This window comes from Lactuca virosa, chromosome 7, assembly GCF_052849685.1.
Source record: "Lactuca virosa cultivar CGN04683 chromosome 7, Lactuca_virosa_CGN04683_v6, whole genome shotgun sequence".
NCBI lineage: Eukaryota > Viridiplantae > Streptophyta > Magnoliopsida > Asterales > Asteraceae > Lactuca > Lactuca virosa.
Window position 1 is genome coordinate 198796175 of NC_136432.1, and position 72089 is coordinate 198868263.

At 39.8% G+C, this 72089-nt stretch overlaps 2 protein-coding genes across 2 annotated transcripts; one reads left to right on the forward strand and one right to left on the reverse strand.

Annotated features, from left to right (window-relative positions):
• Positions 1-12190: 12190 nt before the first annotated feature.
• On the reverse strand, positions 12191-13329 carry LOC145127450 (uncharacterized). The gene is made up of 3 exons (XM_079062645.1): positions 13194-13329; positions 12973-13139; positions 12191-12919 (listed from the first exon to the last, which is right to left on the reverse strand). The coding sequence occupies exons 1-3, from the start codon at positions 13327-13329 to the stop codon at positions 12191-12193; spliced, it is 1032 nt and encodes a 343-aa protein (XP_078918771.1).
• A 3865-nt stretch (positions 13330-17194) lies between these two features.
• Positions 17195-18736, forward strand: LOC145127451 (pectinesterase QRT1-like). Its single transcript, XM_079062646.1, has 5 exons — positions 17195-17478; positions 17583-17778; positions 17857-18060; positions 18147-18388; positions 18589-18736. Exons 1-5 carry the CDS (start codon positions 17195-17197, stop codon positions 18734-18736), a joined length of 1074 nt encoding a protein of 357 aa, XP_078918772.1.
• Positions 18737-72089: the final 53353 nt, after the last annotated feature.

Genomic DNA, 72089 nt, shown 5'->3' on the forward strand with positions numbered 1-72089 from the left:
GCAATAGTGTCCTCTTCGGGTATTAATCGAGCATCGATTTCTTGGAAGATACTCACCAACTCATTGTAGTAAGTTGTTAAGGATCGCCCATTCTGGCGAGTAGTGAAGGACCTTCTGTTCAATTCAAACAACTGCGTTTCATCGGACCCATCATAGAAGGTATTTTTTATTTCTTCCCAGATTTCAGCCTCTGTTTGGAGACGGATAAATCGACGCATTACGGTTGGATTCATTGAGTCAACGAGCCAGATCTTGACCCTATCGTTATCTGTGATCCAAGTTTCGATTGCCTTGTCATTCGTTGTGGGTTTCATCGATGTACCGGTAAGGAACCATGATTTGCTACGAGCTCTAATACGTATCTCTATCAATTGAGACCACAAGGGATAGTTTGTGTCATCTAGGTTGACTCTGATGCGGAATGGGGCGTCCTGAATGTTTTATACGATCACAGATGAGTTGGACGGTCCTGAAGAGTCGCCTTCGTTTCCCATGGTGCTTCAGCAATTTGATGATTTAATTCGATGATTCGATGATTCAGGATATGTTCCACTCTGATACCATCTGAAACTGTGAAATCAAGAACATATATGGAGTAATTTTCCAATATTTTTTTATTGATTGTATGGTACATGTATATATACAATATAGAAGCTAACAAATTGCCTATAATATAGGATACAACCATTAATCTAGGACTATATAAAATTTAAATAACATATCTAATCTACTAAGCTCTTGCCAACAATGTGCTTACATTGGTTGGAATATGAAGGGTGCACGAGGAACTACATGGGAGTTACTTTCAAAAAAAGCACAAATGTATACTTTTGAGCATCACTAATGTTCCAAAGTTTTAGTTACTACAAAAATGAAGCTAATGCAAAAAGCATCGGGCCAACCAGACGTCGTATGTGAAAGATGTGCCAAAATAAGGTTATAACATTAAAATACATGGTTTACCCCATGTATGGACATAAAAGCCACTTAGTTCGAGAATAGAGTTGGTTCTTATTCGTAGTTTGTTCTCCTGGTGTTGGGTCTAAAAATATGGTTTATACTTTACTTTTCTAGGCTTTAATACTTTTTGGTCTAGAACCGAAAACAGCCTTGGGTTTACGGTTCATGTAGTGTTTGCGGTTGGGTGTGTTTGCGGTTGCAAACTCGTTTGCGGCTGTAAACGTGTTTGCAGCCACTGTTCCTTATATATATATAGTGTTAGTAGAGTCATAAGGAAAGGGGGGCTAAGTGTGTGTAAATCAAGGTGTTCTAGAGAGAGAAATTGGGAGAGAAGAAGAGTATGTGTGTGTGTGAGAATCTCATATCTATGGAGCATCATTCATATTATTGAATACATCATAGATTCATCTTCTACCTCTTCTCCTTCTTCCATATTTGATCTTGCATCATCCACTTGATTGGGATTCCGCACCGTCAAGTGGATCTGATTGATACATCAAGCAAAATTTGGGAGCTTGGATTATATAAATCATTTTGGATTGTATCAATCATTTTTGGATTGTATCAATCATTTTGGCAAGATCATTTTGGTATCAGAGCTTGGATTGTATCAATCATTTTGGCAAGATCTGGAGCATTTTTTAACTTTTTCTTGAAGGATTTTATGTTTTTGGATAGTTTTTGAAAAAATATTGGGGGTTTGTTCTTTGTGTTTTTCATAAAAACGACTTTTTGATCGAATTTTGGAGCTAAAAAAGTGAAAAATCATGTTTTTGGCAAAAACTGCGCGTTTTCGGCTGTAAACTGCTCATCAGTTTTCGGCTGTAAACGTGTTCGCGGCTGTAAACACCTTGTGTTTACGGCGATAAACTCTTTTCGACTATAAACCTCCGTTTTCGGCTGTAAACCCTTGGGCTGTAAGCTCGTTTACGGCTAGGGTTTCACGCTTGTTTACGGCTAGGCTTTCGCGTTTTCGATCAGACCTCGGTCTTCACGGCGGCGGTCGAAATCTTGGATTAGGGTTCCTTGGTGTTTTCGTCTTCCGAAGAGTTTTTGGCCCAACTCGTTTGCGGTCCTCGAATTATCGGCCCTGCAGGTGTCTAGCCCACATGTGCAGTCAACAGCTCGCATGTGTGGTCTAGTTCAGTTAGTAACAAAATATTCAAAAATATTGGTGGGAGCAAGATTCGAACCCGGGTCTCTCCCAAAAATCTTGGGGTGCATTATACATTCACGCTTCATATTGACCAGGCAAAAGGGTTTTGACTAAGTTGCATTTTGCCCCATTTTCGCCAAAACATTCTAGAACTGATATGTGTGTTCCAGAGGTGTGGAAAGTGTGTGTGAAGACTGTTTCACAATGACTTCAAATGTAATATACTATAACCGTGGTGTCCAAACTCTAAATTAAGGTAAAAGCAATTATCTTTATTCTTTGTATTCTAATTAGATTAGGCGTGGAAGTTATACTATATTTCCATTTCCTTTGTTTTAAGAATTGTTTTTATTACGATGATTTGACAAAAATGTAAAGTATGTAGCAATTTAGTTACATTATGGGGCAAAATCAAAAATGGATAAAATAAAATTGGAAAAATGTGTATGTTACCTGAGTATTACTTTTAAATATCATATAAAGGTTGTATGAAGTAGACAAAGGCTTGGAATAACCAAGGATATGAATCTTGGTTGGTATGTGCTTATATTGGTTGGAATATGAGCCACTACTTGGGAGTTAGTACGAAAACAAACTACCATGTATACTTTTGTGTATTATAGATGTTCCAAAGTTTTAGTTAAGACAAAAATTAAGCTAATGCAAAAAGAATCTAGCTAACCAAACATCGTATGTGAAAGATATGCCAAAAATGGTTATAACACTAGAATATGTGGTTCCCCCATGTGCGGGTGATAAGAGCCAATTAGAGGAGGCTAATCTCCTAAGAATTTAACAGAGAAAACAAGGACTTGAAGCAATTTTTTATTTTCATTCATGCCTTCAACGAAAGTTATAATGACTTAAATATGTAACATACAACTACTACCACTAACTAAGAAAAAGGAAATATGCATGCAAAATAAAATAATGGGTTCCTAATAAAATTCAATTACTCTTTGACTAATTAAAAACAAACATGGCCTAGTGCATAAAGGTGTTCCTATCAATACTCCCGCCTTGAAAACGGCCTTGTCCTCAAGGCCAAGATCATGTTGGGCGATGGAAGTCCATGGTGGGTCGGACTCGGACTAAAGAAGGAGAAACTTTATGAGATCTAACCATTTCAGCATTCAAGAACAAGAAGCAAAAGGGACAAAAATGCAGATCTAACAACTTTGAATGATAAAAATCGGGTCTTGGACACTTACAAAGGTCCAGAAGAGTGCCAAACTGAAGAATGAGGCTTGCTTGTTGGATCTTTGCTTCCTTCTTCCACCTTCTTCCTTCTTTAGCTTCAAAAACACCAAACTAGCTTCAAAATGGTAGGGAAAGATGATTAGGGTTTCTTTTAGGGCTTGAGGGGTTGATGGGAGCTGAGGGTAAACAAACCCTAGCTCCACATTCCTTTGAATAGGGAGCAAAAACCATGTAGATTAAGGTTTCATTCCATCCATCAACACGCCGTGTTCCAAGAGGTAACACGCCGTGTTGCCCAAAATGAAACCCGCGCCTCCTCACATCTGGAAACAACGTGTTGGTGCCTCCAACATGCAGTGTCCAATCCTCAAAAGGTGATTTATACCCAAGGGTGTTACAAGTTGACCAATTTGACATGAAATAGAATTATAGGGATGAATTTAGAAGTACCTGAACATCATGATGTTACAGCTAGAGAGTATTAGATATCCATGACATGCTTTGATTGATTGTCATGACCATTGACAAGAAATCACTAGATCATATCATTCATAGTTCGAATACATTTAATTAATTATGTGTTCACTAATTGCATGATCATTTTGTTAGTTGTTCATTTATTATTAGTACTAAGAAATCCGACCAACATAACTAGTCATATTACAATTCGGTAATCAACTCATTAATCCGTTGCATTTCTAATAAGTCAAACATAGAAACTTGGGGGAATCATATTCTAGTGAAAATAATTCTTATTAATTGTTTTCATTTAGTTATTTAATTTCGTTTAATTACTTGAATGATAAAACAAGTTAGTTATTTTTAACAACGAAAACGCCATTTTTACTTTTCTATTCTTAACTTAATTAACATTTGAACTATTTGATCAAAACCATTCACGTTTCCCTGTGTTCTACACCCTTTCTTACCTTAAAATATATTACTTCATGACTAGGTATACTGCCTATTTGTGTTTAAGACTAGTTGAGATTTGATAGGAATTTATAAATAAAAAACTAGTGCATAAAAAACATATCAGCCACCTTACATAAATGCATAACGGAAAGGTCAAACATCAAGACATAGTGCTCAAACACACTATGAGTTCACCTATTAGTTCTTTAGTAGCCTTGAGACTCCTTCTGATTCTCATACGGATTGTGTGATTTTAGTAGTATGGGCCCATACTACCTTCTACACCTATCCATAGTCAACCCAGAATTCATCTCATGGTCCTAAGTCACTACACTAACCTGCTCCTTGGTGTACTAACACCCACAAGCTCCTAAGAGACACAACCAACTTCCTAGGAGCTCCTCCTAGGATTCTCTTCAATCACGTTTCCGCACTGCTAGAATCTCTATCGACACCGTTGGTTGCCTTGCACATGCAAGTTGTACACAATACAAGAACAAATAAAATGTTGAATAAATGACTCTACCTTAATCCCACAACCAAATAAGGAACAGGAAATAAGGCTAAGTCAATCATTCTAAGGCTATATAATCCTAATCGTATACAACTATCCAACATAAACTAACAATTAACATAACCAAGTAGCACATAACAAGCAGTTCCCTAGGCTATAAGGCATCACAAAAGGCAGGAAAATATTATCATATAGTTCCAGAATGGATCCTTAGCCTATCCAATAGCATGCATTTCTAACAATTCACATATCAGCAAGCTCAATTCAACATATAAAACCAGTATAGATATTTTAGGAATCACTTTCCTGTTCAGGATCTGGCTAATTGTACACATCACATCTTCTTGTAAAACCTAAATAGAGTCAGAGATCCATGTTCACAATGTCAGGCCAACAATCAAGCTAGAACATGACAAGAGACCGGTCCCATGTATCTAACCCAACCGTTTTCTTAAAAATTCATTTTTGAAAACATTTTTTGAAAATTCTCGAATCCTAGTTTGAGTTTGGATTTACACAAGTGTTCTTCCAAATCCCTTAAAGCGGGGCTCTAACACCAACTAGTAATGTCCCATCTTCACATAAATAATTTTCATTTTTAGTTAAGGTAAAACATCATGTTCATAAAACCCAAGTTAAGAAAAACTATTTGTTCTAAAATACAATTCTTTGAAAATCGGAGTAATTTAATAAATGCAGAATCTCCACTGCTACTGATGAGTGTATACAGTCACACCTACGCTGTTCCATGATCACCAATGGTAATTTAGAAACATTCAATACACAACTGCAAGCCAAAGCTTAGTCAATTCCCCCAAAATACCACACACTACAATATACATATAATACATGTCTGGCCCGCCTCACAAGGCCTACAACATGCATGGACCTCTCCCTCACAACGTACAATTGTTCAACACCTGGCCTACAGTACACTGTTGGCCCACCTAGTTATCTTGGCCTACCACACACAGAAAGACGGCCTGAACCCACCACCCAATATGTATAAATATATAGAAAACAAGCAATCAAGTAAACATATAAGAACATGCAACTATCAACACTAGTCTACCTGTCTAACATCTCACTATCACATACCAGGCCTCATACAGTACACTTCCCCACTACAAGCAGATCTTGAAGGAATGCAGAGCCATATGTAACCAGAGGAGAGATAAACATTCAAATAGGTGATCCCACTCTAAAGCTACAACTAAACAAGGAACAAGAAAGAAAGCCTAGATCAAGAGTTCTCAAGCTATCCTACATGACTGCATACAGCCCCTAGGGCACTCTACTTGACGATGAATAACCTACTGGTACTCTAACCAGTATACCACTACTCCTATATCCTGACACACAAGCATATACAATGTAACACATAGTACAATCAGGAAACTCACATGAAATGCTGACCCGGAAACACAACAACGACCTCACTCCCTGCACTGATCACCTCCGTGAACCAACTGGCTCCAAATACAGATAAATACCTAATAAATAACCCAAGTCCTTTAATTTTGACCCAAAGTCAAATTGGTCAAAACTCAACAGTCAACGATCAATAAAAGTCGACGGTCAACCAAGTCAATACTCACCACGACATGGGGACCTCTTGGCCACATCATGAGAATACAAAGACAAAATATTCATAAAGTAGAGAACCACCACGTCGTGACAAGCCCATTGCTACGTCGTGGGAACTGACAGATTGCCATATTCTCCATTAAGTGCTTAATCCTTACAGATCTAAAACCATACCTTCAGATCTACTTCGTTTTAATGACTTAGTGGATAAAGTTTCCAATTTTATCCATTAGGAGTCCATCACAATGAAAAATCTATGATTCTTAGTCCAATAAGTCCTTAATGAGGCCATAACTTGAGCATGGACTCAAGGTGACTCCAAACATGGCTCTTTTCTCAATAATCAGAAGCTTAGATGCGATAAGAAGATCATAACAAGCTCTGGAGTTCCTCAAACTCCAAGAGCACCCATGGAAAGGACCAAAACTACTCAAAATGACCCCAAAATGAATCTAGACGATGAAATCCCAAGGTATGATCTTTATACCTCAACTAGCTCAGAAATCAGAAGGGGAATGATAGATCTAAACTAGCTCCTTGCTTCATTGCATCAATTTAAACTTCCTTCGTCCTTAATCTTCACCAAAATCCAAAGAATAAGCTCCAAATCAAGAAGATAGGCTCTCAAACATGCATGGAGGCTAGGGTTTTGTGTTTAGGGTTTGGAGGATGAAAAGGATGCCCTAATCCTTGATATTAGGTGCTTAAATATGGAAGAAACCCTAAAAAACATGGGCTTGGGCTGCAGCTGCTGCCATGTTGTGGCCTTCCTTTTTCCACGTCGTGGTTGTCATATAAAATGCGCATTTCATGCATTTGGCATGCCAGGTCGTGGTGTTGAATTCACCACGTCCTGGCATAAAGTTTTTCCCACAAACCTTACATTTGATCCTTCTAAGCCCTCAACCGATCTATTCAGGACAACGAGTGTTAGAATTAAGGCGCAACCATTAAAAAATATATGTGCAACTACTAGTATATTGTAGCGACCTGAAAATCCTACCGTAAACGATGTTAGTTTTTCCGTTACTCGAGGAACTATTTATGCAAAATATTTTAGCTTTATGAGGTTAATGGAATAAGTTAACTAAAAGTAGTATTACTTAATATCTAAAAGAATTAATCACAAATTAAAAGGATGTGTAACTTAATGAAATTGATATGTGGAACTATTAGGGTAAAAATAATTCACTTTAATGGATTTTTATGAGTTTAGGGTTTAAGGTGTCATTTATAGAAATCTAATTTGTCAAGATACTAGGGTTAATGTAAAAGAGGTACATTATGGAGAGTTGAGGGGCTAGATGGAAAAATTTGGAGTAACCCCCAAGGAGAAGTATCAATCCTTCTCCTTATGTCCATCCATTTACGTTTATACTTAAGGAAGAAAAAATGATCGGCCCTCCTATGTGTGAGAGAGTGTGATGCAAGCTGCAAGGAGGAAGAAAAAAACGAATGCGTGTTGGGAGAGGAGGCATCAACAATCAAGAAGGAGGAGATGGGAAGTGAAAAGCTCGCTCAATCGATTCTAGAGGGAAGAAGGAGGCTGCGATTTTGGCCAAGTATTGGTAAATAAAATCATCCTCTAATCTCTTTGTGTGTTTACATGTAAAATTCCTTGTCGATTGAAGATTATGGTTGTCAATTCTCTCTCTAAATGATGATCATAATCTCATCTTCTTATTCTTAGGAACCTTTGAAGGTTCATATGGTGAAATTTCAATTGTGTTGGGTGTTTATGATGGCTTAATTGCTGTCAAAATTTCTTATGAACACCTTCAATAAGTTTATTGTTCAAATTCATATTTTGATCAAAGTTTTGGAATTACAATCTTTGTTGTTGATTTCTAAAACTTATGTTAATTTCCACCATGAATCAAGTGAATATTTTCTATGATAAAATCATGGTTTGAGTCACCTAATAAGCCTCAAAACAAGCTCTCAAAGTCCTTCCATGAGACTTGGTGGTGGAAGAAATCCAAATTCCTATTTATGCAACCTACTTTGCTTTCCACCAAATGATATGTACCTTGAAAGCCAGTCGGATGGTTAGGGCTCAACGAGGATAGCCCAGTAGTGTTGGCTCTACGAGGATAGCCCAGTAGTGTTGGCTCAACGAGGATAGCCGGTTAGGGCTGACTCTACGAGGAAAGTCATTTAATGTTGGCTCTACGATGAAAGCCAGTCGGATGGTTATTCTAGGCGACCAATCTGACACATGGTTCACCTAAAGATAGGTGAACTAGAGTGATGTTGGCTCTACGAGGAAAGTCGGTGCAAAACATCACGTGAGAATTGGGAGATGTAAATTGGTGGAATTGGCACCGCTCGTACCAATCCTTAACGACAACACATGTATACATATGTGCAAAGTCGGAGTAGCGAATGCAACACACCGGGAACAATAATTACGGGTGAGAGTCGTGCCTCACTTAGTGCATTGGGTCGTGTCGGTCATGTTAGTAGCGAAAGGGGTCTTGCCTTCTGGGGGGGGGGGGGGGGTTTGTGGTGAATAAATAGACCCCAAATAAGAGGTATTACTTTAATAATTACAACGATGGTGAGCGGTGAGTAATTATTAATATAAAACGGAGAAACAAAATATTATATATTAATATTTAAGCGGCGAATCGATAAGATAGAATTAGTTACAACGGCGTTAAGGAGAGTAACTAATAAAAGAAGCTCTAAAAGAAGAACTAAAATAAATTGAGCTACACCTGTGTTTGTTATGTGGTGTGATGTTGTATGTCTTGCTAGTGAGTCTTTGACTGTGTGTGAATGTTTTGTGTGAATCCATCTATGATATGTGTGTTCTCTTAACACTATGCTATATTGACTCACTTAGCTTATGCTAACACTTGTTCTTTGCTTGTTGGTTTTTGTGCATTGGAATAGGTAGCTTGACATGATGCTTGGTGAGGATGGGAACCATTGGGTATTTTAATTTAGTATATTTAGTTATGATACCATTTGCACATGCTGGGTTTTCATTAATATGTTTTTGTGAACTTTAAATTGTGATGGGTTTGTTTTGACATGAATGTAACATTGGTAATGTTTTTGAAATGATCATAATAAGTCTTCCGCAACGTATTCTGTTAAATAAATGTCTTAAAAATAAAAAAAATTCGGTGAAAAATCACGATGTTACATATATGTTGAGTGAAAAAAAATATGATGTCACTACTACTGTAAATTTATGCGTCCACCCATTCCTCTAACGTAGGAAACCAACAGAGAGATCCCTACCCAAATCAAGAAGTCGTTACCTACCAACACCACATTCACCGACATCGTCCTTCGTGTTCTCTGACTCAATCGTTGATGAAGGAAATTGCTAAGGTTTCGTTGTTGCTACCTCGCTCTCTCTTTCTCCGTCAACAACCGAGGTGGTTTAGGGTTTGAAAACTCTAACTTCGTCCGTAATGACTTCTTGATCTGAAAGACGATAAGGAAGAAAATGATGACATGAATATTTGAAAGGCGGCATGGCGGCTTCTAGCTCCGTGAGGAAACCCTAGCACCGTAGTTAGGAAAAACCTTAACGTCGTTGTCACATCCTTCACTGTTGAAAAGCTCTATCATTAAAAAACAACTCTAGCTCCGGCAGTGGAGAAAACCCACCGCCAATGATGAAAATCTAGAAAATAAATAACGTTGCCAATGTGAAGGTCTTCGTCTCACCACCTCAATGAAAGAATGTTCATACCCATCTTCAAATTAAACCTGGTAGGAAGCCTATACAGCATCAATCAACAATGAAGGAATTTCTATACCATAATTTTTTTTACTATATTCATTAGAGATGAACTGATCCACAAGTCCAGATTTTCAGAATATGATAGATTACAACAAAAAAAACTTTAACGAATCAAAAACAGTAAACAAATGTGAAGTAGCAAATCATACAAAAATTGTGTTGGAACCTTCAAAATAACCTTCAATACTTCGTTGTAAAAATTGTGAAGAACATGACCAACTTCATAAGCAATCAGAGGCATAACTGTCTAGGATTGGTGTTCTTTGAAGCATGTTGATGAATTTTCAAGATCAAAGAATAAATATGAATAAATATGGTAGATCTTTTAGCAATCACAAAAGCTTAACTAGGATTGGTTTCCAAAGTGAGTACATCGAACTCGATGTGCAACCATTTTTGGAAGAAAACTACGAATAATGGCAGCGTTCGTGGCGCAAAAAAATGGTTGCTAACAGTGGTGTCGATGATGATGTTGCGAAACGGTACGTTTGTAACTTATGTAATTTAGAGCTCAATATTTATGGGGTAATTTTTGAAATTTTGAGCTCAAGGGGTAATTATAGTTATGCCTAAAAAGAAATCAACATATGGATGAAAACACCTTAGACTTTATGAAAGACTGTTTTATTAAGCCAATAATAAAATGTGGTGTTCCATTTCATATTTCATTTAACCATATTCTAATATTCGTTTAATTGTATTTCTTTTGTCTAATATATATATATATATATATATATATATATATATATATATATATATATATATATATATATTTCTTTTCTAATATGGAAGGTGTTAATAACCTTATTCTGTTTTCATATTTTTAGGAGTGTGTTTAGCAAATAAGCATACTGAAATAAGAAAGAACTTCAGGTTTTATTATAAACATAAATTAAATATCCTTCCGGTGGAGTACCAGATAAAAAAAACATTACTATATACCAAAATAAAAAGTAAATAATAAGACACCTCTTAGACACTTCATTGACCACTTTATAAAAAGTCAGCCTATAATTAACTACTTATAATCAGCTTTTTCGAAAAACAATGCAAGTTCAACCAATAAAAATATTTTAAAATTAAATTAGGGTGTCTATATTGTAAAATGGGGTGTCTTTTTAGCTAACCTCTATATAATTAAAACCCGTCCATTCTATATTCCAACACGAAAAACAAAAACGATTTTATTGTGTTTAACTGATATAGAAGTTGAAATACTACTAAAATAAGGGCACAACGCATCTGAGAAGGCACGAGAGTCGCTAACAAGAAACGAGTACATGCTTTCTTCTTTTTTGGGAAACGCAAACTTCATGCCTAATTTGAGGAGTCTAACATAATTGAAGAAGACGAGCAGACGAGGAGCAGTCGATTGGATCAATGTTAACTTGTGTCCTTACCTGCTACGATCTTCACTGTAAATCTTTTTTTAGAAAAAGCAAATATCATTAAAAGGGGCACTCTCATAGCAGGAAGCTACAATGAGACCAAGTACAAACATGAAAAGGAAATAGGAACAAAAGAGCAAACATGAAAATTAAGATAAAAGATGAGTGAAAGGAGAAACGCTCCATTCAACCCAATTACCACAACTATTGCCACCTCGATGCTTGCACCATATGTACGAGAGCGAAATTATATTATCAGCGATTTTTGTAGGATTTACACCAATATGTTTGAAAATCTTGTCATTCCTGGATAGGTAAATGTTCCAAACAAGCAATAGAACACTGTGGTTAAGATCTCCTTTTTTCTAGGACAGTTTCCCAAGTAGCCGCGAAGTCAATGAATTCTCTAACATTTGAGAACATAATGTCTTCCAATCCACACCATTTGAATATCCAATGTTGCACCACTCTAGAATAGCCACAAGTAATGAGAAAATGATCAGTCGTTTCGGTTTCTGTATTACAGAGAGATTATAGGGTACTGGAGGTATTTATCCCCCTTACAGCCAAGGTTTCAGCCACCGGTATTCTACCTAACACCGACCTCCATATGAAACATCGCAACTTCAGAGGAATTATCTTTGACCACCAAATTGCTGCCCCTCTAAAAGGATTCAGTTTAGACTCCAATAATTTCCTCATTGAATTCACAGTATATTCACCACCAGGATTAAGAGAAAACTGAACCCAAATTTGGATTTTTGCTCGGTATTCAGGTTACCAATATCCGTATATAGTTGTAGCAGTTCGTTTAATTCTTCTGAACCAGTTGGTTCAAATCTCCACATCCATGAAAAGCCATTGCTAGAAACTATATCTCCCAATAAACAGTTTTTAACTGTTTCGATTGAATATAAGTGAGGGAATTTGAGGTGAAATGGAATGTTACTGCACCAAGAATCTTTCCAGAATAAGATGTTGACATTCGAACCTGGGATAAGGGCAAAAATATTCTTGCAATCAATATGCAGACTATCAAGAGCTCTAACAGCCTTGGAAATATTACACCAAACTCCATTTGATGTTTTTATTGCGATGTACGATGTCGGTTTGTTGTACAAGTTGTGGATGCTCACGATAACACATTTCCATAAACTTCTTTTGTCATTCTTAATTCTCCACCACCATTTGATTAACAGGGCAATGTTTTGAGCGAATAGCGAACTAACACCTAAACCCCCTTCCGATTTTAGCGCAATAACTTTAGACCAGTCAACCCAGTGAATTTTCTTTTTAAGCTCACTGCCTCCCCATAAGAATCTCCTTCTGATCTTATCAATTTGCTCAATGATTCCCAATGGAGATTTAAAGAGGGACATGTAATATGTAGGGAGGCTGTCCAAGACAGATTTAATGAGGGTGAGGCGGCCACCAAACTACAACGAAGTGGCTTCCAACTTGATAATTTAGATGAGATTTTATCTAGAACAGGCTTCCAGTTCTTCTTTAGAGCCATGTTGGCACCAACCGGGACCCCCAGATAAGAAAATGGAAATTCTCCATGTAAACAACCAAGAACGTGAGCAGTATCATACAATGTTGCCTTTGTTACTCCCACACCAAATAAACATGATTTGAAGAAGTTAACTTTTAGCCCTGAATAAATATGAAAACATTTCAGGATACGAGATAAGTTTTTCATGCAATTACAGTCCCATTCCCCAGCGAATATCGCATCATCAGCATAGAAAAGGTGTGAAACTGAAGGGCCATCTCTAGGTAGTTTGACCCCACGCAGTAGTGATTTTTCACATGCACTCTTTATAGCGATATTCAGTCCCTCCATGACCAAGATAAAGAGGAACGGTGACAGAGGATCACCTTGACGACCCCTCTAGATATTTGAAATTCATCGGTTGGTGTGCCATTTACCAAGATAGAAGCTTTTGCAGAAGATATACAACTTGAAATCCATTTTCTCCATTTACACCCGAAATTCATTTGATCCATTACACAGTCCAAATATCCCCAGTTAATTCAATCAAAAGCTTTTTCAAAATCGACCTTGAATAGAAACAATTTTTTCTTTTGCTGCTTTGCCTATGAAACCAATTCATTCATCACCAGAGGTCCATCGAGTATGTGTCTGTCTTGAATGTAAGCCGACTGTACATTATCCACCATTGACCCGATTACTTGTTTTAATCGGTTTGCAAATAACTTTGCCACCACTTTATACATGCAACCTATAAGACTGATGGGGCGGTAATCACTGAGGGTTAATGGATCAGACACCTTTGGGATAAGAGTGATGTTTGATGAGTTATAACCTTTAGCAAGAGATCCTGTGGATTCGAAGTATTTGACAAAACGAATTATATCCTCCCCAATCCAATCCCAATTTGCTTTTAGGATATTGAAGGTGTACCCATCAGGTCCAGGTGCCTTATCCCCACCACAATGCTAGACAACAGATTTGATCTCTTCAATAGAGAACTCCGATTCAAGAAAGGAGGATTGGGCTAAATAAATTCGCTTAAAATTATTGTTAAGGAACTTTGGTCTGATAGGCCAACGCTCACGAAATTTGTCATCAAAGAAGATGAAATTTTCAGATTTAATTGTCAGCGGATCTGTGTTCCATTCACCATTTATGTTGAGGCCATGAATTCTATTTTTTCGTTTCTTATGTTTGAGACTGGCGTGAAAGAACAGAGAACTTTCATCACCATCAATGACCCATTTGATTTTGGCTTTCTGTTAAAGATCAAGTTTCACACACCGCTCAAGCTCCATAATTTTATGCATATCTTCCTGCCTTGACAATCGTTCTACATCATTAAGTACCCGGGATTCAGCAATCGAGTCCAAGATTTCCACCTTCCTTTTAAGCTGAAATAAAGTTGAATGTTCATTACTAAATTTTTGCTTGCTCCAACCTCTAATGACATTTTTAACGAATTTGAGCTTTGCAGCGAGGAGACGATCCGGAGTGCCAAAACCCTGAAAGGATTCCCATGAACTTTTGAACAACACATTGAACTCGTCATTTAGCAACCAAGAGTTAAATATTCGGAACGGGGGTGGCCCAAAATAACCGGGTGAAGGTTTTAGAATAAGGGGAAAGTGATCAGAATATTCCCGAGACAATGTAGTGACGCAAGTGAGCAGTTGTAAATTAATGAAGTTTGAACAAACAAGGAATCGATCAATTTTACTCAATTTGTGGCCATCATCACGTATATACGTGAATTTCAAACCTCCCATATTGAATTAATGCAAGCCTGCATCAACGATGAATCGATTGAAATCTCTAGCTGATAATCTGCAAAAAACGGAGTTGAACCTTTCATGCGCAAATCTGACTACATTAAAATCACCTAGAAAGATCCAAGTGCCTGCATTCCCATTTTTCTCGGATGTGAGTTCAGACCAAAGTGCTCGTTTCTCTGTGGTGGATTGAGGTCCATAAACGTTCACCAATGTAGTCACACCTGGTACACCTTTCCAATGACCAGAGATCGCGATGTAGTTCCTTGTTCTAATACTGTTGAGTTTAGAAAAAATATATGGATCCCAGATGCAAGCTAGACCACCCGATCTACCAGTAGGATTTATTGCATCAAAGTCAAAATGTGTAGACCCCCAGCAACCAGCAAAATCGATTCCATTATAGTCCATGACTCTTGTTTCTTGAATCCCAATAAAATCAATCTGATGCACATGCTTGAGCTTTCTAATCTATTCCACCTTATAGGATTCACCTATCCCCCTTATGTTTAGACTTAGGGCGTTCATTGAATACTGCTTGTAACCCCAGCTCCTTCGACCACATTGCGGTCATTTTCATCCAAGATGCGAACATTTTCAACAGTAATCTAGAATCCCACATCATTGCCTACCTGTATGAGTTTCCCAATCTCGTTGGATGAAGAGCATTCATCCACATCAACAAAAGATGAAGATTTTGCAGCCACGTTTAAGTCAAGAGAGGGGGCATACGAGTTCGATAATTGAGGGCTGGGAGGATACGTGGGAAGAGATGGAGGGTGAGGAGGTTCGCAAAAATTAGGTAGAAGACTTCGAGCAGGAATTAATCAAAGATTCAACTATTAAAATCGCAATATGATCTCGTCTTTACTTTGTATTTAATATGTAATCTCTTTTAAGTTTCATCTCTAATCTTTTGCTTGTTACTTCTATGGTTTCCTTAGGTAATTTCTGAATCTCAGTAAGCAAAATCTAATTTTTTGTGGTTCTCCCCTTCATTGAAGTTATGGCATGTGTGTGGTGTATGAGGCATTGCTCGAAGAGTGTGCGGTGTATGGATCATTCCTCGAACATAACCAAGTCGAACAAGTATTTGACTAATAGGATGTTTGATATGTGATATGTTAATATTGTGAAGTAATTGTTTTCTATCATTTTAAAGAAGTTTTCCAATCGCTAAAAAATTATTTTCTTGTATAAATTTAGGTACAAATTTTGTTGTTGCCTTATAATTTATAATTATTTAATCTGTCTTCATAAAATAAGAAACAATCAGATTGTTTGAGTAATTAAATGATTTTTCTAATTGCTCTCATATTGAACCAACACTAGTTAATATAGTTTGAGTGTTCAACCGGTCATTAAAGATTTGTTTGTTTTGAGTTTGTTTGAATAGGATTAAAGTTTTTAGATGTTATTAATGGATTTTTGCTAATTTTTGTCTTAATAAAACCATAATTTGTTAACAGTTTTTACATTGTTTATTAGAGTATTTTAATGATAATCTATGTGATTTAGAGTTGATTTTTGTTTATGTTTATTAGAGTAGGCTCTTTGTCTTTCTCCAAAAATTCACATGTTGTTGCTAGAAACAAATCTAATAGTTGAAATCCAAACCTTTCTCCATCCATTCCATATTTGTCACAAAGAAGTTTTTAAAATGAAAAAATTATGAGGTTATACATGCAAACTAAATGAATTCAAGAAATATTGAATGGTTAGTGATAATTGATATTTTTGCATAAAAGAATATACCAAGACGCCATTTTTTGTTACGTTAGCAAGTTTTAGTTTTTATGTATATGGAATTTTTACATAAAAATGTTTTTTTATTACTTTACGTTGTAAATGGGTTCGGTAGAAATACGAGGGCATTGTTAAGTTTTTTTGCCCACATCATGAAATACCTATGCACCGTCCTTGGTCCCTACATCCTTGGAATCCCATTTTCCATTTCTATAATTACTAAATAAACCACCCTCATGCATTCCTACTAACAACAACAATAAGAAGAAGGATCGAGATGGATAATCAAATTCTATGAGCTTCTTCAGCAACCCACAACTATAGTTAATAAACTTAATTTACCTTTTCTACTTCCATAACTACTCCTCAACAACTCACCTTTGTTTGTTTGTTATTTTTTTTCGATCTCTCTATCTATATACTTACAGACATCCATACACCACAAGAATACAATCTTAATCTAATTGACATGTAAGAAGAACACACCAACTAATCTTGTTTCTTGCATTCCTTTTAAATCCGAACAACCATATTCCATGCATACATACATACAACGACTCCTCCTATAATTAATTAACCTATATCTCCCTCCCTCTCTCCCTCTCTATCTCTCTCTTGTAACGTGTAGTTTTTGATTTGGATAGTGCCCAACCCAGTTATCACATACTCGATCGATCCCGAAATCATTAATCACCATGGGTTTCAATGGTTTTGGCATTTTGGTTGGTTTCTCATTCCTGATTTATGGTGTTAATCAAGTGAAGAGTGCTTATATCACTTGGGACGATATCAAGATAGAGGAATACTATCACTACAAGGAAATAGAGAGCTTAAGTTTTGGGGATGGGAATGGGAGTAAAGTGATCGTGGTTGATCAAAAGGGTAGGGGTCATGCCCTTACTGTACAAGCTGCTGTTGATATGGTCCCTTTCAATAATTCCATCAGGGTTAAGATCTACATTCTTCCTGGTACTTACAGGTAGGTATTATACAAGCATATGTGCAAATTAAGTGAGATTAATTCATTCATTGTTAATTTATGGATCTCTCAAGTGAATATCATGTCATGGAGATATGGTGCAGAGAAAAAGTGATTGTTCCACCTTCCAAACCATATATCTCTTTCATCGGAGATGAAAAGAAGGCTTCAGAAACGATATTGAGTTGGAATGACAAAGCCTCTGACAAATACAAAGATGGTTCGGAACTCGGAACGTATAGAACCGCTTCTGTTGATGTACAGTCTGATTACTTTTGTGCGTCGGGGATCACCATTCAGGTATTATACAACGTACATGCATGATGATTAATGTACGTAGTAGTATATATTGATCAACAATGAATGCAATGCATGCAGAATACAGTTGTTGCAGTAGCTGGAGGGTATAAGCAGCAAGCAGTGGCGTTGAGGCTTGCAGGGGACAAGGCAGTGCTTTATAGAGTACGGATATTGGGGACCCAAGACACTCTATTGGACTCCAATGGATCTCACTACTTTTACCAGTGTTACATACAAGGATCCATCGATTTCATCTTTGGCGAATCTAGATCGCTCTACAAGGTGGGTAAACATATATATGAAACTCACATTCATTCATTAACTGATGATGGATTTGGATTTGGGTTTGGTTTGATTGATGTATTCAGGAATGTAATCTACATTCTGTTGCTGATAAATATGGAGCCATTGCAGCTCATCACAGGAAATCAGAAGAAGAGGACACCGGATTTTCTTTTCTGAATTGTTCAATAACTGGAAGCATAGGAGGGAAAATCTATTTGGGGAGAGCTTGGGGAAATTATTCAAGGGCAGTCTACTCCTACTGTGATATCGACAACATCATAGACCCTTCCGGATGGAGCGACTGGAACCACCCATGGAGACAAAGGTATCCATCAATCCATTCCTCCCATGGTTTCATTATCATTGTTATATATATATATATATATATATATATATATATATATATATATATATATATATATATATATATATATAGAGAGAGAGAGAGAGAGAGAGAGAGAGAGAGAGAGAGAGAGAAAACAAAGTAATTTATTTGAATGTTGATGGATTTATTTGTGTTCATAGGACGGCTGTGTTTGGAGAATATGAGTGCAGAGGAAAAGGTGCAGACAGAAAGAATCGGGTATCATGGTCCAAGTCATTGGCACATGTAGAAGCAATGCCATTTCTTGATACAAACTTCATTGGTGGACATGAGTGGTTGAGACTTTAATCTATCTATACGAGTACAAGATTAGAAGAGAATCAGAGCTCAAGAAGTGGCGAAGCATATCTAATTCTCATGAGTCATGAGATTAAGAATCGGGAAGGCATACATTGCACTGAAGAATTAATGAATGAGAGTGCATGTGGTTGTGGCTGTGTCGTGATTTAAATTGGTGAATGAAGAGAGACCCGAGCATAATGGTATGAGAATACAACAGTCAACAGTCAACAACAACCCAAAAGATAATTAAGATATGAAACATCAAAATGAAATTAGCATCAAGAGATAGATGTTTGTTCTCTTTACATGTTCTGAACAGAACTAGTTAAACATCATATTCTTCGAGTCCATTGCTTGTCAAAACATTAGAAAACCAATTCTAAATTTGTGTACGTTTCTTGGTTTTAAGTTCCGAAATTTGGTGTTGGGTTCCTATGGATTGGCCATAAGAATATCTTCAATGCTCACATGCGCCATATTTCTCTAGCGTCACATTGTTTTCCAGTGTACACAATTTGCATGACCATGTCTTATAGTTGTCTTCAACATATTTTGGTTTGTGGGTTCCACATAACTCACACACCGGAGCAAAAACCTTCCATAAATCATAAATCATAATCAAACATGTCTTGTATATATAACAGATTAATGCAAAAACTCAACAAGAAGGATTTAAAATAGTTATTACCGAATTCAGCAATGTGCACATCATGCAATCCCACCCAGAGGAAGGCTCATGGATATCATTATCTCATCCTCCGGTAGAGGCACTGATCGTTAAATCAATACAAGTTTTCTCAAGATCATCATATTCATGGCGACTTTGCTTATTACTTTTAGGTGATGATGTCAAATAAAAAAAGCATGATTCTGAATGAGGACCTCTTTTCTGATCCTTTCTACAGCCATTACAGTAGCTTGTGTAGGGGTTAGGGAAAACATAATAGATTTACTACCTCCAACACGTTCAGGACCTGATGGTCCATGGTGTGCTCTGTTTTCTGTAGCAGCAAGTGTGGTCCGCCTGAGAGATGGGAGAGGAGGTTGATGAGAGAAGCCACCTAAGCATCTGCCTTGAAGATCAAACCCATCTGTAGAACCTGATATTCTCTTACTCATCGTCTCCTCACATTCCTACATATATATGATAAAACATCACCACTAGAAAACAAGTTTTGAATTAATCACACAAAAAACAACCATGTAAAATGATGGAGATGTAAATACCTTTATGATCTTATCCCAAAGTTTGTAGAAACAAACATTACGAGGGTCAATGTGTAACGACCCAAAAATTCGTCTATTAACGATGTTAGTCTTCCGTTACTCGAATATCTATAACGAATTCAGCTTTTTTTTTATGATTATGAAATGAAATAAATTAAATAAAATGGTGCTAGTAATATTTAAAAGTATTAGTCGATATTTATAAAGTGTATAATTAAATTAAATTATATAAACAAAATGTTTATTATAAGTGAAGGTTAAAATTAATTCAAACAAAAGTAAAAGGTAGAATATGAAAAAGAAGCAAAGATTGAGGGTTAAGGTTGTAATTTGGGATTCAAAACGTTAAATCGTTAAGGCTACGTAAATGATATCCGTTTCTTTTGCTTTGGTGGGTTTGGCCTATACATACGAAGCAATAATGTTTCAATTGTGTTCTTGGGCTGTTTCACCATCGATGTTTACCACGAGTGAGAAAGAGAAAGTGAGATAACCGACGCAGAAATAGAGGTGGCCGGGTGTCAGCTGTGGGAAACTCCGGCGAGGAGCCAAGCTTTCAGGCACCATCTTCGTTTTACCAGTGAAGCGTTAGGAATTCAGAAAGTTAGGGCGCTTCCTTGATAGGAGGTATGATGCCATGTTGCGTTGATTTCCAAATCAAAATCCGAGCGAGATAGATGTATGGCGAATACATGGTTGTGTGGCAGTTTCCGTTACTTTGGCAGTGGTTATTGGGGAACAGATTTGTGATGGTATTGTACTCAATATGAGTTTTCGGGGCGGTTAACGGTAAACTTTAGTTCCAGTGCGTCGAGAATTATGTTAAGGAAAAAAAGTTTTGTTTTGGTTCATATTACACAAATATAGTTGTTGTACTATTATGTATTTATTCATTAGTTAGAGGGGTTAGTTAGAGGGGTGTACATGTAATTTATTTTCCTATATATTTTAGGTAACTCAACTCTCCTGTATTGACACAAGAGTTTTCTTTAATCTTCACATGGTATCAAGCCTTGTAACTCCCAACATTCTTTTTCCCTCCCTCTAAAACCGTCCCTCCTTTCTTCTTCCTCTCCCACCCATCAGCTTTCCTCACCTTTCAACTTCATCAGCATGGCTGACTCCAATGCTTCCTTTCTCTCCATGAACACCCTCTTGCATCTCATCATCATTCGCCTTTCTTCATCAAATTACCTTTTGTGGAAGAATCAACTGATCCATCTCTTACAATACCAGCAACTTCTTGGTCATGTTGACGGCTCCGTTCCATCCCCGTCGCCCTACATTATGGTTGATAACAAGCTGACCTTGAATTCGGCCTCGGCAGAGTGGGTCTCCACCGATCAAAGGGCTATTATTCTTCTTCAAGCTTCTCTCACAGAAGAAGCTTTTTCTGAGATAGTGGGCCTCTCAACAGCTCGTGACATTTGGGTAGCCCTTGAAGCCGCTTACGACAACTCCTCCTTAGAGCGTGCCCAAAATCTCTGTGATCAACTACGCCATCTTACCAAGGGTTCCTCCATTGTTTCAGAATTTGGTCGTAAATTCAAGTCCGTTTGTGATCAACTTGCCGCCATTGGTCAAGGGGTGGAGGAAACCGACAAAACTCATTGGTTTCTTTGCGGTCTCGGTACCTCGTTTGAGAATTTTTCCACCGCCATTCGTGCCTCCGGGGCTGTTGTTGGGTTTCGCGACTTGTTGGCTAGGGCCAAGGGTCATGAATTTTTTCTCAAATCCACTCACGGCGACACCACTCCCTCGGTTGCTTTTTCTGCCGGCACCACTCCCTCCTCGGGTTCGAATCGTGGTTGGGGTCTGGGTGGTCGCTCATTTGGTGGTGGTCGCGGTCGTGGACGCCGGCCGCCTCATTGTCAACTTTGTCGCCAAAATGGCCACTATGCGAACCAGTGCCCTCAACTTCCATCTTTTGCGTCCCCTTCACCCGTGCATGATGTTGATCTCGCCAAAGATTTTTTAGCCAAGTGTCAAGTTACTCTTTCCGGCCCGGATTGGTTTGTTGATTCTGGCGCCTCCGATCACATGGTGTCTTCCACCGGATCGGTGTCTAATGTCGATTCGTATAGTGGTGACTCTTCGGTCCAATTTGGAAATGGTAATACACTCAGAATCTCTTCTATTGGTTCGTCCAAAATTACTAATGGTATTCACTTGCAGGATGTTTTGGTGGTTCCCCGTCTCACCAAAAATTTATTATCCATTAGTAAACTAACACGTGACAATCATGTGGATGTTCGTTTCTCTGCTTATTCGTTTTTTATTCAGGATCGAACAACGAAGCAGGTCCTAGCACAAGGAAAATATGATCGTGGGCTCTATGTTCTCGCCACTTCTCCTAAAGCTTATGTGTTTTTTGCCGGATCCAAGCCGCGTGCCTTTTTTGAACTTTGGCACTCCATATTGGGACATGTGTCTTTTGACACTATTTCTATGTTAAATAAACTTGGACTTTTATTTGTTTCTAGTGTGTTGCCAAAACTGAATATTTGCTCTCCTTGTGAGCTTGCTAAGTCTCGTCGCTTGCCATTTTCTAATAATAATAAACGTGCTTTACATATATTGGATTTGGTGCATTGTGATCAATGGGGACCGTCACCCGTTTCGTCGGTTAATTCATATCGCTACTATGTCTTTTTTGTGGACGATTATTCGCGCTTTACATGGTTGTATCCACTCAAGAACAAATCAGAATTTTATGATGTTTTCGTCTCATTTCTCACTTTTGTGGAAAATCAATTTTCCACCAATCTTAAAGTTTTTCAAAGTGATGGGGGTACGAAATTTTTAAACAATCGTGTGAAAGGCTTATTAAACTCGCATGGCATTTTTCATCAGATTTCGTGTCCGTACACCCCACAACAAAACGGACGAGCTGAACGAAAGCATCGACATATAGTTGAAACGGGCCTTGCTATGATGTTTCATGGTCACATACCCACCTCTTATTGGGTTCATGCCTTTAGCACCATGGTGTATATTGTTAATCGCTTGCCTTCGAAAGTTCTTGGCTATCGTTCTCCTTTTGAGATGTTGTTTGGTCGGGTGCCATCTTATGATAATTTTCGCCCGTTTGGGTGCCGGTTCTACCCTTATTTGCGGGATTATTCGGCTCATAAACTGTCTCCATGGAGCATTCCCTGCGTTTTTCTTGGATATCACTCACAATACAAAGGTTACTTATGTCTCGATCCTAGATCCTTGCGCATTTACATCAGACGCCATGCTCGGTTTGATGAGTTGTGTTTTCCTTTTGACACCACTGCCACAAATACCGCAATGGTTGATTTACCACTTCACTCATTTTTGGATGATTTTCCGGGTGTGTCCGTGCCCACCGCTGTCTCGAACCCCGCTCCATCGGCCTCGCCTCCAACTGCTTGTACTGTATGCGATGATCCTCCCATGCAGCCATCACCAGTCGAGCCCCCCCCCCCCAACCCGATCATGCTTCTACCGCGTCTGCCTCATACTCCTCTCCTGCTGCCTCAGACTCTGATCACAGCTCTGACTCTGAACCTGCATCGGGTTCTGATTCGACTTGTAACATCCATAAATTTTACGCCAAATTTAAACTTTTCAAGCATAAATAAAACCAAATAGCAATTGTTTACAAAAGTGTTTTCAATTCATTATTCAATCAGAGTGTCCCAAAAGTCAGGTCATAAGGATGAGGAGCGGTACGGTCACGCCTTCGCCTTGCCATGAACCCCTGAAATAACTGAAACAATAAACTGAACACTGTAAGCCCGAGGGCTTAGTGAGCTACCCCCAAAATACTAATACCACACTGATAATACCATGACCGTAATAATCAATCAATCAACATGCATACTGAGCCATCGGCCTGACTGGACCGCCCTCCAGGGCCTACAGTCCAACTGAATCTATACCGAGCCTTCGGCATGACTGGACCGCCGCGTGGGCCTACAGTCTCCTCGGACCGCTCATAGGGTGTGTTGGCCTTCAGCATAGAGCAGGACCGCCTCAACCCAAGCAACAAGTTACTAATCATGTACGCATAACTAACATATACTGGCATATACAATCATCAAACATATATATCTCACTGATCACCAAACATGGCAATCACTCATAACTAGAGCACTGACCTAACAGGTCACTAACATATTAATCCCTACGGATCATAAGAGCATAACATAATGTCTATCCTGATTCCGATCTAACAGATCATATCCACATATAGCATACCATGACGATAACAACTAAAAGGGCCGGCCTTGGTGCCTTAGACCCTATCGATATATTGAGGATAACTCACCTCACAGATGTCGACTCGGTAGATAGATCCCAACTCTCGAATCACTTGACACAAGCTCCACCACCTATTACCATAACACAATATACCCATAAGTCCTTAACCTTATAAGGTACTCCATAACCCACTAGTCAACCCCTGGTCAAAGTCATAGTCCTCAGTCAAGGTCAACAGTCCATGTTGACCTTAACTCGCCGAGTACCCTCGGCTACTCACCGAGTTCCTTGAAGCACTTTCCAACTCGCCGAGTCATCGAGGTGACTCGTCGAGTTCCTACGATTCTTGATCCAATTCTAAGGCCACCCGTCGAGTTTCCCTCTTGCAACACGACGGATACACACGCATACATGTCCTGGAGAAAACTCATCCGACTCGCCGAGTTGTTCATACAACTCGCCGAGTCTATGGCAATCTTCATCGGACTCGCCGAGTTGCTCATCCAACTCGTCGAGTTCAAGGTCATCTTCATACGACTCGCCGAATCAACCTTGTGACTCGCCGAGTTCCTTCAGTCCTTAAGCCATACAGACTTATTTAAGCCATGCAATGGCTCCAAACTACAGATCCAAGCTTCTAGATCATGCTTTTCACGTAAAGTTGCAAACTATACGTGTATGCATGACTAAAAAGGCTCTTAATGGCAATTATAAGCTCTTAATGGGGTTTCATGCACAAGGAGGACCTCCATCACCCCCAAACCCGAAACTTTATGATTCTAGTATATAGGGAGGGTTCAGATCTGAAGTTACAACTTTAGATCTGGCCCATAGCTTGCCATATCAACTCAAAATCCATAAAACCCTAAAACTCAACCAAAAGAAAAGAGATCTAGAAGGAAAGGGAAGTAAAGATTGCAACTTGATACCTCCAGAAGATGCTAGCTGGGGTAAGTTCTGCTTCCCACACCTTCCTTGCTTCAACTCCTTTCCTCTTCAAGCTTTTCCCTCCTAGCCAACCTTCTTTCCAAGGCTTAAATCACACCAAGAAGAGTACCACACGAATTAGGGTTTCACTGAGCTCTCAAAGACTGTAAAGAGGCCAAAGGAGGCTGAGGTCCCTTTAAATAGGGTGTAAAACCCCGGGATTTAGGGTTTCATCTGCCAGCACCTACTCGTCGAGTCCCTTCATGGACTCGGCGAGTAGGTCACTAAACACGCGATCCCACCCCGCTGCTACTCGACGAGTAGGGCAACCATGTAACACCGTAATTTTTCAAACAGATTTTTCATTTCAAAATCGCATACTTTTCATATCATATTGTGTAGAAATCTCGTTTATTCAAAATACAAGCACAACTCCATTAATAATCCAGGATCCTCAAAATACAACTCTTTCTCTAGTGTGTACAATCAAGCCGGTGCCGTCCCGCGATCCTGAGAAAAACCTGAAACACATAACACATAACACTGTAAGCACAAAGCTTAGTGAGTTCCCCAAAATACCACATATAACACATATTAGCCACTCGAGGCTATAACTCTGTGGGCCCACTGGCACTAACTCTGTGGACCCTCTGGTCCTAACTCTGTGGACCCACTGGTCCTAACTCTGTGAACTCTGGAATACACACAGCATAAATCACATAGAAATAATGCAGTGCAACACATCACATACATAGCATACAAGAGACTCTGTCACATAACTCTAATTACCACTCAAGGTAAAGTATAGTGAGAAGACTCACCTGACCAGCAGCAAGTAAAGACCCCGCTCCCGAATCTCGAACTAGCCTCCACCTAACACAAGGGATGAATATCTCTAAGTGATACTCTAATCACAACTCTAATGACCGAAGGCTATTCTTCCTCTCTTTAACTCTTTGAAGTGGATAAAAGACCATTTTACCCCTCCATGGTCTCTACTACTTATGTTGATCAAAGCCCCAAAGTCAACAGAAGTCAAACTCGAGTCAACAGTCCATGTTTGACCCGACTCGCCGAGTGCACCCTTGCGACTCGTCGAGTCCACTTACTTTCCCCATAAATCTCGTGACATTCCAGCTCAGCTCGTCGAGTTGACCCCCAACTCGTCGAGCTATTGCCTGATTTGGTTCCTCGGGACAAACCCAAACCAACTCGTCGAGTCGGCTCATCGACTCGGCGATTTCATTCAGACCAAATGTTCATTCAGCCGATTTAAGGCAGATCCATCACCCCAAACACTAGATCTATCATCCTGAGGGTCGAATGTCACGTAAAGCTGCAAGCTTTACGTTTAAACATGACATATAAAGCTCATAATGCCAATATAACTCTAACAAGGATGATTAACCATAATAACTCTTCTATGGTTAACTAAAGCTATAATCTTTGGAATCTTTGGACCTCACAAGGTCCAGATCTGAAGTCTAGGCCTCATGAGAGACCTTATGCATACAAAGTCCCAACAATGGTGGAAGAAACCCTAATCTTCCATATCTACAAGATCTAAGCAAAACAACAAGAAAGGTGTAAGCTTTTACCTCTTACTCAAGCCCTTGCACGAAGTTACACCAGATCCACTGATTCTTTATCTCCCTTGGTGGGTGATCTCCTCTTCTCCTCAAGAGATGCACTAGTTTACTCCAAGTTCTAGCTTCTAAGACTCTCATGGCTCTCCATACACGTTTTGGGTTTGCTCTCAAGGAAGGGTAGCCGCAAATGAGGCTATAAGTTCCTTTAAATAGGTCTCAAACCCGGGAAATTAGGGTTTCTCTGCCCAGCACCTACTCGGCGAGTCCCTCCTCTGACTCATCGAGTCCATTCATTAATTTCACGCGATTAACTCGACTCGACTCGGCGAGTTGGTCCCTCAACTCGTCGAGTCCCTCCTTAAATCACAAGATTAACATACACGATAATGTTCCTGGAAATCCGGATGCAACAATTCTCCCCCATTTGAATTAGATTTCGCCCTCGAAAATCGCTCCTCCACCACATATAGATCCAATTCATTAACCAAACAGCACCATCGAAAGGGTCTCATACCACACCATTTTCTTCCTCTCTGGACACCTGAATCCAAACAGGAATTCCTCCCTGGAAAAAGGACAGACCCATCTGCCACTATGCTACCCCTTCTGACTCTCAAGAATCTGGAACTCTAGTAGCCTGACACACAGCCAGACCGCCCTCTCCAGATGTCACCATGTTATTTGCTCCTCGAATAACAAACCCCGATAGCTCACTGCCCCTCTGATTCTCTAGTGGGAACCGATAAAACAAATCCATGCCCAAAACTGGCTACCGATCACTCGTCCCAGACATGATAAACAATTCAGATCATATACCAAGGAATGGAAGGATCACATCACACCAGCGACTCATCCACTGTACTGCAATCACAACCCCTCTGAACAACGAACCCTCAACACCCTCTCCTCAGACACGAACAATGACTATGCTTGTTCAGAAGCGTCCTCCGACATCTGACAAGCATAAACCTCAACTCCCTTCTCAATATTCCTTTCAAGACTGAGCGCCAGGTCATCTCCCGACCCAGCAATTGAACCTCCAAAGGTTACCCATTGCGTGTACCAACACGCCTCACTGACTTCCTTATCAATGCAACTATCTCGGCTTTGTGTGACACACGAGTCACGAAGTTTGCTTCACCTCAAGAGAGTACGGAATTCGACTCGCTCTCGACCTCTGCCGTCTACCACTCATTAGTTCCATGTGTTTCGCGGTTTTCTCATACCAACGAATTGACCCACTCCGGTTTAAGACACCAGATGGAACAATACCCTTTCCAAATGATGTGCATCTCTGAATCTAGAATTTCATTCTGTCTACTCAGTACACCACTAGAATCGAACTCAACTCAAGAGTCTGATCCGGCACAGAATTGGAACCACTCGTCCCAACGAACCACTCAACTCATGACTCCTGACCCGTAACTCATGCGTAAACCGCTTTTCCAATTCCCTTGGATTGCGACAAGCACAACTCAATTCAGAGTATAATGTTTCCCGACAAATATAGAGACCTCCATCTCTTTCCTAATCTGGCCCCCAGGCTCCCGAATACTCAACCCAAATAAGGCTACTCAAGCCTAAGAACTCTCCTGCGTCATGCTCTGATCAACAAATAACGCGGCTCCTTGCCGCACCGTGACGCCCTCTTACTGACTAGTGGGTACTACGGCTCCCCGCAGTATCACAACACCCTCTCGCTGACTAGTGAGTACTACGACTCCCCGCAGTATCACAACACCCTCTCGCTGACTAGTGAGTACTACGGCTCCCCGCAGTATCACAACACCCTCTCGCTGACTGGTGAGTACTACGGCTCCCCGCAGTATCACAACACCCTCTCGCTGACTGGTGAGTACTACGGCTCCCCGCAGTATCACAACACCCTCTCGCTGAGTAGTGAGTACTACGGCTCCCCGCAGTATCACAACACCCTCTCGCTGACTAGTAAGTACTACGGCTCCCCGTAGTATCACAATAACCTCTCACTGAATAGTGAGTACTACGGCTCCCCGTAGCATCACCACACCCTATGCACTGACTCAATGAAACCCTATGCACTGACTCAATGAAACTGTAGCTCCCTGCAGTCTTACCGCACTAACTCTTACCACTTCACAATCTCATCCTCAGGTTGACACCATACTGCGATCATTAACTCATGCTCTGCGGCCTAGCATAGATAGGTACACGCACACCCATCCGGGCTAAGCATCACTACTTCGGACGACCACCTTCATGACAAAACCTCTTTTTCTCGCTGCAATTCACCTTCTCAAATAAATCCATTTGATGTCAATTAGCTGAAGGGTCCCCACCGGAACCATAGACACTCGATACACCACTCGTCTTCTCAAACTCAAACTCAAAATAATCCGAGATTTTTGGACATTAAACTCGGATACCCCGGAATATCATCACAACGCCTCGTAGTGTCTTGGCTCTACCACTGATCTCATACTCATGGCATCATACTCAGATACCGTATTGCTTCCTCGGAACCTCGCAACCGGTCTTTCTCTCGTGCCACTTGTAACCCCTGAATACTCCATCTCCCAATTTAAAACACGGAGAAATTGCCAACGACTCAGAACGCGAAGATCACAATCCGAATCTTCCTCCTCTATTGCTCAAAACTCATGCAAGAATACTCTTAACAACCCTGAAGTTGGTTGCCCAAACAACTTCCTCCCTTCCCATACTGCATATAATAGCCCATACTCTGATCCAGAAATTCTCAAACTGCCGAACTACCGTCACAAGCCAACCACCTCGAATTCACCATTTAACCTTGAAGGATTCCTAACCATCATAAGGTCTCCGACCGACGGCCACTTGCCGTAGAGACACTCATCCTTTCTTAAACACGTACCACATGCATTATCTCACTCTGCACCTCTCCTTGACCACCAATAACCCTGGTCTCAGGAATCCGCACCGCAGGCCTCTTTATCCAGTTCTCTAACCGTTCTTGAACAAATCTCTGATCTCCTCAAAAGTACCCGATCCTCCCCCACTCAGGGTTCGAACCATCACCAATTGGTTCGCCAACCATCTAGCCCACATACTGTTTTTTACCAATAACATCGCACCTACTCTTGGAAGGTGATACGCAATGCTCGATAATCCCCCCGATGGAGGTCGAGCAATTCCAAATACCCCGAATCTCCGATGAAATCCTCAGAAACTTCTCATCATGACTTCCTCTAGTCATTCAGAATCTCATACCGTCCCACTACCGGACATCTCAACTGTCCAGTCGCAACCCTGACTCTCAGTCTCAAATAACGAACTAACATTTTCCTCATCCTTGACTTTTCAACCAACGTTCCATCACGTGGGTTGTAATAAGAGTGGAGTCCTCATTACCACACTCGATACTCATCATAGATAATAAGAGCCACCGCTCCAATATCCTCTTCTTGATCGTCTGCCGCTGCAGCTAATACATGCCCTACTATGCTCAAATAGGGTGTATCCTTGTCCTTAATCATCTCAGTCCCCACTGACAGCCAGCTCATGCTCTAACATTACCTCTCGGCAGACATACTGCCCAAATACTCTGATGAAAGATCGTAACCAAAGCTACCCCACATGGCTCACCCCCAACCTTGGAAACCGAAAATCTCAATACCCCTCCTGTTCTCACAGGAACAGAAATAACACCGCTCAGGTCACAGAAAATGACATCTCCACCATCGGCTGATTGCTCAACTCATGCCGTAATACTCCATAACCGCCATCTCTACTTATTCTTGAGTCTTGCGACTCCAATTGGCATTTCACCAACAATCTCTCGGAGCTAACTCGATTTCCCTTTTAAGGGATGCTTCACTAAAACTCGTTCATCATGGCCCTCTAGCCCCATACTCTTTCACCTCAGATATCAGTCTAACCAATCACCACGGAATAACTGGTAGAACCAATAACACTAACTGCCACGGGTCATGGTACTCGAACCATGTGGCCACCTCTCGATCTGCTATGAATCATGGTACCCGAACCATGTTATCACTTCTTAATCCGCTATGAATCATGGTATTCGAACCATGACATCACCTCTCAATCTGCTACAAATCATGGTACTCGAACCATGACATCACCTCTCGATCTGCTACAAATCATGGTACTCGAACCATGAAATCACCTCTCGATCTGCTACAAATCATGGTACTCGAACCATGAAATCACCTCTCGATCTGCTACAAATCATAGTACTCGAACCATGAAATCACCTCTCGATCTGCTACTTAGATCCTCCGGAATGTTCCCTGTATCGAGTATGGGTCCTCTGCTTTCAGTAGTACGGGCCCATACTACCTACCATATCTACCCATACTTTCTGCACGAACCATCCCCGAGTTCCTAAGTAGCTGCTCAACCTTCTCGATCACCAATCCTGTTACGTGTGTTCGCTCCTCTGCGAAATGCTCTACTCTGTCAGCGTACTCATCTGACTAGGGTCACCCTTTCCTAGGCTCTTCCTAGGTTCTCACACTTCTCCGCCATCAGCTGCTGAAGAACTCCTTATGATGCCAGCAACCTACCTCCTGAATATCGTCATATTCACTTAGTAGGTGACTCCCATCATCAAGAGTTCCACAAAGCACGAAGCAAGCAACATTCGGGCATCGAATAACCTCTACCAACATGTAAAACAGCTCTAGGTTATTACCCACTTGCTCTCCTCATACTCAAAAGATATCACCGAACTCAAGCAACTTTACCCGATGCGGGCATCTGACTACTCTCTCAGTAGGCTCCTCAAATGCTCATCTAGGTATCTCTCCTAGATTACTCCTCCACTCAGATCCCTCTCTAAAAGGATTCTTGCTGGATACTCATACTCAGCACATACTCGAGGCACATCACATATAACAGCAACTCCTAGGCTAAGGCATCACAAATCAGGCCACTCTAGTCCTAAAATATGAAATACCTAGCCTATCTCTAGTATGCATAGCATATCACATAGTATCTCATAACACATAATGTAAGGGTATTTTGGGAAATCACCGTTCGGGCGCCGGCTGATCGTACACACTGCTCCGTTCTGATTTTCTCAAAAATCTTTTACTCTTTTTAGAAAAATTGTTTCCTTTATGAAAAACTTCCTCAAATCCTCAGTTTGAGTTCAGATACGCCCGAAGGTGCATCCAAATCCCTCAAACCAAGGCTCTGATACCAACTTGTAACACTTTAATTTTTCAAACAGAATTTTCATTTCAAAATCGCATACTTTTCATAACATATTGTGTAGAAATCTCGTTTATTCAAAATACAAGCACAACTCCATTAATAATCCAGGATCCTCAAAATACAACTCTTTCTCTGGTGTGTACAATCAAGTCGGTGCCGTCCCGCGATCCTGAGAAAAACCAGAAACACATAACACATAACACTGTAAGCACAAAGCTTAGTGAGTTCCCCAAAATACCACATATAACACATATTAGCCACTCGAGGCTATAACTCTGTGGGCCCACTGGCCCTAACTCTTTGGACCCTCTCGTCCTAACTCTGTGAACTCTGGAATACACACAACATAAATCACATAGAAATAATGCAGTGCAACACATCACATACATAGCATACAAGATACTCTGTCACATAACTCTAATTACCACTTAAGGTAAAGTATAGTGAGAAGACTCACCTGACCAGCAGCAAGTAAAGACCCCGCTCCCGAATCTCGAACAAGCCTCCACCTAACACAAGGGATGGATATCTCTAAGTGATACTCTAATCACAACTCTAATGACCGAAGGCTATTCTTCCTCTCTTTAACTCTTTGAAGTGGATAAAAGACTATTTTACCCCTCCATGGTCTCTACTACTTATGTTGATCAAAGCCCCAAAGTCAACAGAAGTCAAACTCGAGTCAACAGTCCATGTTTGACCCGACTCGCCGAGTGCACCCTTGCGACTCGTCGAGTCCACTTACTTTCCTCAGAAATCTCGTGACAGTCCAGCTCAGCTCGTCGAGCTATCGCCTGATTCGGTTCCTCGGTACAAACCCTAACCAACTCGTCGAGTCGGCTCATCGACTCGGCGAGTTCATTCAGACCAAATGTTCATTCAGCCGATTTAAGGCAGATCCATCACCCCAAACACTAGATCTACCATCCTGAGGGTCGAATGTCACGTAAAGCTGCAAGCTTTACATTTAAACATGGCATATAAAGCTCATAATGCCAATATAACTCTAACAAGGATGATTAACCATAATAACTCTTCTATGGTTAACTAAAGCTATAATCTTTGGAATCTTTGGACCTCACAAGGTCCAGATCTGAAGTCTAGGCCTCATGAGAGACCTTATGCATACAAAGTCCCAACAATGGTGGAAGAAACCCTAATCTTCCATATCTACAAGATCTAAGCAAAACAACAAGAAAGGTGTAAGCTTTTACCTCTTACTCAAGCCCTTGCACGAAGTTACACCAGATCCACTGATTCTTTATCTCCCTTGGTGGGTGATCTCCTCTTCTCCTCAAGAGATGCACTAGTTTACTCCAAGTTCTAGCTTCTAAGACTCTCATGGCTCTCCATACACGTTTTGGGTTTGCTCTCAAGGAAGGGTAGCCGCAAATGAGGCTATAAGTTCCTTTAAATAGGTCTCAAACCCGGGAAATTAGGGTTTCTCTGCCCAGCACCTACTCGGCGAGTCCCTCCGCTGACTCGTCGTGTCCATTCATTAAATTCATGCGATTAACTCGACTCGACTCGGCGAGTTGGTCCCTCAACTCGTCGAGTCCTTCCTTAAATCACAAGATTAACATACACGATAATGTTCCTGGAAATCCGGATGCTACAATTCTCCCCCACTTGAATTAGATTTCGCCCTCGAAAATCGCTCCTCCACCACATATAGATCCAATTCATTAACCAAACAGCACCATCGAAAGGGTCTCATACCACACCACTTTCTTCCTCTCTGGACACCTGAATCCAAACAGGAATTCCTCCCTGGAAAAAGGACAGACCCATCTGCCACTATGCTATCCCTTCTGACTCTCAAGAATCTGGAACTCTAGTAGCCTGACACACAGCCAGACCGCCCTCTCCAGATGTCACCATGTTATTTGCTCCTCGAATAACAAACCCTGATAGCTCACTGCCCCTCTGATTCTCTAGTGGGAACCGATAAAACAAATCCATGACCAAAACTGGCTACCGATCACTCGTCCCAGACATGATAAACAATCCATATCATATACCAAGGAATGGAAGGATCACATCACACCAGGGACTCATCCACTGTACTGCAATCACAACCCCTCTGAACAACGAACCCTCAACACCCTGTCCTCAGACACGAACAATGACTATGCTTGTTCAGAAGCGTCCTCCGACATCTAACAAGCATAAATCTCAACTCCCTTCTCAATATTCCTTTCAAGACTGAGCGCCAGGTCATCTCCCGACCCAGCAATTGAACCTCCAAAGGTTACCCATTGCGTGTACCAACATGCCTCACTGACTTCCTTATCAATGCAACTATCTCGGCTCTGTGTGACACACGAGTCACGAAGTTCGCTTCACCTCAAGCGAGTACGGAATTCGACTCGCTCTCGACCTCTGCCGTCTACTACTCATTAGTTCCATGTGTTTCGCAGTTTTCTCATACCAAGGAATTGACCCACTCCGGTTTAAGACACCAGATGGAACAATACCCTTTCCAAATGATGTGCATCTCTGAATCTAGAATTTCATTCTGTCTACTCAGTACACCACTAGAATCGAACTCAACTCAAGAGTCTGATCCGACACAGAATTGGAACCACTCGTCCCAACGAACCACTCAACTCATCACTCCTGACCCGCAACTCATGCGGAAACCGCTTCTCCAATTCCCTTGGGCTGCGACAACCACAACTCAATTCAGAGTATAATGTTTCCCGACAAATATAGAGACCTCCGTCTCTTTCCTGATCTGGCCCCCAGGCTCCCGAATACTCAACCCAAATAAGGCTACTCAAGCCTAAGAACTCTCCTGCGTCATGCTCTGATCAACAAATAACGCGGCTCCCTGCCGCACCGTGACGCCCTCTTACTGACTAGTGGGTACTACGGCTCCCCGCAGTATCACAACACCCTCTCGCTGACTAGTGAGTACTACGACTCCCCGCAGTATCACAACACCCTCTCGCTGACTAGTGAGTACTACGACTCCCTGCAGTATCACAACACCCTCTCGCTGACTGGTAAGTACTACGGCTCCCCGTAGTATCACAATAACCTCTCACTGAATAGTGAGTACTACGGCTCCCCGTAGCATCACCACACCCTCTGCACTGACTCAATGAAACTGTAGCTCCCTGCAGTCTTACCGCACTTACTCTTACCACTTCACAATCTCATCCTCAGGTTGACACCATACTGCGATCATTAACTCATGTTCTGCGGCCTAGCCTAGATAGGTACACGCACACCCATCCGGGCTAAGCATCACTACTTCGGACGACCACCGTCGTGACAAAACCTCTTTTTCTCGCTGCAATTCACCTTCTCAAATAAATCCATTTGATGTCAATTAGTTGAAGGGTCCCCACCGGAACCATAGACACTCGATACACCACTCGTCTTCTCAAACTCAAACTCAAAATAATCCGAGATTTTTGGACATTAAACTCGGATACCCCGAAATATCATCACAACGCCTCGCAGTGTCTTGGCTCTACCACTGATCTCATACTCATGGCATCATACTCAGATACCGTATTGCTTCCTCGGAACCTCGCAACCGGTCTTTCTCTCGTGCCACTTGTAACCCCTGAATACTCCATCTCCCAATTTAAAACACGGAGAAATTGCCAACGACTCAGAACGCGAAGATCACAATCCGAATCTTCCTCCTCTATTGCTCAAAACTCATGCAAGAATACTCTTAACAACCCTGAAGTTGGTTGCCCAAACAACTTCTTCCCTTCCCATACTGCATATAATAGCCCATACTCTGATCCAGAAATTCTCAAACTGCCGAACTACCCTCACAAGCCAACCACCTCGAATTCACTATTTAACCTTGAAGGATTCCTAACCATCATAAGGTCTCCGACCAACGGCCACTTGCCGTAGAGACACTCATCCTTTCTTAAACACGTACCACATGCACTATCTCACTCTGCACCTCTCCTTGACCACCAATAACCCTGGTCTCAGGAATCCGCACCGCATGCCTCTTTATCCAGTTCTCTAACCATTCTTGAACAAATCTCTTATCTCCTCAAAAGTACCCGGTCCTCCCCCACTCAGGGTTCGAACCATCACCAATTGGTTCGCCAACCATCTAGCCCACATACTGTTTTTTACCAATAACATCGCACCTACTCTTGGAAGGTGATACGTAATGCTCGATAATCCCCCCGATGGAGGTCGAGCAATTCCAAATACCCCAAATCTCCGATGAAATCCTCAGAAACTTCTCATCATGACTTCCTCTAGTCATTCAGAATCTCATACCGTCCCACTACCGGACATCTCAACTATCCAGTCGCAACCATGACTCTCAGTCTCAAATAACGAACTAACATTTTCCTCATCCTTGACTTTTCAACCAGCGTTCCATCACGTGGGTTGTAATAAGAGTGGAGTCCTTATTACCACACTCGATACTCATCATAGATAATAAGAGCCACCGCTCCAATATCCTCTTCTTGATCGTCTTCCGCTGCAGCTAATACATGCCCTACTATGCTCAAATAGGGTGTATCCTTGTCCTTAATCATCTCAGTCCCCACTGATAGCCTGCTCATGCTCTAACTTTACCTCTCGGCAGACATACTGCCCAAATACTCTGATGAAAGATCGTAACCAAAGCTACCCCACATGGCTCACCCCCAACCTTGGAAACCAAAAATCTCAATACCCCTCCTGTTCTCACAGGAACAGAAATAACACCGCTCAGGTCACAGAAAATGACATCTCCACCATCGGCTGATTGCTCAACTCATGCCGTAATCCTCCATAACCGCCATCTCTACTTATTCTTGAGTCTTGTGACTCCAATTGGCATTTCACCAACAATTTCTCGGAGCTAACTCGATTTCCCTTTTAAGGGATGCTTCACTAAAACTCGTTCATCATGGCCCACTAGCCCCATACTCTTTCACCTCTGATATCAGTCAAACCAATCACCATGGAATAACTGGTAGAACCAATAACACTAACTGCCACGGGTCATGGTACTCGAACCATGTGGCCACCTCTCGATCTGCTATGAATCATGGTATCCGAACCATGTTATCTATTCTTAATCCGCTATGAATCATGGTATTCGAACCATAACATCACCTCTCGATCTGCTACAAATCATGGTACTCGAACCATGACATCACCTCTCGATCTGCTACAAATCATGGTACTCGAACCATGAAATCACCTCTCGATCTGCTACAAATCATGGTACTCGAACCATGAAATCACCTCTCGGTCTGCTACAAATCATGGTACTCGAACCATGAAATCACCTCTCGATCTGCTACTTAGATCCTCCGGAATGTTCCCTGTATCGAGTATGGGTCCTCTGCTTTCAGTAGTACGGGCCCATACTACCTACCACATCTACCCATATTTTCTGCACGAACCATCCTCGAGTTCCTAAGTAGCTGCTCAACCTTCTCGATCACCAATCATGTCACGTGTGTTCGCTCCTCTGCCAAATGCTCTACTCTGTCAGCATACTCATCTGACTAGGGTCACCCTTTCCTAGGCTCTTCCTAGGTTCTCACACTTCTCTGCCATCAGCTGCTGAAGAACTCCTTATGATGCCAGCAACCTACCTCCTGAATATCGTCATATTCACTTAGTAGGTGACTCCCATCATCAAGAGTTCCACAAAGCAAGAAGCAAGCAGCATTCGGGCATCGAATAACCTCTACCAACATGTAAAACCGCTCTAGGTTATTACCCACTTGCTCTCCTCATACTCAAAAGATATCACCGAACTCAAGCAACTTTACCCCACGCGGGCATCTGACTACTCTCTCAGTAGGCTCCTCAAATGCTCATCTAGGTATCTCTCCTAGATTACTCCTCCACTCATATCCCTCTCTAAAAGGATTCCTGCTGGATACTCATACTCAGCACATACTCGAGGCACATCACATATAACAGCAACTCCTAGGCTAAGGCATCACAAATCAGGCCACTCTAGTCCTAAAATATGAAATACCTAGCCTATCTCTAGTATGCATAGCATATCACATAGTATCTCATAACACATAATGTAAGGGTATTTTGGGAAATCACCGTTCGGGCGCCGACTGATCGTACACACTGCTCCGTTCTGATTTTCTCAAAAATCTTTTACTCTTTTTAGAAAAATTGTTTCTTTTATGAAAAACTTCCTCAAATCCTCAGTTTGAGTTCAGATACGCCCGAAGGTGCATCCAAATCCCTCAAACCAAGGCTCTGATACCAACTTGTAACACCTTAATTTTTCAAACAGAATTTTCATTTCAAAATCGCATACTTTTCATAACATATTGTGTAGAAATCTCGTTTATTCAAAATACAAGCACAACTCCATTAATAATCCAGGATCCTCAAAATACAACTCTTTCTCTGGTGTGTACAATCAAGCCGGTGCCGTCCCGCGATCCTGAGGAAAACCTGAAACACATAACACATAACACTGTAAGCACAAAGCTTAGTGAGTTCCCCAAAATACCACATATAACACATATTAGCCACTCGAGGCTATAACTCTGTGGGCCCACTGGCCCTAACTCTGTGGACCCTCTGGTCCTAACTCTGTGAACTCTGGAATACACACATCATAAATCACATAGAAATAATGCAGTGCAACACATCACATACATAGCATACAAGATACTCTGTCACATAACTTTAATTACCACTTAAGGTAAAGTATAGTGAGAAGACTCACCTGACCAGCAGCAAGTAAAGACCTCGCTCCCGAATCTCGAACTAGCCTCCACCTAACACAAGGGATGAATATCTCTAAGTGATACTCTAATCACAACTCTAATGACCGAAGGCTATTCTTCCTCTCTTTAACTCTTTGAAGTGGATAAAAGACCATTTTACCCCTCCATGGTCTCTACTACTTATGTTGATCAAAGCCCCAAAGTCAACATAAAATCAAACTCGAGTCAACAGTCCATGTTTGACCCGACTCGCCGAGTGCACCCTTGCGACTCGTCGAGTCCACTTACTTTCCTCAGAAATCTCGTGACAGTCCAGCTCAGCTCGTCGAGTTGACCCCCAACTCGTCGAGCTATTGCCTGATTCGGTTCCTAGGGACAAACCCTATCCAACTCGTCGAGTCGGCTCATCGACTCGGTGAGTTCATTCAAACCAAATGTTCATTCAGCCGATTTAAGGCAGATCCATCACCCCAAACACTAGATCTACCATCCTGAGGGTCGAATATCACGTAAAGCTGCAAGCTTTACGTTTAAACATGGCATATAAAGCTCATAATGCCAATATAACTCTAACAAGGATGATTAACCACAATAACTCTTCTATGGTTAACTAAAGCTATAATCTTTGGAATCTCTGGACCTCACAAGGTCCAGATCTAAAGTCTAGGCCTCATGAGAGACCTTATGCATATAAAGTCCCAATAATGGTGGAAGAAACCCTAATCTTCCATATCTACAAGATCTAAGCAAAACAACAAGAAAGGTGCAAGCTTTTACCTCTTACTCAAGCCCTTGCACGAAGTTACACCAGATCCACTGATTCTCTAGCTCCCTTGGTGGGTGATCTCCTCTTCTCCTCAAGAGATGCACTAGTTTACTCCAAGTTCTAGCTTCTAAGACTCTCATGGCTCTCCATACACGTTTAGGGTTTGCTCTCAAGGAAGGGTAGCCGCAAATGAGGCTATAAGTTCCTTTAAATAGGTCTCAAACCCGGGAAATTAGGGTTTCTCTGCCCAGCACCTACTCGGTGAGTCCCTCCTCTAACTCGTCGAGTCCATTCATTAAATTCACGCGATTAACTCAACTCGACTCGGCGAGTTGGTCCCTCAACCCGTCGAGTCCCTCCTTAAATCACAAGATTAACATACACGATAATGTTCCTGGAAATCCGGATGTTACAAACCAACACGTCGAGTAGGACATAAAACCAAATAACCTTTTATTTAATCCATACCTGAGAATCGGGGCGTTACAATTCTCCCCCACTTGAACTAGACTTCGCCCTCGAAGTCCCTTGGGATAAACAATGCCGGGTAATGCTCACGCATCTCCGCCTCCGGCTCCCATGTCCACTCGGATCGCCTCCGATGTTCCCACTGCACCTTCACCAAAGGTATTTCCTTGTTTCGAAGGATCTTCTTCTTCCTTTCCAAAATGGCCACCGGCCTCTCCACATAATTCAGGCGCTCATCGACCTGAATGTCATCCAGTGATACTACTGCCTCCTGGTCCATGATACACCTCCGCAATTGCGAAACATGGAACGTGCTATGAATCCGGCTAAGCTCTTCCGGAAGCTCCAGCCTATACGCCACCTTGCCAACCCTGGCAACGATCCTGAACGGCCCAATAAAACGGGGACCCAGTTTTCCCCTCTTCCTGAAACGGATCACACCCTTCCAGGGTGAGACTTTCAAGAGTACCATGTCACCCACCTGAAATTCCAACTCAGATCGGCGTCTGTCGGCATAGCTCTTCTGCCGACTCTGAGCGGTCTGCAAACGCTGTCTAACCTGTTGTATCTTTTCGGTAGTCTGCAGAACTACCTCTGTCCGCCCCATAACCCTGTGCCCAATCTCACCCCAGCAAACTGGGGTTCTACACTTCCGACCATACAACAACTCGAAAGGCGGGGCGCCAATACTGGAATGATAGTTGTTGTTGTAGGCGAACTCTGCAAGCGGTAGGTGGGAATCCCAACTCCCACCAAAATCAATAACGCACGCCCTCAACATATCCTCGAGGGTCTGGATGGTCCGCTCACTCTGCCCATCTGTCTGCGGATGGAAAGTTGTACTAAAATGCAGTCGCGTACCCAGTTCCTCATGGAACTTCTGCCAAAAACGGGAAGTAAACCTGACATCCCTATCGGAAACGATAGAAACTGGAACCCCATGGCGAGAGACAATCTCGCTGACATACATGTCGGCCAATTTCTCAGCCGACGAACTCTCCCGTATGGCCAAGAAATGGGCACTCTTGGTCAACCGATCCACGATGACCTATATAGCATCAAACCCCTTCGCCGTCCTCGGCAACTTTGTAATGAAATCCATCGTGATCTGCTCCCATTTCCACATGGGAATCTCCAGAGGCTGCAGCTTGCCATGCGGCCTCTGATGCTCGGCCTTGACCATCCTACAGGTCAAGCACCTCTCAACATACCCAGCGATTTCTCGCTTCATGCACGGCCACCAGTAGCTCAAACTCAAATCTCGGTACATCTTGGTGGCCCCCGGGTGTATAGAAAAGTGAGACTTATGAACCTCCTCCATCACTGTCTGGCGGATCCCTCCGGTCATCGGAACCCAAACCCGACCGTGTCGGGTCAATAATCCACGGCTATCCTGAACAAACCGGGCGTTCTCGCCCTTAATCCGCTCCATCTTCCAGTTCTCTGGCCTCATGCCCTCGACCTGAGCATCCCTAATCAAGCTCACAAGCGGGGAATCCACCGCTATCCTCATACACCTTGCCGGGGTAGAAGACCCAGCTGACTTGCGGCTCAAAGCGTCCGCAACCACATTCGCTTTACCAGGATGGTAAAGGATCTCACAATCATAGTCCTTGACTACATCCAGCCACCTGCGCTGCCTCATATTCAGGTTCGGCTGATCTATAATGTGCCTCAAACTCTTGTGATCCGTGTATATAGTACATCGGACCCCATACAGATAATGCCTCCAAATCTTGAGAGCGAAAACCACCGCTCCCAACTCAAGATCGTGCGTAGGGTATCTCGTCTCATGCGGCTTCAGCTGCCGCGATGCATGGGCTATCACCCGTCCCCTCTGCATGAGGACCGCCCCCAGACCTGTGATGGATGCATCACAAAATACCACAAAATCCTCGACTCCCTCGGGGAGCGTCAACACTGGCGCCTCACACAAACATCGCCGGAGGGTCTCAAACGCCCTCTGCTGCTCAGGGCCCCACCGGAAATCCACCCCCTTCCTGGTTAGATGAGTGAGGGGTACTGCTACCTTGGAAAAATCTCAAATAAATCTCCGGTAGTACCCTGCTAATCCCAAGAAACTCCTGATGTCGGAGGGAGATTTCGGAATCTCCCACTGCATAACGGCCTCAAATTTGGCCGGGTCGACCAAAATCCCTTCCTGGTTAACGAGATGCCCGAGGAACTGGACCTCTCGTAACCAAAACTCACACTTTGAGAACTTGGCATACAGCCGTTCTCGTCACAGAACTTCCAGCAGCCCCCTGAGGTGCTCCTCGTGCTGCTCTCGCGTCTTAGAATACACCAATATATCGTCTATGAACACAATGACCGAGCGATCGAGCATCGGTCTGCAGACCCGGTTCATCAAATCCATGAACACTGCCGGCGCGTTGGTGAGCCCAAACGGCATCACCACGAACTCGTAATGACCATAACGAGTCCGAAACGCGGTCTTCTCCACGTCTTCCTCCCTCACCCTGACCTGGTGATATCCGGACCTCAAATCGATCTTGGAAAACCAAGATGCACCCTGCAGTTGATCGAAAAGATCATCTATCCTCGGGAGTGGATAACGGTTCTTCACCGTTAACTTATTCAACTCCCTATAATCAATGCACATCCTGTGAGAACCGTCCTTCTTCCTGACGAAAAGGATCGGTGCTCCCCATGGGGAACTACTCGAACGAATAAACTGCTTACCCAGCAGCTCCTACAACTGAGATGACAACTCCTGCATCTCTGGCGGTGCCAGTCGGTACGGCGCCTTAGCAATAGGTGCCGCCCCCAGCACTAGATCAATCCTAAACTCAACCTGCCTCTCCGTAGGCACTCTGGGTAACTCCTCCGGAAACACATCAGCAAACTCTCTAACTACTGGGACCTCCGAAACCGAGGGTTGATCCCTAACCCGCGTATCTACCACATACGCTAAATAACCGGCACACCCGTGCTGAATATACTGTCGAGCCCTGGCCGCTGAACAAAACCCTGATCCCATCCTGGTGCCCTCGCCATATACCACCAGTCGATCATGGCGCCAAATCGACTGAGCCAATCCATCCCTACGATCACGCACACTTCCCCCATGGGAATAGGAATCAAATCTATCGGGAAGAGCACCCCAAAAATCTCCAACTCGTATCCCCGGTAGACCGAAGAAGCAGAAACCCCGTGCTCGTTGGCGATCGAAACTCGCAACGGACACTCAAGCTCATCTACCGGCACACTAAACCCTCTACTAAAAGTCTGAGATACGAACGACCGACTCACCCCCAAGTCAAATAAAACCAAAGCAGGCAAAGAATTCACTAAAAACGTACCAGCAACCACATCCGGTGCTGCCTTGGCCTCCTCGGCCGTGAGCTGGAAGGCGCGACCCTGATCCTTCGAAGGCTCCACCTTGACTGGCCTCCCATCCCCAATCCTCACAGTAGCTGACGAGGGACCCTGCGCCGGCTTGGAGGCGAGCTGCGGACAGTTGGTCTTCACATGACCAACCTGATGACAATGGTAACAAATCCTCATATCTGCTGGAGGGGCGGACTGACGGCAGTCCCTGGCATAGTGCCCCTCCTTGCCACATTTGTGGCATCCACCTCCTGCTCGACACACCCCCGAATGACCCCTGCCACACTTTCCACAAGTGCGGCTCTGCGGACTCCCAGTCCGAGTATCAGCGGTCTTAGACCTCTTAGGCGCCGGCTGAGACTGTGTCGGTGCCTGACGCTGCTCCTTCAACTGCAGCTCTATCTCCAACTCACGCCGCCTCGCAGCTTCCTGAAGATCCAGGAGGGTATCACATCACTGTGTAGACACAAACTGTCGAATATCAATCTTGAGCATACTCAGATAACGAGTCATCTAAGACTGCTCTGAAGCAAACTTCGGGCAAAACATAGCCCTCTCCGTGAATATACGGGTAATCTCCATCACTGACTCCCCATCCTGTCTCAATGTCAAAAACTCCTGAGCAAGCCGCTCCCGCTCAACACGTGGAACGTAGCGAGTGCGGAACATATCCCAGAACTGCTCCCAAGTAACAGCAGCTCGCTGATCATCCGTGTACGACCCTGTCGTCAATATCCACCAGTCCTTTGCCCCAAGCCTCAGCAGGTTCAGGGCACACCTGACCTTCTGGTCAGCAGGACATGAACACGTGAAGAAACATCCCTCTACGTCAGATAACCACCTCATAGCTCTGATCGCATCCTGTGTACCATCAAACGTCAGGGGATTCGTATTATCGAAGTCCCGGTACTGGAAAGCCCTGCTGGCCCCTCCTCCAACCCCTGCCGCGGTTACAGCCGAAGTGGCTGCAGCGGCAGTTGTCTCTGCTAGAGCTGCATATCGCTCATCAAAGTACTCGACCATCGCGGTCTTAATCGACCCAAACATCTCTGGCAGCTGCGCTCGGAACGCTGCAGTAATCTCGTCGTGCATAATCTCCCGGATCCTGGCATCCAACTCCTCGGTCCCTATCTGTACCACGGGCTCAGGTGCTACCGGCACCTCCTGTTGGATTAATGTCTAAGTCCATAACTATATTTGGTATGTACTTGACCCGACCCGGCATGGTCCATTTGGGTTACACTTCACCGGCACAATTTATATGGATAGTCTTTTGAGAATAGTATATTTATGATTTATATTAATATATTATAAGTTCTAATATATTAATATGGAATCATATTATTTAATTAGTATTGATCAAGAATTAATTTAGAATTAATTAAATGATAAAAAAAAACTAATTAAATATGGACTCTTATATATATGGAATGGGCCAAGTTCATTTAGGTTGGGCTAAGCTTTCATGGATGGTCCATGGAGCTTTTAACCCATGTATCCTATGTAAATGAAAGGTCATGGGTATTAGGGTTTACATGGATGTAACCCTAATCCTCCATAATATATAAAGGGGTCCTTGGCTCACAAAATTGGACAAGTGTGTGAAAATAAGAGTGGGCCGATTTTAGTGTGCATACATATTCTCTCAAGTTCTTCCAAGGTGTTTTGGTGATTTGTGATTCCATTTGAGGCTTCCATACTATTGGGGCTAAGCTCTTAAAGCTTGAAGACATCAAGCTACATCAAAATGTATGTCATCTAACTAGAACTTTGTAGTATAGGTGCTTCATAATATGCTAGTTAGGATGAAACCTTGGAATAGTTAATATTTGCATGTATAATAGAGAAAACATAGATCCAAGGTTTATAGGGTTGCATGTACACCATAGGAGTGTTAGAATGCTCAAAACCCAACAGTGGTAGCAGAGCCATGGGTTGTTTTCTGTTATATTGATGCAAATGTTTGATTTTCAAGTTGAAAAAAAAGGAAAAAAACATGACGTTTGTCAAATTTTAAGATAATTACTTGTTTTGTGAAAAACGAATTATTTGTAAAATTTGAATCATTTGTTATATGAGTTGAATTAGGTCAAATTTAGTAAAAGATAAAATGATATGAAAGTTTCCATAACTTGTTCTTAAGTTATGGAACATTGAAAGTTTCATCATAAAACACCGTTAATTCCATAAGTTATGGAATCCAAAGGTTTTCAAGAGTTACAAAACTTGCCCTCAAGTTTTGGAATTTGGAAAAAGCTTTTTATGAAAAAAAAAAGAATTGAATTCTAAAACTCTTGGGTTCATAACTTAAACAATTAATTAAATGGTTTTAATTTTGAATCTAATAATTGGATTATGATGTTTTATTGAATAATTCAAATTAACTCTTATGGACTTTATTAATAGTTAATTAAAGCGTTTAATTAAAAGAGTATTATTAAATCCATAAATAAAGATATGGTTTGAGTTTAATTAAATTAAAAGTTTAGTTTAATTAATAGATTATACCACCAAGTATTTTAAAATGTCTAAAATACACCCTTATACTATTATAATATTAAAAGTTTAATATATTATATGTATAAGAGCAAATCGTCTTACCATTAGTAGGCCTCATTCACGAAGCCGGTCTATAAGGGGGGTATAAGGTTACTGCCTATAAAATGGCAGTTTAATGGGTGTCCACTCTCACTCACCGCTTCCTTGACCGGTGGAGGGTCGTTAGCCGAACAGGTAGGACAAGGACTATAATTCTCCCTTCATTATAAGTATAATGATAAATACTAAGTAACTAAACACTTATAAATTCCCAATCTTAGTTACTTAGGAAAATGTGAATAAGGTGCTAATCCATGAAATTACACTTTGCACTTTGTTTAAGCTGTTAGTGGAGCGTGTGTGGTTAACCGGCACACTAACCTGGACTTAACAAGGTAGGCAAAGGGTAACTTAATGTTTATCATAGTATCGTTGGAGCGTGTGTGGTTAACCGGCACATCGATTGAGGGGTAAATATTAAGGGTACCAAGTATATTTGCATGGTTACTTTACACCTTGTTTTGTGATCCTCGGCATCCCAGTCACAAAACCTGAAGGGCACACTCGAGATTGAAACATGTCATTGAAAAGTTCAATGAATCTCAAAAGAATCTAGGAGTTTCAAAACCAATTAAAACCTAATAATACATTTCGTTTATCTTGGTGGAAATTGGTGAATCGTCATTCACCTACCTTCAAATATTTTATAGCTTGGATTACGGCATCCCTCTTCCAAGTTATAAAATAGTGTGTTGGGTCCTAGCCTTAATATATCATATTGGGTGTTATATTAAGGACTTAAATCAACTTTACGTGAATTTCTCCCATTGTTGATGTCTGGTTTAGACAACAATGATGTTCCCAAACCAAGCTTTCCTAATGAATATGACTTCCCGAGTTTGGCTCATGGAAGTCATACTTCTCTTCCTCCACCTCCTCCAATTATTCTCCCTAACCCACAAGTTCAAGGTCACTCAAGCCCTAATGGCAAGCAAGGTCTATGTGTGATCACATCTTAGAGATGAAGTCACATATTGACAAGCTGGGAGAGTTGGGTGTCAAAGTCTTGAGAAAGTTGGATGTTCAATCACTTTCTAAGTCACATAGTGAGTTCCTTTGGGACTACTATGAAACAGACTATGACATGAACCTTAATGATCATATCTATTTGCTTGGTGTTGCTGAATCAGCAATGATTTGGAATGATAGTAAAGCAAATTTGATTAGAAGATCAACTTCCCAAAAACTTTATGGACAGTGACAATGGTGACACTGGAAATCCAGAAAAAGCATTCTCTTCCCAATGGAAAGGGATTGGCCATAGTCAACCCGGTTGACCAAATGGTAAAGAGAAAGGCTAAGTCTGAGATAGTCCCATTACCAAAGGGTCCATATGTTTATTTTGCCAAAGGAAGGGGCGTTGATTGCAAAGCTGCCAAATTTACCTAAGGATGTTAAAGTCAATAAGTTTGACTCTACATCAGGTAGAGCCCATTATCTAACTCTGTTAAGTTCTATTCTGAGATCCTCATTACATGATGTGACTGGGTCACATGTTGATGTTTTAAGAATCAAAGAATAGAGAGAAATCTTAAAGGAAGTATATGCTGATTCTGATCGCGAAGGTGGATTTCGATCGCATCAGAATTTTGAGCAGTTGCTTAAGAAGTTATGATATATTGCTAAGGAATAGATAACAACAATTTTCCATGTGGATTGTAAGGATAAGTTTTTCCGCAAAGTTTTAAAATAAAAGAAAATTGTTTAATTTTATTTATTTGAAGTATCCTTACAATGGCATTTGTGGAAAATTGTTGCTTATATGATTCCACTGACAACAATATTGGAAAATGGATTTGATTCTTTCATTTGTGGTAGTGTCTAAATTTACCAAATCAGGAAAGTTCCTCATCGCCCAAGTTTCAATTGGACCGAAACTTGGAATCATGCAAGTTGAATAGTATGATGAATGAGAACTTTCAAGCATTGGAAAATCAAGAATAATTACTTGTTCACATGGATGTGTGAGTCAAGTGAAGGACTAAAGGGATCGAGTACACATTCTTGTGCACTGGTCATGTCCACCACAAAGCTCGTTAAGACTATTTGATTTACTACAGTTTAGTAAATATGGTTATACTTACAAGTTTAAGTATAATTCTGAAACATTGGAAAAGTCTCAATGTATGGCAGAACGAATGGGAAGAATCAAATTAGGCAGAAAGAAAAAAGTTTCTCAAATCTGAAAAGATGGGAGAGTACTTTAGTATCATGTTTGTGATCATCTTAATGATTTAGAAATCATATCACAATTAGTCCTCTAAAGGTCATCTTAGTGCATTCTTATGACTAAGAAGAGGAGTCAAGAATTGTTGAAATGGTTAGATCAGGAAGATGAGTCATACTTCGTTCCAAAACAATTCTTAGAGTCATAATCCAAGATTGTAACTTGAGTGACATATCTTAAAGAAAGGTTTAAAACACTTGTCAAATGTAAGAGTAAAAGTGTCCTACTCTTGTACATTTGAAATTGGTAAGTTGTGATGTTTTGGATAAAACAAAGACCAACTAAGGCCAATTGTGTGAAGTGTTTGTCTTGATAAATAATCCGCACTATCTCTTGAATATTTGGCAAGATAGTCTTATATGTCAAGAGGATAGTGGGAGTCTTAAAGATCCTAAAAAGAATTTCAAGAACTAATCAAGAATAAAACCTGAGGTTCTTCACTAGCACACGACTTGAGGTTTATAACCTATCGTGTTGACATATTCTGTGCCCATTCCAGTTAAAGTTGGCTTTGCATAGGAGTTCTGAAAGTTCTCAATTGGTTGCATAACAACTTGGAAGCAATGGAAGGCCCTGTACTGCCAGGTGGCAAGAAGTTAAGATTGCATAAGTTCAGTCCATATGAGTTTGGATTTGTCATTATCCTTGTCTTGTGACTATGGTTTTGACGATTCACATGGATAAGAACACATACACCATAAAATCTAAGGGTCATAAGGTTTCTCTCCGATTCATGAAAATGATGGTGAGGAAACACTTCCACCAAGTAGATTTGAAGCAGATGGCAAAAGTTCTAAACAATTGAGACTATGATTACGGCATCCCTTTTCATAGTTCTGAAATTGTTTAGACACACATGCATGCTATCTAAGGAAAGGTGTATGATTTTGATAAAGTTTTATCAAAGCATCTCGTATCAGAAATCTGAACTTTGGTAAGAAAGTCAATAAAGTATTGATTTCTAGAAGTCCAACTGATTTCTGAGTACATGTCAAAGCTAGTGGGAGCATAAGTGTTATGCTAATAATCATCATGTTAGTGGGAGCATGATAATTATTGTTAGTGTTGCAAGTTAGCAATGTTAATTATAGAAAACATAAGTTTCAATTCGTGAGGCTGCAGGGATTGAAAAAGTTGTTTTGCTATAATTAAGGGAGAGGATATACTTCATTTCAGTTCTAAAGGCTTAGATTGAGACCTTAATCATCTTTAGTCAAGAATATATATATGAATTTCATGTTGGATTGGTTCAACTTAAGGAAATTCTATATATTGCGTTCTCAAAATTCGATTATGATTACGGCATCCTTCTTCATAGTAAAATTTTGAAAACATGGCAAATAAAAATATTGTAGCAAAAGACTGGTCTAGAATCATGTCTTTATGTGAGTCATCATGAATCGTGTACCATTTGCTTTGGGTGCAGGATCGATTGCATGTGCTATAATATTTGTCATTTCTAAATTTTTCCAAATGCCCAGAGGCATTAAGAAGGGGAAAAGGTCTAGAATTGAATATGACTAAAATGTTTAAGCAATTGTCGAGGACAATCTGAGGTTTACCAAAGATTGGTTGCTCAGGGACAGTTGGAAAGTATAGTGCTAATTTTGGAAGGACCATATTGACATATTCTGAAAAGAGGCATCTCTTATTCAGAAGTGATAGTCAAAATGAGAATATGGAGTTGTCTCCATAGGTGGAAGTTATCTGTGTAAGATTAGAAAACTTAATGCAAGAAGCATGTCCAAAGCAATGTACTTTGAATATGAGACTTAGTTTCCATGGAGTTGATCTCCATTGGAATACCTTATAATGATTGTTGACAAGTCTTTGTGACTTTGTACATATTCATTACAGGAGGGTCAGTGCATATAAGTTTAAAATCTAAACAGATTTCGATAAATGATAGGAATTTGAAATTCTCACATTTTTCGATAAGGATTTGGGAGTGTGAAATTAGAATCATTGAAATTATGTTCAATTGGTTTATTTCACAAAGTAAGGATCATAGACAAACATAGAGTGCATACTTGGTGTATGTCAAAGCTATTGTTTAAGAAAAACATAGTGTACATGCTTGGAGCATGGGACAACTAGTGTTTTTAATTCAAGTATAAAGTTGATAAAACCGAAACAATGAATAATGAGTAATCAGTATGGTGATAAATAAAAGTGTTTATTTATATTCATAGGGTTTGATACCATATTTGATTCATTTATTCTTGTGTTACACTTTGGATGTTTTGACTTCCAGAATAACTAAGTCGCTCTTCCTGAATGATTAAGTTATTCAAACCATCCACAGTCGGTCATATGTTGGAAGTAGATATGAATCAAGACTGTCATGGGTTGGTTTGTAGAGGTCCAAGTTGGTGGACAAAGTGGTGCTACAACACTCATGAGTGCTCATAAGTTCTGAGTATTGGATTCAACCCGCGCTCATTTGAATCACTTCATGGATTTTATCACGAGTGATCATGAGACGATAATATCTTATATTCTTCAAACCTAGAGATATGAGTTGTTACTATGAGTTGGTTATACATTGATTGCACGAAAACGCATTTGGTAACTCGATGTTATAAAACGTGCCTTTGTGTATGATTCAACAAGTAGTAGAACAAGCCATATGAGTCGAAGTTTATCCATTCCTTTTACCTTCGGGATAAAAGCGATATCTGTGGGCCCCTCGATGATTTAGCGATGACACATGTGAGTACTTGGCCAAGTCAGGACTGATTTGATTTGTTCAATCAGTCAGTCATCATAAATCGAAAATCGGGAAACAACAAATGGACAGAGAGAATGATTATAATCCATGTCTCAGTCCATATGATATCTAGAATGGAGCAATATATGATCCCTTATCTAATGGACAAGTCATTGACAAGGTCAGAGTTCGACAACGGCTTTAAGAGCTACAATTGCCAGTTAGGTTTTGAAGTCATACTCAATAATAGTTTTAGACTTATCCAAGTGGGAGACTGTTGGATTAATGTCTAAGTCCATAACTATATTTGGTATGTACTTGACCCGACCCGGAATGGTCCATTTGGGTTGCACTTCACCGACACAATTTATATGGATAGTCTTTTGAGAATAGTATATTTATGATTTATATTAATATATTATAAGTTCTAATATATTAATATGGAATCATATTATTTAATTAGTATTGATCAAGAATTAATTTAGAATTAATTAAGTGATAAAAAAAAACTAATTAAATATGGACTCTTATATATATGGAATGGGCCAAGTTCATTTAGGTTGGGCTAAGCTTTCATGGATGGTCCATGGAGCTTTTAACCCATGGATCCTATGTAAATGAAAGGTCATGGGTATTAGGGTTTACATGGATGTAACCCTAATCCTCCATAATATATAAAGGGGTCCTTGGCTCACAAAATTGGACAAGTGTGTGAAAATAAGAGTGGGCCGATTTTAGTGTGCATACATATTCTCTTAAGTTTTTCCAAGGTGTTTTGGTGATTTTTGATTCCATTTGAGGCTTCCACACTATTAGGGCTAAACTCTTAAAGCTTGAAGACATCAAGCTACATCAAAAGGTATGTCATCTAACTAGAACTTTGTAGTATATGTGCTTCATAATATGCTAGTTAGGATGAAACCTTGGAATAGTTAATATTTGCATGTATAATAGAGAAAACATAGATCCAAGGTTTATAGGGTTGCATGTACACCATAGGAGTGTTAGAATGCTCAAAACCGAACACCTCCGACCCTCCGTCTCCCGACCCTGACCCCGATCCGGACCCTGATCCTGATCCGGGCCCAGCAGCAAAACGTCTCGTCACCACCATACTGAAAGATATACTCAAACATCAGATAAATAACATAATATCGGGAGGCCAAAACCCACAAACCCTAGGGCTTGTGACTTCCTTGCTACGCGCATGGGTCCTGTGCTTTCAGTAGTACGGGCCCATACTACCTTCCAAACCTACCCATATTTGTCTCAAGTATCACCACAACACCCTAACACTAGCATCGACATAAAATACGGTCAACCCTCGTCCCTAGAGGAATATCAACTATCTTGCAACTGGTCTTACCGCCTCTCACAACTCACACTTCCATGAAACTTTCATCATCCCCTCCAGTGCTAGTGTATGCTAACTGCACATAACGCTGGACCCAATAGACTTTCGAATGTCCCATCCTAACCGAAGGCCGAATCAACATTCTCAGGCTATGAGGTCTTTATTATGCACAACCGTGATGCATACACTAATCATCAACAGTTATGATGTCAATTCCACATACAAGGAACCCTAGGCTAATGGGCATCATATAATCAGGCAAGTCTATCATGCGATTCCTGAAGATCCCTAGCCTAGCACTAACATGTTGTTCTAACATATCAGAATATCAAATAATTGTATGGTATTTTGCGGTTTACTTACAGTCTCCGGCTGATCGTACCCTCTGCATCCTCCATCCTTTATTTTGAAAACCAATTTAAAAATTTTACTTTCCGAAAACCTCCTTGATTTGAGACTGGATTCACACGAGTGTTCCTCCAATTCACTCAAACCAAGGCTCTGATACCAACTTGTAACATCCATAAATTTTACGCCAAATTTAAACTTTTCAAGCATAAATAAAACCAAATAGCAATTGTTTACAAAAGTGTTTTCAATTCATTATTCAATCAGAGTGTCCCAAAAGCCAGATCATAAGGATGAGGAGCGGTACGGTGACGCCTTCGCCTTGCCATGAACTCCTGAAGTACCTGAAACAATAAACTGAAAACTGTAAGCCCGAGGGATTAGTGAGCTACCCCCAAAATACCAATACCACACTGATAATACCATGACCGTAATAATCAATCAATCAACATGCATACTGGGCCATCGGCCTGACTGGACCGCCCTCCAGGGCCTACAGTCCAACTGAATCTATACCGAGCCTTCGGCATGACTGGACTGCCGCGTGGGCCTACAGTCTCCCCGGACCGCTCATAGGGTGTGTTGGCCTTCAGCACAGAGCAGGACCGCCTCAACCCAAGCAACAAGCTACTAATCATGTACGCATAACTAACATATACTGGCATATACAATCATCAAACATATATATCTCACTGATCACCAAACATGGCAATCACTCATAACTAGAGCACTGACCTAACAGGTCACTAACATATTAATCCCTACGGATCATAAGAGCATAACATACTGTCTATCCTGATTCCGATCTAACAGATCATATCCACATATAGCATACCATGACGATAACAACTAAAAGGGCCGGCCTTGGTGCCTTAGACCCTATCGATATAGTGAGGATAACTCACCTCACAGATGTCGACTCGGTAGATAGATCCCAACTCTCGAATCAATTGACACAAGCTCCACCACCTATTACCATAGCACAATATACCCATAAGTCCTTAACCTTATAAGGTACTCCATAACCCACTAGTCAACCCCTGGTCAAAGTCATAGTCCTCAGTCAAGGTCAACAGTCCATGTTGACCTTAACTCGCCGAGTACCCTCGGCTACTCACCGAGTTCCTTGAAGCACTTTCCAACTCGCCGAGTCATCGAGGTGACTCGTCGAGTTCCTACGATTCTTGATCCAATTCTAAGGCCACCCGTCAAGTTTCCCTCTTGCAACACGACGGATACACACGCATACATGTCCTGGAAAAACTCATCCGACTCGCCGAGTTGTTCATACAACTCGCCGAGTCTATGGCAATCTTCATCGGACTCGCCGAGTTGCTCATCCAACTCGTCGAGTTCAAGGTCATCTTCATACGACTCGCCGAGTCAACCTTGTGACTCGCCGAGTTCCTTCAGTCCTTAAGCCATACAGACTTATTTAAGCCATGCAATGGCTCCAAACTACAGATCCAAGCTTCTAGAGCATGCTTTTCACGTAAAGTTGCAAACTTTACGTGTATGCATGACTAAAAAGGCTCTTAATGGCAATTCTAAGCTCTTAATGGGGTTTCATTCACAAGGAGGACCTCCATCACCCCTAAACCCGAAACTTTATGATTCTAGTATATAGGGAGGGTTCAGATATGAAGTTATAACTTTAGATCTGGCCCATAGCTTGCCATATCAACTCAAAATCCATAAAACCCTAAAACTCAACCAAAAGAAAAGAGATCTAGAAGGAAAGGGAAGTAAAGATTGCAACTTGATACCTCCAGAAGATGCTAGCTGGGGTAAGTTCTGCTTCCCACACCTTCCTTGCTTCAACTCCTTTGCTCTTCAAGCTTTTCCCTCCTAGCCAACCTTCTTTCCAAGGCTTAAATCACACCAAGAAGAGTACCACACGAATTAGGGTTTCACTGAGCTCTCAAAGACTGTAAAGAGGCCAAAGGAGGCTGAGGTTCCTTTAAATAGGGTGCAAAACCCCGGGATTTAGGGTTTCATCTGCCAGCTCCTACTTGTCGAGTCCCTTCATGGACTCGGCGAGTAGGTCACTAAACACGCGATCCCACCCCGCTGCTACTCGACGAGTAGGGCAACCAACTCGTCGAGTAGGACATAAAACCAAATAACCTTTTATTTAATCCATACCTGAGAATCGGGGCGTTACAGTTCCGTCTATACCCGATGTCGAGGTTTCTACCCCCTCGCCTTCTGCTCCATCGGCACCGGCTCCTGCTACTCCTATCAGGCACCCCATGACCACTCGAGCAAAATCTAGGATTTTTAACCGAAGGCATTGGGCAGACCTTTCTCATACATCTGATGGTGGGCTTTATTCAATTATGTTTGCCTCTACTAACCCGACAACGCATACTGAGGCTCTTAGGGATTCCAAATGGGTTCACGTCATGCGCTCTGAAATGCATGAACTTTCACGAAATCACACTTGGTCTTTGGTTCCCCTTCCTGCTAACACAAATGTGGTGGGGTGTCGTTGGCTTTTTCGGACCAAGTACTTAGCCGATGGCTCTATTGATCGACATAAAGCACGCCTTGTTGCTCAAGGTTTTAAATCAAATTCCCAGTCTCGACTTTTCTCATACTTTTAGCCCGGTGTGAAGGCGGCAAAAGTCAGGATTGTCTTGACTCTTGTTGTTATTAATAACTGGCAGCTCCACCAGCTTGATGTCAACAACGTCTTTCTTCATGGTCACTTGTCCGATACGGTGTATATGCGGCAACCACCCGGGTTTGAGGATCCTTGCTTCCCTAATCATGTTTTCAAGCCTAACAATGCAATTTATGGCCTCAAACAAGCGCCTAGGGCATGGTTTCATCGCTTGAGCTCCTTTCTTGTGGCAAATGGGTTCACTTGCAGTCGTGCAGATCCCTCTTTGTTTGTGTTTCAACGTGGTGCTTGTATCTTATACTTACTCGTATATGTGGATGACCTTATCCTCACAAGCTCCGACTAGGCTATTATTCGCTCTTTTATCTCCAAGCTTCATACCGAATTCAAGATCAAGGATCTCGGTCACCTCAACTACTTTCTCGGTTTGGAAGCCAAGCGTTATTTGTCCGGGTTATTTCTTAGTCAGTCCAAGTATGCTCATGATATTGTTTCCCATGCTGGCCTACTTGAGTCGAAGACCGTGGCGACCCCTCTATCCCCGAGTGTCTCTTTTGTTGCATCTGGCACACCTTATGAGGATCCGACCCATTATCGCTCTCTTGTTGGGGCTTTTCAATATTTTAACATCACCCGTCCTGATATTTCTTATGCCGTTAATCAGGTTAGTTACTATCTTCAGGCTCCTACTATTGATCACTATCAGGCTGTCAAGCGGCTTATCCGATATGTTAAGGGCACCCTCTCCTATGGTCTTACTTTTTTGAGACCCACATCCACGACCTTGTTGGTTATTCTGATGCGGATTGGGCTCATTGTTTGGATACGCGACGGTCCACCTATGGGTACTCGATCTTCCTCGGGGGTAATCTTGTATCCTGGAGCGCCAAAAAGCAGCCTATGGTCTCTCGCTCCAGCTGTGAATCTGAATCTTGAGCCATGGATAACACCGCTGCTAAACTCATATGGATTACTCACTTGTTGTGTGAGCTTCACTTTCTTGCCACCGGCCGTCCGACCATCTTGTGTGATAATCAGAGTGCCTTATTTCTCACACAAAACCCAGTGTCTCACAAGCACGCCAAACATATTGATCTTGACTATCATTTTGTTCGTGAGCTCGTTGTATCCGGGAAACTCGTTACCATGTTTGTTCCTACCAAGCTTCAGGTAGCGGACATTTTTACTAAGAGTCTTCCACGACAACAGTTTGAGCAGTTTTGTCACATGCTTCGCCTTGGACCGCCACCGATTCGCTTGTAGGGGGATATTAGACAAATATAGTTGTTGTACTATTATGTATTTATTCATTAGTTAGTCTAATTTATTTTCCTATATATATTTCACGTAACTCTCCTGTATTGACACACGGAGTTTTCTTTAATCTTCACAGTTCAGTAAAAGGAGAGAGAGAGAGAGAGAGAGAGAGAGAGAGAGAGAGAGAGAGAGAGAGAGAGAGAGACCTCGTGGCAATTTCTGACAAGATTTCTGGGAAGGTCGAGGAACGTAAAGCATCATAGGCGTCTCTGGTTCTCATTAACGGGGAATGTGGATACAATCCGTTGGATAAAATTAGACTATTGTGATGCGAAAGTGAAGAAAGAAAATCTATGCGTATTATATTCTTCACAACTTAAATAAAATTGTGAAGAGAATCAGATGTTTAGCCTACCGTGATGTGCGTATACTTCACTTCATGGGCCAAAGGTAAACATATCCCTTTTGAAAGTGATTTATCATGAGTTATTAGTTTATATATATATATATATATATATATATATATATATATATATATATATATATATATATATATATATATATATATATATATATATATATATATATATATATATATATATATATATGTTTATAAGTATATATAACTTTAGTGATCAGAATTGTGTATATTGTGTTTGAACACATATTGTGGTTGAAAGAGAGGAAACAGAAACCTTGAACCCAAAGGGTTCCTCAAGACGTATGCAGCCTTCATGGGAGACCTCATAAGCGAACCCCATAATAACCTTAATTCTCTTGGTGCACACGTGATTAAAAAAATGATGCAAGAAGAAACGTTTGGTTTTTGGATTTGTTTGATTAGTTATTTAATAAATAATAAAAAGAATAAAATCCATGCAAACCATGTGTAGGTTAACTAAATACAATATTGTTTTTACCACATTAGCTTCATTGCGATGCTTAAATAATTTAATATAACCAAAATACTATTTGAAGAATAAAGGTTAAGATTTTTTTTAATTGAAAAGCTAAGGTGATAAAATGTAAACTAAATGTAATCAATAAAACTAATTTTAAGCATAGTTTAAACTTATGTTTAGGTGTATGACAAGTTAAGGGGCGTGCATGACTAATTTAATTTTTAAAGATATTTTGCTACTGGAAAACTAAGGAGAGGCCTTGACAACTTCAAGTGAGCTTAAAACTTGAAGTTGAAGGAAGGATTCGTCGAGACTAAAGGGAGATCGTGATACCTCAAGTGTTTGCGTGACTCGAAGTAGGAAAGGGATTGATAAAGGTGAGTTAATTTTTTGAAATTATAAAGTACATTGTTAGGAGTATCCCATATCTTAGATGGAATAGGATGAACCTAGTTATCTAAGATGTATGTGCCCTTTTGATGATTGAGTATTGTGCCATGAATGTTGAAATACTTTATGTGTAACTGTATCTAGGATGTTGCATGTTGGACTCCTCTTTATTTGATGTGAGATGTGAGCTAAGGTCATGCTAGATTGAGTGTTGTGCATGATTATTATGTCTTGTGAGCATGTCAATACTTGTTTGAAAATATTTGTTTAAAATGTTTTAGGACAAACATGCTAGTGTTGTAAAATCATTATAAAAGTGTTGTTAATGAAAGTGGTGTATGATGTAAAATGTAATAACTACACAAAATTACATGTTTACATGAAATGAACTCTTAAAGACGTAATATGTTAATAAAAGAAAATTCATAATATTTACATGATTAGTTGAGAGGGTAAAAGTGTAACTCCTTAGTTAATTTATTATTATTAAATTAAAAAGAGGAATACACTAGTGGGGCGAAGGGTAGTAACCTAGTCATAGGTATATACCTTATCCGGATTATTGTGGGGACTCGATGGGATGAATAACACCTACGAGGAAAGAGCTTAAGCCAAAGCGGGGTCAAATGATTTTTCTAGGAGATCATTCGATACATGGTCTGAACGGTGGGAGGACTGGAGTGATGTTGGTCTAGCTGTGGGGCTAGCGCAAACATGATGTGGGATTAGGATGTTTAACGCAGTGGAATTGGCACCGTTTGTACCAATCCTTAACGACAACCCATGTATATGAATGTGCAACGTCGGAGTAGCGAATGCAGCGCACCGGGGGTAATGATTACGGGTGAGATTCATGCTTCACCTAATGTAGTGGGTCGTCCCGGTCACGTTAGTAGCGAACGGGGTACTTGCCTTGGGGGTTTGCGGTGAATAAATAGACCCTAATTATGAAGTATTACTTTAATAATTACAGTGATAGTGAGCGGTGAGTAATTATTAAGCGGAAAAATAAATTATTATATATTAATATTAAAGAGGCGAATAGATAAAATAAAACTAGTTACAAAGGGATTGAGGAGAGTAACTAATAAAAGAAGCTCTAAAAGAAGAACTAAAATAAATTGAGATAAACCTATGTTTTTGATGTGGTGTGATGTAATTATGTCTTGCTTGCGAGTCTTTGATTGTGTGTAGATGTTTTGTGTGAATCAATCTATGCTATGTGTGTTCTTCTAACATTGTACTGTAATTGACTCACTTAGCTTGTTAACAATTGTTCTTTGCTTGTTGATTTTGTGTATTGGAACAGATAACTTGACATGATGCCTTGGTGAGGATAGGAACCATTGGGTAGTTTCATTTAGTATCTTTAGTTGTGATACAATTTGGACATGTTGGGTTTTCATCATTATTTTTTGTGAACTTTAAAATTTGGATGGGATGTTTTGACATAAAGTGACATTGATGATGTTTTTGAAATATTTATAACAAGTCTTCCGCAAACGTAATCTATTAAAAGTGTTTAATTTTATTAAAAAATAATAATAATAAAATACAAAAAAAATAAAAAAAATTGGTTGAAAATCCACGATGTTACACAATGGAATTATGACACAACTCATGTAGAATTGTCTCAAGAACATATCATTATGCATAATTTATATTTTTCTATACAAGCTACGGAAGCACAACAACAATAGAAAAACTCCAAAGACTGCCATTGTCATTGCCAGTTCTGTTTGTTGCCGAGAGCCATCACTGAGAAACACCACCATCTTATTTTTTGTTGACCGAGACCACCGACAACTATATCCACCTTCACTCCTCCTTCAGACACCATCACATGCAGCAAACCCACTACCATCCTTATACCGCCTACTATTCACCTTCGTCTCCACAGCTGAGCACCATAGTCGACCACCTCTACCTTCACCATTTCATCCAGACCACCACAGAGAAAATGCACCTTTGCACCAACGAAAATATCAAACACCGAATCACCACCATTCGCACCTTAAAAACTAAATACCTTCTACCATATGACCACCCTTATCTCCATTATTATCCCGCCAACCTTGCCTCCATCTCTAATCACCATCTTCGAACGACGCCTTATACTTGCCGCCACCATAGTAAACCCATCACCGATCACTACCACTGTTGAGGGACAGGGGTGGGATTAAACCCTGTTTATTTTTGGGATCGAGGTCGGGAGTGGGTATTTCCGTCCCGTACTCCCGTGGGGGCCCGTTTATATATTCATATAAAAAATATTTAATTTATAATATATATAGAAAATAGATTATCTAATTTTAGGGACAATTGTTCATTCCTCAATGCTCACTTCACACATACGCTTCTTGTCGACTTCTCTCACAGTCTCACCCAAACTCCTTCGACCATTCTCGTCATCAGCTTCATCAATGACAGAGTCACCGGCCACCGGTTACCTTCAGTATGTCGACGCCCTTCCGCAAGGTGACGCTCTTCCGCAATCTTCAAGACCTTCGTTTTGCTGAAAAATGACTCGATAGTTGACTGTGTGTTCGACTTCATGTATATTCGACAGTCGACTGTGTGTTAGACTTCGTGACTTCACATACCCTCTCTAAAATGGAATAGTAACGCCTGGTAAGTGGTAATTTACCCTCTATTTTCCTCTCTGAAGTTTTCAGTAATTTATCCTATGTTTATTCAATTAATTCTAAATTTTCTGATACTATTTAGAGTTTGAGACTATGGGTATTTTGATTTTGGATGTCTTAGTTGATAATTTGATAATTTGAGGACTATGATTTCTGATATATTTGATGTGGCTGTGTAATTTATTATAATTTTATGATATCTGTGATGTTGTTGTGATTTCTGATATTTGTCATCTGTATAATTAGTTGAATCTGATGTTGCTCTGAAAATGTAATCTGAAAATGTTGTTGAATATGATGTTGCTCTAAAAATGTTAATTTGAAAATGTTGTTGAATCTAATTTTTGTAATATGAAAATGTTGTTGAATCTGGTTCTTGTAATATGTTATTCTATTAGTAATCTGTTATTCTATTAGTAATGCAATTAGTAATGCTGATTTCTATTTTTGTGTGAACCATTTTCAGATTTTATCTGTTACAAGAACGTGACCCCCAATATAAGAGTGTGTCTGATGAGAAATAGTGGGCTTTGGCAGGTGAGTTTTGTGATAGGCTAAAAATCTTCCATAATGTCACAAAATTATTTTTGCGAACAAAATATCTAACATCCAACATTTTTTCCCCGAAAATATGTGAAATAAAGATTGCTATAAAGAAATGGGATACATCTTGTTTCATTGAAATAAGCGAAATGCAAGCAAATATGATTATGAAATTTCATGATTATTAGAAAGAAAGTCATGGGGTGTTGGCTATGGTGACAATATTGGAACCAAGGTTTAAGATGAAGCTCCTAGAGTATTTTTTTTCCTATTATCTATGGAGTAGATAATGCAAAATATTAATTTCAGAAAGTACGTCAAATTTGTGAAGATATATATCTACGATACGAGTCAAGCATTATTAATCAAGCAAGTACTGATGATATTACTAGTAAGCCCAATTCTAGTCAAGATATAGCTCCCGGAGGTAACATGGACTCATTAGAAGCTTTCTTTTCATGGAATTCTTCTACTAGTGAAGTTTTTATAAAAAAAATGAAATAGAAAGGTACTTAGAGGAAGGCACTTTACCCGGGAGTCATGAGTTTGATGTGTTAGGTTGGTGGAAGTTAAATGGGATTAAGTATTCTACACTGTGTTTGATTGCAAGAGACATATTAGCCATTCTCATCTCCACTGTTGCTTCAGAGTCTTCTTTTTCTACAAGTGGTAGAATCGTGGGTCCATATAGGAGTAGACTTCTTCCATGTATAATTGAAGCTATCATATGCACTCAAATTGGCTATGAGCGGGTAAAAAATGTATGTCTGACTTTGATTGAACCATTATTTGTTTTATTCATTCAACATATTTTGCTTATTACCATTATTTATTTATTTTATTTGTTAGGTTATGTTATGGATGGTGATGATTTACATTCCAATGAAGACGACGAGGGAATTGAGGTAAGTTTGTTGTATTTGTTGTTTTGTATCGACTAAACTAATATAACAATTTATTTTATTATTATTGTTATTATTTATTTCCGGAAGAAATTCAAATGTCAAAAAATGAAGAGTTGAAGGCAATTGGTGGATATTGAAGATGTAGTGCATTGGTCATATAGTTTTGGACATGTTTTAATTTATATTTGTAATATTGGATTTGTCGTATTTTATATTTGTAAGTTTGTTGGATTTTTCGTTTTGTAATGTTGGATATTTTATTATTTAGCTGCTAAAAACTAGATTTTATGCTTTTAAAGTTATGTAAAGTAGTTTTTTAGCCAAAAATATAGCAGTTTTTTTAGCAAAAAAATCAATTTTAAGTCTATAAAACGTAGGAACGGGGGCGGATTGGGGGTGATCAATGTATTTTGGGGAGGAGGGGATCATGAGCTATGTAAACAGGGGATGGTGGGGGCGAGGTGAGTCAACAACTGGTTTCAGGGGAGGGGCAACTATTTCCGCTCCCGTTTGATCTCGTTAACATCCATACAAATAGGGCAAATATTGATATGGGATTTGTCATATTTATGGGTTAAATCAATTGGGTTCATTTTCTTTGGACTTAAGTGATTTCAATTGAGTCGGACTAATACAACCTTATGTGGGCTGCAAAGTTATTGGTGAGCTACTCGATTGTGGTATACCCGACAACAAACGAGGGGAGTTTTTATTATTTATTTTTGTATTTTTATATTTAACCTTTCGTGTGTATTTTATTTAATTTTATTTGAAATTAAATTTTATGGAGCGATTTACTTTGGATTTAGTTGGCTTGGGTAAAATGTTGATTTTAATGTAGTTAATAGGTTTAAAACAAATCATTGTGAAAATGTCAATGTCATATTCAAATGTGCGTTTAATTTTAAAAATATGAAATTTTGAATTGTTTTGCTCAAATTTAGTAATTTACACGCATTATTGACTTCAAGAGAAGTTGTGTTTGTGAAATCAATTGAATATAAATATGTGGTTTCGTGGATCTCACTTAATCTTAACATAGCCGTGTGTTAAGGCACTTTTAACAAAACCTTTAAACTCAAAGCTTTTTGAAGTCATAGACCATATACACATGTGGGTAAATATTTTTAAATCGAATCATGAGACTGAGAAGAAATTGACAACTTTTGCTAGTGTTAGAGTATTCGTTTCTACACATTAGATTTCGATTTTAAACTGATTGATATTGTTAATGTGGTAATAGTTTGATTTTATAATGTGTTTTATTTTCAAAATTATTTTATAAAATTTTCTTTTCAATCATTCAAATAATTCGTCACTTGCAACCCCTCTAAAAAATCTTACTTGCATATTTTTTTTATGTACGAGTCGATATAAATACGAGTTTTTTTACGTTTTAACATAAATTTTGTATATGTTTTCTTGTTTTTTAATATAAATTAAAGTGCCAACGTACTTCTTTTTGTATAACTTTATCCATTCCTTTTTTATTGTTTTCTTTCTTAGTCTTTGCTTTTATTCCATTATCATTTATGTAAATTTTTGTTTATGTAACTTTTAAATTGAGGAAATGTGAATTAGGCATAAATTTTGTATTTTTTTATAACTAAATTGGAGTGGTAGTGCACTTCTTTTTGTCCAATTTTAGCCCTAGAATTGTGGTTTTTGTTATTTTTAGTCTTTGCTTTTATACCATTGTTATATATGTAAATTTAGGTCTATTTAATGGCCCCTGTATTCTTATGGATTATTTAAAAGTCATCTAACTTACAAAAATAATCCCTAAACTACTCTAAGCTTTTGATATATCACCCAACACTCATTTCTTTTAAGAATGAGGATTTTTAGAGGCTGTGTAACATCCATATTTTCTAGGTATGAGTTTATTTGATTTATTTTGTGCATTTTGGGTGGCCGCAACGTAGTGGTAAGGATCACCATGGTGTGGCAGCCGTCTAAGGAATCGCGTATGAATTGGGTTGCCACGACGTGGACATGCATTGCACACGACCTGGTGACGGCTGTTTTGCAAACCCTAGATTTTCAGGTCATGGGCCCTATTTAAAGGATGTGATGGCTAGGGTTTCCTCCACCCTCGGCCTCTATCACCCCAAAGTGCTCTTTTCAAAACCATAGCCTCCTTTCCAAACTTTTGAGCTCATTTTGCTAGTTTTGGTGATCTTTGAAGAAAGAAGAAGGAAGTTCTAGTGCAAGGAATCAAGCAACAACTCATCTCCTTCCTTTGTGCATCTTCTGGACTTTTTGTAAGTCATCAAGTTCCCATCTTGTTGGTTCCTTTCTGTTAGATCTAGATTTATTGGCATGTTTTGGCCCTTGGTTGATGTTTAAGTGGTTGGGTGGAATAAAGTTAGCAACTTTATGAACCATCAAGCCCCTAAGAGTATTATATATTCTGAATCTAGAAGTTGAATGAGTTTTCGGAAGCCATGCATGAGTTTTAGGTCATTTTCTTACCATTTGAGCTACTTGAGTGAAGGATATGAATGGGTCATGCATGTCCATAAAGTTTGGATTTTTATAAGCCTTTAAGGTCCCTTGAAGACTTCTAGAAAGTTTGAGCAAAGAGCTTATCAGATTATGAGCTCAATCAAGTAAGTTGTCTTTAGCCGGAAACCACGACGTGGCAAGATGCTCGCCATGATGTGGTGAGGGAGGGTTTCACGACTGTTTTGTTGGTTTGCTGCCACGACACAACGGTATGATTGCTACGATGTGGTGGCGGAGTTGATCGTGACTATGTTGGTTATCCACGACGTGGCCATAGATTAGCCACGAACTGGGGGCCGTTGACCGTTGACTTTTTTGACATGTTGACTTTTGGTCATATTGCTAGTTTTAGAGTGTAGACTAAGGTTTGACCTTGGGTATTTCAATAAGTGGGTTGTAGCACCAGTTTAACGTGTGTATGAACAGTGGTATATTCGGTTCGAGTGTGAGGTGAGTTTCTTACTATACTATGTAGGATGCTAGTTGTCTTTGTGACTATTGCATGTATGTTGGGCGGAGCCCGTTATGTATGATTGGCGGAGCCCAATATGTGAGTTGGGTGGGGCCCGTTATACTAATTGGTTGAGGTACATTATGTTTGTAGGTGGGGCCCGTATGGTTATGTGGTATTTTGGGGAATTCACTAAGCTTTGTGCTTACATGTTTTTTATTTAGATGTTTCAGATACTTTTGGTTCCAAAATGAAGGACCCGAATTGATTGTACTGCATCCCATGGAGTTTTTTTTATAACCGCATTATTGATTTATGATTTTGACTCTGATGTTGAGAATACATTATACTTTGGCTGTCTTTTGAACAAATGATTGAATGATTTTGATGGTTGTAAAATGAAATTTGTACTTAGTATTTTTAAGACGTTATAGGATGTGATATGCTAAACCGGTTTAATCAATTTTCATGCCTAATACGGAAATAATAATAATAATAATAATAATAATAAAATAAAAACACATAAGATCCCGCGGAAAAGCACGTGCTCAAATTACTAGTGAAAAACGAATGGACATATTTCTCGTAAGTCCAAATTTCCAAATTGTTTTCATACATCCTCACAAATTAATTAGAAAATGTACACACACACTCACACACACACACACACACACACACACACACACATATATATATATATATATATATATATATATATATATATAAGATCAAATGATAACTCGTGAAGGTTGACAACTCTATGAACCACTTACTTTTGATGTTTTAATTTTTTTTTGATAAATGTGAAAAGCAATAGAGAGATTATGGTTATTTTGAAACCTTAACATCAAAACAATAATATCATTTATAAAAATAAGATCTGGTGATTTTCTTTCCCTCAAAATTCCTTACAAACTACCAGGAACTTATACCAAAACTCTACCACCATCGCCTCTAACTACCACCACCGCCTACCCCGTCGCTGCCTCTTGTCACCACAACTGGCTTACCACTGTCTGTAACATCCTGATTTCTGGGAATGAGATTTTAGGGATTTCATGCAATTAAAGAAGCCTACTCGACGAGTTGAAGGCCCCAACTCGTCGTGTAGAGATTAGTCAGCCCGCGTGATTTATGAGGTGTTTGCACACAAAAAAAAAAAAACAACAAACGAACCTGGCTCTGACACCACTGATGGGTTTTGAGCATTCTAACACTTCCTAAGTGTACATGCAACCCTAATAACCTTGGATCTATGTTTGTCTAATAATCATGCAAAGTTGAATTCCAAGGTTATATTCCTATCTAGCATACATGGGGAACATTTTTAACTTGAATGAAAGATAGAATAACTTACCTTGTTGTTGATTATGATCCTTGAAACCTTGTGAGCCTAGCACCCCAAGTGTGATGCCTCAAATGCTTCACACAACACCAAATGCAAAGGAGTAAACTTTGAGAGAATCTTACACTTGCAAAATCGGCTCTAGCCCTCTTGTTTCTTAGTGTCGCCGATTTTGGTGGAGAACATGTTGCTTATATAGTGTGTCACATCTAGGGTTACACCATGTAAACCCTAATGTGGCATGACTCTTCATTTCCATGACCCATGGGTTTGTAACTCCCATGGAGCCTCCATGGAGCATCCTATGGGTGGAACCCAACTTGATAATCCATGGAGCCTCTTAGCCCACTATATAAGATATGGAAGATTTACATAATCTACCCATATATTTAATTAGTTATCTTTTGATCACTTAATTAATTCTAAATTAATTCTTGATCAAACTAATTAAATAATATTATTAATATATTAGAACTTATAATATATTAATAAACCATAAGTGTTATTTCTCTCATTTTAGTTTATCCAATTGCATGGTGCCATGCAACCCAAATGGACCATGCCGGGTCGGGTCAAGTACATACCAGAAATAGTTATGGACTTATACACCTTATCCAACACGGTTCACCACACACGCTCCACCAACGACTTAATCAAAGTGCAAAGTGTAATTTCATGGGTTAGCAACTTATTCACATTTTCCTAAAGTAACTAAGATTGGGAATTTATAAAAACATTTACTTACTTTATAATAATCATTATACTTTTAATGAGAATTTTAAGTCATTGTCCTACCCGTTCGGCTAACGACCCTCCACCAGTCAAGGAAGCGGTGGGTGAGAGTGGACACCCATTAAGCTACCATTTTATAGGCAACAACCTTATACCCCCCTTATATACCGGCTTCGTGAATGAGGCCTACTAACGGTAAAACGACTTTGATCTTATACATATATATATATATATATATATATATATATATATATATATATATATATATATATATATATATTATTAACTTATAATATTATAAAGTATAAGGGTTGAGTTTTAATTTTTAAAATTCTAGGGGTTGGAACTAAAGTTTATTAAGATGACTTTACATGTTCCAAAACTTGAGGGCAAGTTTTTGTAACTTTACAAAACCTTTCAATTCATAACTTATGAGTTATTAAAATGAAGACTCTTCATTTTTGTAACTTATGTGTTCTTTTAATGGATTTAATACAAAGTGACTTTTGGTTATCCATAACTTGAGGGCAAGTTATGGACTCCATTAAAACACATAAAGATCATGAATTCAGCATTAAACAAGTAATTCCTATGATCTATCAAGAACTCATAAGAACATGAATAATCATATCAAAATTTCAAGAACATATGAACACATATAATCATGTAATTTTGATATTAGCCATTGTAAATGGATTAGAACAATCATTACACCATCTAAAACAAGTTTTAAAACACCAAAACAGTTTAGGGTAATGTTTCTAGTCCATTTCCAGCAGCAAAACTCGAAAAACTGCATTTAGGGGCTCCTACTCGTCGAGTGCAAGAACCTACTCGACGAGTAGGATGAATTTACTCATGGACTCGTTGAGTCCCCCCATGAACTCGGCGAGTTCATGATTCAAAATGCATAAAAAACGAGTTTTTTCACAATTTTGCATCAAGTATCAAACAAAGAAGCCTAGGCTCTGATACCACTGATGGGTTTTGAGCATTCTAACACTCCTAAGTGTACATGCAACCCTAGAAAACCTTGGATCTATGTTTGTCTAAAATACATGCAAAATACTTTTTTCCAAGGTTCATAATCCTATCTAGCATACATGGGGAACTTTAAACATAAAGATGGCTAGAATTACATACCTTGTAGTTGATTTGATTCCTTGAAAAACCTTGAGAGCCTAGCACCCCAAGTGTGATGCCTCAAATGTTTCACACAACACCAAGTGCTTTGTAATGACCTTTAGAGAATGTAGAACACTTCTAAATTCGGCTTGCCCTCTTGTCTCACTAGTGTAGCCGAATTTGGTGGATGTCATGTTCTTTATATAATGTGTTACACCTAGGGTTACACCATGTAAACCCTAATGTAACATGGCTCTTTATTTCCATGACCCATGGGTTTGTAACTCCCATGGAGCATCCATGGAGCATCCTATGGACCTTAGACCAACTTGATAATCCATGGAGCATCTAGCCCACTATACAAGTTATGGATGATTTACATAATCAACCCATATATTTAATTAGTCTCTTTTTGATCACTTAATTAATTCCAAATTAATTCTTGATCAATAATAACTAAATAATATTATTAATATATTAGAACGTATAATATATTAATAAACCACAAGTGTTATTTCTCTCATTTAGTCTATCCAAATGCATGATGCCATGCAACCCAAATGGACCATGTTGGGTCGGGTCAAGTACATACCATAAATAGTTATGGACTTAGACACCTTATCCAACAGTATATACTAAATAAAGTTGTGGACTTAGACAGCTTATCCAACAGTCTCCCACTTGGATAAGTCTAATAATTATATTTGCCTATATTACTTCAGGAACCAACTGGCAATCGTAGCTCTTAAAAATCTGTTGAACTATGAAGCGCCATTTTAGATAAGTGATCATATAATCCTCTGTTCTTAAGATATCAGCCGGATTTCCGATTTGTTTGACATAGAACTAAATTAAACACATCAATTAGGTTCTGACCGGGCCCGATACATAGGTCAAAACAAAATCATCGATGGGCCCAGATATCGCTTCTAATCCTCCAAGGACTAGAAGGAACAGATAAACTTCGACTCATATACTTGTTCTACTACTTGTTGAATTATACACAAATGCATGTTTTATAACATCAAGTTACTGATGCGTTTTCGTGCAATCAATGCACAACCAACTCATAGGCAACAACCCATATCTCTAGGTTTGAAGACTTATATGATATTACCGTCTCAGGATCACTCGAGATAAATTCCATGAAGTGATGCAAGTGAGCGTGGGTTTATTCCAATACTCAGAACTTATGAGCACTCATGAATGTTGTAGCAACCATTTCTATGGCTAAACACCTTTATTCATCTACAAGCCCAGTTCATGACAGTCTTAATTCATACCTACTTCCGACGTATGACCGACTGTGGAAGTTTGAATAAAGTAATTTATTCTGGAAGTCAAAACATGCAAAGCTGAAACAATAGTAAATAATTGACAACAGACAGTAACACCTTACTCATAAATAAACACACCTTTTATTCATCATCAAATGTCACACCCCCAAACCAAGGATGGCGGAAACGTCCGGGGGTGGAGGACTTCATGTATAGTATCACAACAACGAGTATAATAGTGCTCAAAGTAAATACAACCATCATAAATATAATTGAAAAAGTTACACCAAAGTATATGTTTACATGTTTCAAATCAATTACATTATGATGACAAAATAAACTGTTTGACGATTTAACGTCCCATCCTCAAAATGCTGTTGTTTTCCTGTTTCACTGATTTCCTGAGAATACAAGTAGGTTTGAAAAAGTGTCAACAATTAAGTTGGTGAGTTCATAAGAGTTTTGTTTGAGGAAGAAACCGTTTTCCTTGTAAAAGCGATAGAGTTTGATTTCCAGAAAATCCAATATTTTCTTAGTTAAGTGTGAGAAGAATGTTCCTATGTTATGTGATAATGAACCCTAGAACGAACCATAGATCCCTTCTATAATCACTTAGCGTATATAAGTTATATAAAATTTAAGTTAAATAAACCGTCGAATATAATGGGTCTGCCCTAGGTCCACAACCAAACAAGGAACAGGAGATAAGGCGGGCCCACCAATTCTAAGTCGATTGTGATTAGATTCTTATATAACTCTAGCATATACACTTAACAATTATAGCTGAAGTCTGACAATTCTAGATGAAATAGTTTTTAATAGAAATATGTTTCCAAAGAAAATCCAATATTTTCTTTATTAAGTGTAAAATGAATGCTTCTATGTTATGCGATAATGTACCCTAGAAGGACCTATAGATTCCTTCTATAATCGCCCAACACATACAAGTTATATAAAATTTAAGTTAAATAAACCGTTGAATATAATGGGTCTGCCCTAGGTCCACAACCAAACAAGGAACAGGAGATAAAGCGGGCCCACCAATTCTAAGTCGATTGTGACTGGATTCTTATATAACTCTAGCATATACACTTCGCAACTATAGCTGAAGCCTAACAATTCTGGACGTAATGTAGTTTTAATAGGAATATGTTTCCAAAGAAAATCCGATATTTTCCTTAAAGAGTGAATCGTAAGTTTCTATATTAATAAATAGTGCATCCTAGAATTTCCTATAGTTTCCTTCTATAATCTCTAAGTGTATATAAGTTATATAAAATTTAAGTTAAATAGATAGTCGAATGTAATGGGTCTGCCCTAGGCCCACAACCAAACAAGGAACAGGAAATAAAGCGGACCCACCAATTCTAAGTCGATCACGACCAAATTCTATATAACTCTAGCATATACACTTAGTAATTATGGCTGAAAACTAACAATTCTAGATAGAATGCAGTCTTAAAAACCAAAGACCGAGACTATGCTTATCATAATTCATCAAGTAGTGGTAGTGGACATAAACTATACATATCATAATTCACCAAATAGTGGTAGTGATAGTGAACATGAATTATGCATATTATAGTTTATCAAATAGTGGTAGTGGTAGTGAACATAAACTATACATATCATAATTCACCAAATAGTGGTAGTGATAGTGAACATGAATTATGCATATTATAGTTTATTAAATAGTGGTAGTGGTAGTGAACATAAACTATACATATCATAATTCACCAAATAGTGGTAGTGATAGTGAACATGAATTATGCATATTATAGTTTATCAAATAGTGGTAGTGGTAGTGAACATAAACTATACATATCATAATTCACCAAATAATGGTAGTGATAGTGAACATGAATTATGCATATTATAGTTTATCAAATAGTGGTAGTGGTAGTGAACATAAACTATACCTATTATAGTTCTAGCACGTTTGTTTGTGATGTATAAGGACCCTTTTCTATGTAAGTCGAATGTATAGCAAAAATATAACTATGTGTTATCATGCCTTATTTTTGTACTAATGGTAATAATGGAGGATTCTTACAATTCAGTGAGTATTTTCTATTATATAATTATACCACAATAAGAAACACATGTAAAATATGAAATCTTCAACGATTAACACTTTGCTCAACAAGTTACAAAGTGTGATGAAAGTTATAAGCTGTTATCTAGATTTTTGCCTTTCTACACCATTTTAGAAAAATCATAGAAACATCATACGAAGTCGAAAACTGAATCCGTAAATTCTGAGAGTTCATAAAATGTGTCTAGTTTATTCATAATTTTTATTATGATTTTTAGAAGTCTTTAACTTGTGTTAAAATGTTCATATTCACAGAGTGCTCCGAATTCGTTTTTGAAATGATAGGCAGTTTTGTAAAAATCACCATAAATCGTAAACAAATCGTATGGAGATGTGCAAGTAGTCATTTTAAAGGTATGAACCTGAACTATTTTCACCTAATACAGTTTTGAAAACTAAAATGTTTAAGTTGACCAAAACAGTCTGTGAATGGAGTTGAACTTTTCTGATGAAGGCTATTAAATGAGTTTAGTTGTGTTCTTGGTGTTTTAACTTGTATTCCCCCCCTTAAAACTTAAGAAAAACATGAAAAGATAGGGGTATGAACTCACCTTGAGTGTTTTCAGTAGATGGATGATGAAGAAAAGAAGTGTTCAACTCAAGAACACTTAGATGATGCTTGAAGATTCGAAGATTTAACAACAAATATGACGATATTTGTGTAAGGAACTCATGATTTGAGTGAAGAAATGTAAGGAAATCAAGTGTGGGAAGAGATTTACTTACCAAGGTAGATGAAGAACTTGAAAATCAGCCTTGAAATCTCGAAATCTAGAGAGAGAAGTGAGAGAGAATGAGTTTTTGCTTCTTGGTGAAGTATGAGTGAATGGGAGGAGAGATAAGGGTTTCCCTACCCTTGAGTCAAAGTA

Bases quoted from the DNA above. Each gene is read 5' to 3' on its own strand.
- LOC145127450 (XM_079062645.1), bottom strand. From the start codon at position 13,329: ATGGAGGGACTGAATATCGCTATAAAGAGTGCATGTGAAAAATCACTA. The intron at 13,140-13,193 runs GTAATTGCATGA...ATATTTATTCAG, and splicing joins ATTCGCTGGGGAATGGGACT to GGCTAAAAGTTAACTTCTTC. The intron at 12,920-12,972 runs GTTCTAGATAAA...ACTTCGTTGTAG, and splicing joins TAAAGAAGAACTGGAAGCCT to TTTGGTGGCCGCCTCACCCT.
- LOC145127451 (XM_079062646.1), top strand. From the start codon at position 17,195: ATGGGTTTCAATGGTTTTGGCATTTTGGTTGGTTTCTCATTCCTGATT. The intron at 18,061-18,146 runs GTGGGTAAACAT...TGATGTATTCAG, and splicing joins AATCTAGATCGCTCTACAAG to GAATGTAATCTACATTCTGT. The intron at 18,389-18,588 runs GTATCCATCAAT...TTGTGTTCATAG, and splicing joins AACCACCCATGGAGACAAAG to GACGGCTGTGTTTGGAGAAT.